At 40.6% G+C, this 72,089-nt stretch overlaps 3 protein-coding genes across 3 annotated transcripts; all 3 read right to left on the bottom strand.

Annotated features, from left to right (window-relative positions):
• Positions 1–38,539: 38,539 nt before the first annotated feature.
• Positions 38,540–43,431, bottom strand: LOC145956329 (uncharacterized). The gene is made up of 3 exons (XM_083071913.1): positions 41,688–43,431; positions 39,208–39,291; positions 38,540–39,057 (listed from the first exon to the last, which is right to left on the bottom strand). The coding sequence occupies exons 1-3, from the start codon at positions 42,754–42,756 to the stop codon at positions 38,540–38,542; spliced, it is 1,671 nt and encodes a 556-aa protein (XP_082928039.1). The 5' UTR covers positions 42,757–43,431.
• A 19,151-nt stretch (positions 43,432–62,582) lies between these two features.
• On the bottom strand, positions 62,583–63,638 carry LOC145955787 (uncharacterized). Its single transcript, XM_083070962.1, has 4 exons — positions 63,315–63,638; positions 63,164–63,236; positions 62,988–63,083; positions 62,583–62,901 (listed from the first exon to the last, which is right to left on the bottom strand). Exons 1-4 carry the CDS (start codon positions 63,401–63,403, stop codon positions 62,827–62,829), a joined length of 333 nt encoding a protein of 110 aa, XP_082927088.1. The 5' UTR covers positions 63,404–63,638; the 3' UTR covers positions 62,583–62,826.
• Positions 63,639–63,668: 30 nt separating this feature from the next.
• Positions 63,669–65,764, bottom strand: LOC145955786 (uncharacterized). The gene is made up of 5 exons (XM_083070961.1): positions 65,385–65,764; positions 65,108–65,311; positions 64,787–65,023; positions 64,063–64,704; positions 63,669–63,990 (listed from the first exon to the last, which is right to left on the bottom strand). The coding sequence occupies exons 1-5, from the start codon at positions 65,640–65,642 to the stop codon at positions 63,724–63,726; spliced, it is 1,608 nt and encodes a 535-aa protein (XP_082927087.1). The 5' UTR covers positions 65,643–65,764; the 3' UTR covers positions 63,669–63,723.
• Between the last annotated feature and the right edge of the window lie 6,325 nt (positions 65,765–72,089).

Genomic DNA, 72,089 nt, shown 5'->3' with positions numbered 1-72,089 from the left:
GACCAGTAATATCCTGCTCTGAGAATTTTCTTAGCCATTGCAGGCCCGGGAATATGGGTACCGAAAACCCCCTCATGTATTTCTTTGATTACATTTTGAGCTTCGACTTGGTCTATACATCTCAACAAGACCGAGTCATAATTCTTTTTGTAGAGGGTTTCTCCAATCAACAGAAATCCCATGGCCCTCCTTCGGATATGCTTTTTATCATTATCACTAGCCATATCAGGATATTCCCCTTTTGACAGATATTGTTTGATGTCATGGAACCATGGATGATCATCAACAGCTTCATCTATCAGTAGGCAGAACGCTTGCTTATCGTGCCGCCGGATATTGATGATGGGCATTTCATGCTCCTTATCCAAGGCGAACATCGATGATAGTGTAGCAAGGGCGTCAGCGAACTGATTCTCCTCCCTTGGAATGTATTCAAAGATGACACTTTGGAAGAATTGTGTCAAATCTTTGATATGCTCAACATATGGTATCAGTTTAGGATTTCGGACTTCCCAGTCTCCTCGTAGCTGATGGATGACTAAAGCCGAATCTCCAAATACTTTGAGTTTGAAGATACCATTATTGATAGCCGCTTGGATTCCTAACGCGCAAGCCTCGTATTCGGCCATATTATTTGTACAGTCGAAATTGAGTCTTGCTGTTAGAGGGATATGCTTTCCTTGTGGGGAGATTAACACTGTCCCGATCCCCTGTCCAAGCATGTTGGAGGCTCCATCAAAATACATGGTCCACACATCGTCCTTAGGATCTTCATGTTGTATACTCATTACATGTTCATCGGGGAAATCATCCTGAAGGGATTGATAATCCTTGGTCGGCCCATGTGCTAGATAATCAGCTAGGGTACTGCCTTTGATGGCTTTTTGTGTGACATGTATGATGTCGAATTCTGATAATTGTACTTGCCATCGGGCGATCTTCCCAGTGATTATTGGCTTGTCGAACACGTACTTAATTGGGTCCATTTTGGAGACCAACCAAGTAGTATGCCTTATCATGTACTGCCTGAGCCTTTGTGTTGCCCACGCTAACGCACAACAAGTCTTTTCTAATGGCGTGTAGCGGGTTTCATAATCAAGGAACTTTTTGCTCAGGTAGTAGATGGCTCGTTCTTTCTTTCCAGTTTCGTCCTGTTGCCCTAGCACGGCTCCCATGGACTCATCAAGCACTGTCAGATAGAGGATTAATGGCCTTCCCTCGACAGGTGGCACCAATACTGGTGGATTGGCCAAGCACTGTTTGACCTTGTCAAAAGCTCGTTGACAATTCTCATCCCAAGTTTCGGAATGATTCTTGCGCAACAGCTTGAATATCGGTTTGCACGTGTCAGTCAACTGTGCGATGAACCTTGCGACGTAGTTCACCCTGCCGAGGAATCCTCTAATTTCTTTCTCAGTTTTAGGAGGAGGCATTTCCATTATTGCCTTTACTTTATCGGGGTCCACCTCTATGCCTTTTTCACTGACGATGAACCCAAGAAGCTTACCCGACCGAACTCCGAAAGTACACTTAGCCGGGTTTAGCTTAAGCTGATACTTACGAAGCCGATTGAATAATTTTCTCAAATATTGGATGTGGTCCATTTCGTCTTTTGACTTTGCGATCATGTCATCCACGTATACTTCTATTTCTTTGTGGATCATATCGTGGAATAGAGTCACCATCGCTCGTTGGTAGGTGGCACCCGCATTTTTAAGTCCAAAGGGCATCACCCTGTAGCAGAAAGTTCCCCAGGGTGTAATGAAAGAAGTTTTCTCGCGGTCTTCTATATTCATCTTGATTTGATTATACCCCGAGTATCCATCCATGAAGGAATAGAGTGTGTTTGTGGCGGTGTGATCCACGAGTGTATCAATATGTGGCAAGGGAAAATCGTCCTTTGGGCTGGCACGATTCAAATCCCTATAATCAACACACACTCTAACCTTCCCATTCTTTTTGACGACTGGCACAATGTTAGCCAGCCATTCGGGATACTGGGATACAACCAAGAATCCCGCGTCCAATTGTTTTTCTACCTCCTCCTTAATCTTTAACGACCACTCGGGCTTGATTCGTCGAAGCTTTTGCTTAATAGGTCGAAACCCCTCTTTTAAGGGCAACTTGTGTTCGACAATGTTGGAGTCCAACCCGGGCATATCATGGTACGACCATGCAAATACGTCCTTGTATTCCCTCAATAATTGAATTAATTGCGTTTTTATTCCATCACTGATACGGATCCCAATGTTGACCTCTTTCAACTCTTGACCCTGCCCCAAATTCACGGTCTCCAATTCTTCTTGATTCGGTTGGAGTAGACGAGCTTCTTGATCTAGCAGTCTTTGCAGATCCGGAGAGATGGTCTCCTCATCACTGTCCAACTCAACCCATTCACCCTCGGCTTTCGGATCCCGGTCAGAGCGAGCAATCACAGACATAATTATTTATTGGTTCTGTTTAGGTTTAGAGTTTATTAATATAAATGAGAGAGAGAGAATAGAACAAAATGCGAGAATAATGTGTGAAAAATGCCTTTTTATTGATATATGAGTGTAAAACTATACAAAACCCTTTATTTACATGAAAAGGCCCTCATGATCTCGGGTACTGATCATGAGTCCCTAAAAGAAAAAATGTGGAGGGGCCCTATCATGGCTTGCCCTTCTCTCTACTCCTGCTGCGGTAGAGGATTCTTGCTCACGTCGGGCGCCGTCGAATCGAAAGTGACCCACCCAGCGTCGATAAGGTCTTGGACCTTATACTTGAGAGCTCGGCAGTTCTCCGTTGAATGCCCTTGTGCCCCCGAGTGGTATAGACATTTGTCTTGTGGATTGTACCAATCGGGGTAGGGTGGATTCACCTTCTTTGGTGGAATGTAAGCTATAAGACGTGCCTCCACTAGCTTCGGCAGGAGATCGCTATAAGTGGTCGGAAGTCTATCAAACTTCTTCACAGCGTTGTTTTGCGATTTTCCTGACTTCGAAGCGGAAGAAGACGGAGCAATGGTTACAGCGTTGACTCCTCCTTCTTTCTTCTTCCCGAAGGCCTTCTTAGCTTCATATGATTGGGAAGGCTTAGCCAGCTTCCCACTTTTGAGTCCTTGGTCCACCCTTTCTCCTATGGTGATGATGTCCGAGAAGAGTGTCGTTGTGTTCCCTATCATTTTATCGAAATAGGGACCAGTCAACGAGTTGATGAATAAGGACACCGTCTCCTTATCCGACAGCGGGGGCTCTATCTGTGCCGCCAACTCCCTCCAACGTTGGGCGTACGCCTTGAAGGATTCATCGTTCTTTTTACTCAAGGCTTGAAGATCAGACCTATCAGGTGTTAGGTCGATGTTGTATTTGTAGCGCTTGAGAAAGGCGTCGGCCAACTGCCTCCATGTACGTACTAGATTTCCGTCTAGCTGCATATACCAGTTGAGCGCGGTTTCAGCTAAGCTCTCTTGGAAACAGTGGATCAAGAGCTTTTCATTTGTGGCATATGCAGCCATCTTGCGACAGTACATGGTGAGATGACTTTTAGGGCAAGTCGATCCCACGTACTTTGGGAAATCTGGCACTTTAAATTTAGGAGGGAATTGAATGTCCCTCACTAAACACATGTCGGCGGCATCCTTAATGTCAAAGTCATGCCCCTCCATAGCCCTTAGCCGATCCTCGAGGGCATGGAATTGTTCCTTTGAGACCTCGGGCTCTTTTATTATAATTCCTGCCCCAAGGGGTACGGCGTTTGGAGGATCTTTTTCATGCTCTTCCTCCTCTCCCTCATGATGGGACCCATGATCACTATGATGAGAATCATGGATGTTGTGATGACGCATGAGCTCCATCATTTGCGCCATCTGCTCCTTAAGCTGTGAAAGCTCGGTTGTGAGCTTTTTGTTTTGCTCCTCCAATGCTTCCATTTTCTTGATTTTCCGTGCGCGCGTAAGGACAGAGAGATGACCAGCCACTTTCTAAAATGAATGTTTAGTTAGTTTATTTTATGGAGTGAATACACTCTTTAACATGAGCTTGATAAACCTCCATCTTTAAGGCGCTGCCTTTTTAAGACGGAAGTTCACCACCCTTCTTTATCTATGATTTCTCCCCAACGGAGAATCTCTATAGTCATGGGTCTCTTTCACTCATGTCAAGAGGTATTGGTGATCCTAAAATGTATGTTTTCATGAGGACGCATGATGTCTTATTGGTAATGATGTACATGCTCCTCACTTTTATTATATTTCCACACATGGTCTTTCCTCTCATGTCATGGTTTTTTATGCATGGGGATTATTTTTAGACCTTATCACGAGGTTATTAATGCACAAACAATTGCACATAAGCATTTTACACAAACAATTCACTCATCCGCGAACAGTCACGAGCGAATCACGAGGTAGGGGTCTCCTGCAGAAAAGTGCATATTCAAGGAGGATCTAACTGTTCTCACTTGGTCAAAGGCCCCCAAGGTGCCCCCATTATAGGGACCCAATTCCTCTCGTCGTAGGTCGATGGAAAGTTCCAACGCACCGTCGGACTTAAGTTCATGGTTATCACCTTGAGTGATGCTTTCCGACAACGGTCTACGGGCACCTATAGACCCATTCGACAACCGGCCGTACTAACATCCACTCCCTATGGTTAATCACTCATGCCCCCGGGTATAGAGGGAACTGTTGTGTGCAAAGGTTTGTGTGCAGTTTTTATTTCAAACAATTGCGGAATTTAAACATACAACAGTTATTAAAGCCAAATAGATAAACATGTTATCATACAAGTGAGGGGTAATGAAGTAATTTTAACTATTATTTGTTAAAAATAATCTGTCACTAAATGGGACTGACTCTCGAGGCTTCCCCAGCGGAGTCGCCATCTGTCGCCACCGGCCCGAAACGGGCTTTCGGCATTCGCGAAGGATGGTTGGACTCGTTTATTTGTTTAAGAATGTGGATTGCTAGAATGACTTATTCTCAAACTGAGACCTCGTCAAACGAGCAATTTTATTAAAAGTCTCACTAATCCATATTAATCCCAAGCGGGACCCTCCATGGATTAGTGGTTTTCGTAAAAGGAGGGTTCGTGGAGTCGCCACCAATATTTTACTCAAAACATTGGAAAAAAGGATAAGGCAATTGATTTTATAAATCAACTTTGGCCATTACAACCAGAGTTGGGTAAGGGAGTCGGTTACGCGTGGGGAAGGTGTTAGCACCCCACAGCGCCCCTTTCGGGTTCCCTATGACAGATTATATTCTAAAATAACAGTATAAAATTACTAAATTACCCCTATTTATTATAAGCGATTATAAATTAACTATCTACATGATGACAGTTTAAGTATGCACACAGAAAGCAGTAAAAGGAAGGATTTAAGAAGAAACCTCTTGAAGCGTGCTTTTTATATATTGAGTAAAACTGGGAAGCTTTTTGGCGTTCCCTCGCTCTACAAGCTCGCTCGCTCCTTCCTAAAAACTTTTGACTATGGAAATCCGGAGGATTTCCCTTCGACTAGGTTCGAATCTCCAAGCTAAGTGCTCGGAATTCCAGAACTTCGTCGGATCGACTCCCAGAGAGATTTCTAGGGCAGAACACTGCTCAAAAACCCCAGAATACTCAAGGAGGGAGTCAAAACTGAGTGAAAAAGTGTGGAATGACGTCCAATTGACGTCATATTTATAGGGAATAGGCGCAGTACGGCCTACAGGGCCAATACGGCCGTATTGAAATTTTTGAACTTCAATACGGTCGTATTGGGGTTCAATACGGTCGTATTGAAAGTCAGAAATTTCAATACGCCCGTATTGAGTTCGCAGCGGTCGTATTGAAGTGTCAATACGGTCGTACTGACTTCAGTATGGCCGTATTGAAGCTTCAATACGGCCGTATTGAGTTCAGTACGGCCGTATTGGGCTTTTTCCCTCCACTTCTTTATTTTGAGCTATTCTAAGACCTCTGGACCTACAGAGAACCTTCCTAGGGCCTTCGAGGAGTCCTTCTGGCTGATTATCCTTCAGTCTTCGAGAGTCTTCAAGCTTTATTTCCGACCCGGACAATTTTAGGGGTCTACAGGAGGGAGCGCCAAAAAGCCTCCTAGACTTTGTTAAGATATATAAAAGCACGCTTCAAAGGTTTCTTCTTCAAAATCCCTTCTTTTACTGCTTTCTGATTGTTGCATATTTAAAATTGTCATCATGTAGATATCTCGTTAACAATCGTTTATAATAATAGGGGTAATTTAGTAATTTTACATTGTTATTTATGAAATAATCTGTCATAGGGAACCCGAAAGGGGCGTTGTGGGGTGCTAACACCTTCCTCGCACGTAACCGACTCCCTTACCCGACTCTGGTTGTAGTGGCCAAAGTTGATTTGAGAAATCAATTGCCTTATCCCTTTTTCCAATGTTTTGAGTAAAACATTGGTGGCGACTCCAAGAACCCTACTTTGCGAAAACCACTAATCCATGGAGGGTCCCGCTTGGGATTAACATGGATTGGTGAATCATTTAATAAAATTGTTAGTTCGATGAGGTCTCAGTTTGAGAATAAGTCGTTCTAACAATCCATCATTTTTCAAAACTTTTAAAAAGAGTCCGACCATCGTCGCGAATGCCAAGGTCCGTTTCGGCGGGGTGGCGACAGATGGCGACTCCACTGGGGAAGCCTCGAGAGTCAGTCCCATTTAGTGATGGATTGTTTTTTTAAATAATAGTTTAAAATTACTTCATTACCCCTCACTTGTATGATAGCATGTTTTATCTATTTGGCTTTAATAACTGTTGTATGTTTAAATTTCCGCAATTGTTTGAAGTATAAACTGCACACAAACCTTTGCACACAACAATTCCCTCTATACCCGGGGGCTGTCGCCACCGGCCCAAAGCGGGCTTTCGGCATTCGCGAAGGATGGTTGGACTCGTTTATTTGTTTAAAAATGTGGATTGCTAGAATGACTTATTCTCAAACTGAGACCTCGTCAAACGAGCAATTTTATTAAAAGGCTCACCAATCCATATTAATCCCAAGCGGGACCCTCCATGGATTAGTGGTTTTCGTAAAAGGAGGGTTCGTGGAGTCGCCACCAATGTTTTACTCAAAACATTGGAAAAAGGGATAAGGCAATTGATTTTATAAATCAACTTTGGCCATTACAACCAGAGTTGGGTAAGGGAGTCGGTTACGCGTGGGGAAGGTGTTAGCACCCCACAGCGCCCCTTTCGGGTTCCCTATGACAGATTATTTTCTAAAATAACAGCGTAAAATTACTAAATTACCCCTATTTATTCTAAGCAATTATAAATTGACTATCTACATGATGACAGTTTAAATATGCACACAGAAAGCAGTAAAAGGAAGGATTTAAGAAGAAACCTCTTGAAGCGTGCTTTTATATATTGAGTAAAACTGGGAAGCTTTTTGGCGTTCCCTCGCTCTACAAGCTCGCTCGCTTCTCCCTAAAAAACTTTTAACTATGGAAATCCGGAGGATTTCCCTTCGACTAGGTTCGATCCTCAAGCAAAATGGCTCGGGGCTCAAGAACTTCGTCGGATCAACTCTCCGAGTGATTTCTAGGGCAGAACACTGCTCAAAAACCCCAGAATACTCAAGGAGAGGGTTAAAACTATGTTGAAAAGTGTGGAATGACGTCCAATTGACGTCATATTTATAGGGAATAGGCGCAATACGGCCTACAGGAGCAATACGGCCGTATTGAAATTTTTGAACTTCAATACGGTCGTATTGAGTTCAATACGGCCGTATTGAAATTCAGAAATTTCAATACGCCCGTATTGGTTTCAGTACGGCCGTATTGAAGTTTCAGAAACTTCAATACGCCGTATTGAGTTCACTGCGGCCGTATTGAAGCTTCAATACGGCCGTATTAAGTTCAGTACGGCCGTATTGGGCTTCATTCCCTCCACTTCCTTATTTTGAGCTATTCTAAGACCTCTAGACCTACAGAGAACCCTCCTAGGGCCTTCCAGGAGTCCTTCTGGCTGATTTTCCTTCAGTCTTCGAGAGTCTTCAAGCTTTATTTCCGACCCGGACAATTTTAGGGGTCTACAGCTGCCCCCCCTTTACTTAGTCGGACGGCCTTTTGGTATACCGGCCGACAAGTAAAGGAGTTGACCCAATTGTCCGGGTGATGCGCCGACCTTCTGACTTGTAGCGTCTTCCGGTGGAAAATTGTCGAGTAGCCTCTCCAGGTTTTGCTATGCTTGCTGCCCAAGCTGGAAGCTGTGAGTACCGCCTCTCCAGGCTTAGCTTCACTCTTTGTTCGAGCCGGAAGCTAAGTACCCTTGTGACGACGGTAGCAGTGTGAGTTTCGCCTCTCCAGGCTTAGTCTCGCTCTTCGTTCGAGCCGGAAACTAAGCACCTTTGTGACGACGGTGAGCAGTGTGAGTTTTGCCTCTCCAGGCCTTGCTTTGCTTGTTGCCCAAGCTGGAAGCTGTAAGTACCGCCTCTCCAGGCTTAGCTTCACTCTTTGTTCGAGCCGGAAGCTAAGTACCTTTGTGACAACGGTAAACGGTGAGTACCCCTTTTTCCAGAGATAGCTTCGCTCATTGCCCGAGCCGGAAGCTGCATACCTCCGTGTTTGTGACGACGGGGGTAGCGTGAATATCTCCTTTCCCGGGATTTTGTGATGATTTTGTCTCCACAGTCCACGATGCTGCTTCGACGGTTGTTTCTGATTTTGTGCCACTAGGGGCTGGATAACGCAGGGATCCGTCTAGGGGATGTGCAGTTACTCATAGGTTCTTGTGTCCCAACTTTCCATTGCGTAGTTGGTGCCCACTGGGGAATTTCTGATTCCTTTGGGGTGCAGACACAAAGATGCTCTTTCTGATGTGAGCGGTGCCTTATGATTGGCTGACGTCCTTTCGACGTTGGTGGAGTATCCCGGTTATCCTTGTTCGGGTGTCTCTTTTGGTTTTCTGATTTTGCTGCCTCTGTGTAGGCTGTTATCCACTGGGGGATTTTGTCGTTGATTTTGATTAGCCTCTTCTGTTAGGCATATCAGCTTGACGTTTAATGATTGGCTGAGAGCCAGATTCCACTTGGGGAATGGTTATTGATTTTTTTTATGATTTTTCTCCTTTTGCAGGGATGCCTCTCGAGTAGGCGACTGGGGATTTGGGGATCTTATGTATCCCAGAGTATTATTTAGGAAGCCTCTACAGGCTTAGCCTCACTCGACACTTGAGTTGGAGAGCTGTCTTCACTGAGGAAGTTTAAGTCCTTTGACTTGGATATTCTGCTTGGGTGATCGTGCTTCCATTGGGAATGTCGTCGATCTTGCTTTGATAGCTCTTGCTGGGGATTTTGAGTCCAAAAGCGTGAGTTGAGGTTTCTCTCTGGGGAGTATTATTTCTGCGAGCCTCTCCAGGCTCAGTTATTCTGCATACTGTGGAGGATGTGGAGTATTATTTTGGTAAGCCTCTCCAGGCTTAGTTATTCTGTACAAACTGTTTGTTGGATTTTCTATATCCTTGCCTTTTTTCATTTTCGGCTTTTTCCGTATTTTGCCTTTTCTTCTGATTTGGCTTTTTCTGTATTTTGCCCCTTTTTTTTTTTTTTTTTATGTTTTTGGCTTTTGCTGTACAGAAATTAAAAGTGCTAAAGAAATTAAATTCAGTTATTATGAGAGAGTATTATTTCGGCGAGCCTCTCCAGGCTCAGTTATTTTGAGAGTATTCTTTCGGCAAGCCTCTCCAGGCTCAATTATTCTGAGAGAGTATTATTTCGGCGAGCCTCTCCAGGCTCAGTTATTTTGAGAGTATTCTTTCGGCAAGCCTCTCCAGGCTCAATTATTCTGAGATGCTGTTGATTTTCTGAATCTTTGTATTTTGCTTGCTGCTGTCATACACAAGCAATTTTCTATTTTTCTATTTTATGCAGTTGCCTCATGATAAGGTCTTTGAATGTGCAACTAATGTGTGTGTGATGCACAAATGCAATACAATTTTTTTATTTTTGTTCATTTATTTAGAAAAGTGAGTGGCTCTCCCTATCCTCTTCTTCTTGGAGGACTTTCTGTCATTGACGCGAGGGAGTATTTTTGTGAGCCTTTATGCAGGAGATTATGGATTTTACAGGAACCCCTCCAATTTTCTTTTATTGACCGATTATTAATGGAATTTCGTACAATTTTTATGAAAAACCAATTCAGAGGCATAATCACATGGTCAAGAAAGAAGAGAAACAAATGGATATTTTTATTGATATTCACAAGTGTTTTTACAGAAAGATATACAGAAGGAAATTTCTGAAGAATGGCTGGCCAGGGTAGGCTATACATTTTTGGCTTAAACAATTATATCTGTAATTGCCGCTCTTCCCGTTTCCCTAGTTGTTTCGGGTGAGATGCCTGAGCTAGGAGTGTAGATACCGCAAGACGCTTGCTTCTAGAAGATTATCACTTGAACCGCCTTTCGGTTTTCGGTTCAAGTGATCGTTGCTTGCTTTGTTTTTATATCTTATTCTTTTGCCCCTAACTTTTGCTTAGGACGTATCCTAACGGGGTAAATTTGCCTTTGTTTTGCCTAGTACCCTTGTACTGGCAGGCTTTTTATTTTGCCCTAACTTTTGCCTAGGATGCCCTTTTTGGGTTTTCATCCTAGCGGGCCTATGCAAGCAACGTCTTCAAGCATAGTACTTCTTTACCACGTCAGCGTTGACTGGGTATCGAAGTTCTTCTCCATCCATGTCTATGAGGATTAATGCTCCTTTTGAGAAAGCTCGCTTTGCCACATACGGTCCTTCGTGATTTGGGGCCCACTTTCCGATTTTGTCCTTTTGAGTTGGTAGTAATTTCTTCATTACCAACTCTCCCTCATGGTAGACTCGAGGGTGGACTTTCTTGTCAAGAGCCTTTTTGATCTTCCTCTGATAGGCTTGACCATGGCATATGGCATTCAGCCGTTTCTCTTGGATAAGGTTCAACCGGTCGTATCGGCTTTGAACCCTTTCTGCCTCGGAAAGTTTTGCTTCCATGATTACCCTTATATAAGGTTTTTCGACTTCGACGGGTAGAACTGCCTCCTGAAATCCTATAACCATGAAGAGCAAAGGGTAATATCTTGTGCAGTCTTTAAATGAGACAACCATCTTTTGCACTATTTTCTTGATGTTCTTTTTGGTTGCCTCGACTGCCCCATTCATCTTTGGCCGATATGGGGAAGAGTTGTGGTGTTGGATCTTGAATTCTTGGCTCAGATCTTCCACCATTTTGTTGTTCAGATTAGATCCATTATCAGTGATGATTTATTTCTTCATGCTTCCACTAGATTATTCCAAAATCTTTTGGGACAAGAGAGAAAAGAAGGAAGGGATATATTTTCAAAAGTTTGTGTTTTAGAGGGGATTATTTTATTTTTGAAAAATGGATTTTGTAAGAATGTTTGGCCAAGGTGGGCTTATGTGTTTAGGCTTGTTTGATTAAACACTTATGAAGTTAAGAAAATCTTTGTTTATTGACGTTGTGATTTTGACAACTTGGATAGCTTCTCTTGAACCTTTCTTTTTGAATTCGGTTCATGGTACCATCATGGATTTCTTTTGTTTTTTGATTGTCCTTATTTTTGCCTAAAACACCCTTTTGTGGCGTTTTAGCGGACTTTTGTTTTTATTCATTTTTTGCAACCCTAACTTTTGCCTAGGTCACCCTTTCGTGGGATTCCTAGCGGGTTTTTTGCTCTTATTTTTGCGCAGTCCCTTTTTGGGTTTCCTGCCGAGCTTTTTTTGTTTTTAGGATTTCTTCTTATCCATGATGGCACTTGTCGAGGCCAAGGGGAGGTGCTCCAAGTTGTCACACACATTTCCACATAAAAATGATGTGGGTTTATTATTATTAAGATGATTTTAACCTCATTCATGTTTATTCAAACAGGGTTAAAAAATGTGGTTTAGAATTTTATTATAAGCAAGAAAAGAAGCAATGAGAAAGAATGATTTTATTATAATCATAGTGGAAACATGTGTCCTTATTTCATCACTGATAAGGGTCCCAGTGTTGACCTCTTTTATCTCTCGGCCATGCCCCAAATTCACAGTCTCCAATTTCTCTTGACGAGTTGGAGTAAGCGAGCTTCTCGTTTTAGCAGTCTTTGCAGATCCGGAGAGATGGTCTCCTCATCACTCTCCAACTCAACCCATTCACTTTTGGATCCCGGTCAGAGCGAACAATTACAGACATAATTATTTTATTGGTTCTGTTTAGGTTTAGAATTTATTAATGTTAATGGGGAAAGAGAGAAAAGAATAAAAAGAGAATAATGTGTGAAATATGCCTCTTTATTGATATATGTATGTAAAACTGTACAAAAACCCTTATTTACATGAAAAGGTTCTCATGATCTTGGGTACTGATCATGAGTCCCTAAAAGAGAAATATGAAGGGGCCCTATCGTGGCTTGTTCTTCTCTCTACTCCTGCTTTGGTAGAGGATTCTTGCTCACGTCGGGCGCTGTTGAATCAAAAGTGATCCACCCTGCATCGATAAGGTCTTGGACCTTATTTTTGAGAGCTCTACATTTCTCCGTTGAATGCCCCGATGCCCCCGAATGGTATAGACATTTGTCTTGCGGTTTGTACCAATAGGGGTGAGGTGGATCAATCTTCTTTAGTGGAACGTAAGCTAGAAGTTTGGCTTCTACTAGCTTCGGCAGGAGATCGCTGTAGGTGGTCGGAAGTTTATCAAACTTCTTCACAGGGGTGAATTGCGACTTTCCTGACTTCGAAGTGGAAGAAGATGAAGAAATATTTACGGCATTGACTCCTCCCTCCTTCTTCTTCCCGTAGGTCTTCTTGGCTTCAAATGATTGGGAAAGCCCAGCTAGCTTCCCACTTTTCAGCCCTTGTTCCACTCTTTCGCCAATGGTGATGATGTCCGAGAAGAGTGTTGTCGTGTTCCCTATCATCTTGTCATAATAGGGACCGGTCAACGAGTTTATAAATAGGGACACCGTCTCCTTATCCGACAGCGGGGGCTCTATTTGTGCCGCCAACTCCCTCCATCGTTGGGCGTACGCCTTGAAGGATTCATCATTTGTCTTACTCAAGGCTTGAAGATCGGACCTATCGGGTGTTAGGTCGATGTTATATTTATAGCGCTTGAGAAAGGCGTCGGCCAACTGCCTCCATGTGCACACTTGACTTCCATCCAGCTGCATATACCAATTGAGTGCGGTGTCAGCCAAGCTCTCTTGGAAGCAATGGATCAAGAGCTTTTCATTGGTAGCATATGCAGCCATTTTTCGGCAATACATGGTGAGATGACTTTTGGGGCAAGTCGATCCCACATATTTTGGGAAATCGGGCACTTTGAATTTGGGAGGGAATTGGATGTCCCTCACCAAGCACAAGTCAGCGGCATCTTTGATGTCGAAATCATACCCCTCCATAGCCCTTAGCCGATCCTCGAGGGCGTGGAATTGTTCTTTTGAAACTTCGGGCTCTTTAATCATGATTCCAGCCCCAATAGGTATGGCATGTGGAGGATCTTCTTCATGCTCTTCCTCCTCTCCCTCATGATGGGACCCATGGTCACTGTGATGAGATCCATGAATGTTATGGTGACGCATGAGTTCCAACATTTGCGCCATTTGCTCTTTGAGCTGTGAAAGCTCGGTCGTGAGCTTCTTGTTTTGTTCCTCTAGCGCTTCCATTTTCTTGATTTTCTTTGCGCGTGTGAGGACTGAGAGATGACCAGCCACTTTCTAAAATGAATGTTTATTCTAATTAGCTTATTTATGATATGAATACACTCTTGATGTGAGCTTGATAATCTTTCATCTTTGAGGCGCTGCCTTTTTAAGATGAAAGTTTATCACCCTCCCTAGGCTATTATCTCTCCACAACGGAGAATCTCAATAGTCACGGGTCTCTTTCACTCACATCGAGAGGGTATTAGTGAACCTATAAATGATGATGAGGATGCATGAGGTATTATTGATAATGATGCCTATGCTCCTTACTTTTATTATATTTTCACACATGATTTTTCCTCTCATGTCATGGTATTTTCATGCATGGGGATTATTCTTAGACCTTATCACGAGGTTATTTATTAATGCACAAACAATTGCACATAAGCATTTACACAAACAATTCACTCATCCACGAACAGTCACGAGCGAATCACGAGGTAGGGGTCTCCTGCAGAAAAGTGCATATTCAAGGAGGATCTAACTGTTCTCACTTGGTCAAAGGCCCCCAAGGTGCCCCCATTATAGGGACCTAATTCCTCTCATCGTAGGTCGATGGAAAGCTCCAACGCACCGTCGGACTCAAGTTCATGGTTATCACCTTGAGTGATGTTTTCCGACAACGGTCTCGTAGGCTCCTATAGACCCATTCAACCGGCCGTACTAACATCCACTCCCTATGGATTACCACTCATGCCCCCGGGTGTAGAGGGAACTGTTGTGTGCAAGGGTTTGTGTGCAATTTTATTTCAAACAATTGCGGAAAATTAAACATACAACAGTTATTAAAGCCAAATAGATAAACATGTTATCATACAAGTGAGGGGTAATAAAGTAATTTTAACTATTATTTGTTAAAAATAATCTGTCACTAAATGGGACTGACTCTCGAGGCTTCCCCAGTGGAGTCGCCATCTGTCGCCACCGGCCCGAAGCGGGCTTTCGGCATTCGCGAAGGATGGTTGGACTCGTTTATTTGTTTAAAAATGTGGATTGCTAGAATGACTTATTCTCAAACTGAGACCTCGTCAAACGAGCAATTTTATTAAAAGGCTCACCAATCCATATTAATCCCAAGCGGGACCCTCCATGGATTAGTGGTTTTCGTAAAAGGAGGGTTCGTGGAGTCGCCACCAATGTTTTACTCAAAACATTGGAAAAAGGGATAAGGCAATTGATTTTATAAATCAACTTTGGCCATTACAACCAGAGTTGGGTAAGGGAGTCGGTTACGCGTGGGGAAGGTGTTAGCACCCCACAGCGCCCCTTTCGGGTTCCCTATGACAGATTATTTTCTAAAATAACAGCGTAAAATTACTAAATTACCCCTATTTATTCTAAGCAATTATAAATTGACTATCTACATGATGACAGTTTAAATATGCACACAGAAAGCAGTAAAAGGAAGGATTTAAGAAGAAACCTCTTGAAGCGTGCTTTTATATATTGAGTAAAACTGGGAAGCTTTTTGGCGTTCCCTCGCTCTACAAGCTCGCTCGCTTCTCCCTAAAAAACTTTTAACTATGGAAATCCGGAGGATTTCCCTTCGACTAGGTTCGATCCTCAAGCAAAATGGCTCGGGGCTCAAGAACTTCGTCGGATCAACTCTCCGAGTGATTTCTAGGGCAGAACACTGCTCAAAAACCCCAGAATACTCAAAGAGAGGGTTAAAACTATGTTGAAAAGTGTGGAATGACGTCCAATTGACGTCATATTTATAGGGAATAGGCGCAATACGGCCTACAGGAGCAATACGGCCGTATTGAAATTTTTGAACTTCAATACGGTCGTATTGAGTTCAATACGGCCGTATTGAAATTCAGAAATTTCAATACGCCCGTATTGGTTTCAGTACGGCCGTATTGAAGTTTCAGAAACTTCAATACGCCGTATTGAGTTCACTGCGGCCGTATTGAAGCTTCAATACGGCCGTATTAAGTTCAGTACGGCCGTATTGGGCTTCATTCCCTCCACTTCCTTATTTTGAGCTATTCTAAGACCTCTAGACCTACAGAGAACCCTCCTAGGGCCTTCCAGGAGTCCTTCTGGCTGATTTTCCTTCAGTCTTCGAGAGTCTTCAAGCTTTATTTCCGACCCGGACAATTTTAGGGGTCTACAGGGGCATGAGTGGAAAGCCATAGGGAGTGGATGTTAGTACGGCCGGTTGTCGAATGGGTCTATAGGTGCCCGTAGACCATTGTCGAAAAGCATCACTCAAGGTGATAACCATGAACTCGAGTCCGACAGTGCGTTGGAGCTTTCCATCGACTTACGACAAGAGAAATTGGGTCCCTATAATGAGGGCACCTTGGGGGCCTTAAACCAGTGAGAACAGTTAGAACCTCCTTGAATATGCACTTGTCTGCAGGATATGTAACGACCCACCCTAGGCCGTCACATCAATAACCAACCAAAATAAAATATTATAAAATAAAGAAAATAGAGCAAAAGCCAGCTACGCTAGAGTGTAATTATACAATAACATATAAATTGTTTCCAAAATATATAATATAATCTGCTATAGCAGAGTCATCATCCTTAGTAAAGTTATACAGTAATCCAAAAGATAATATAATTACAATGTCATGAAAACATTAAAATAAGACACCCTAGGTGCTGGTCAAGCTCTAAACCTAGCCACTCCTCAAAGTAGCTATCCAAAAGACTCCTTGCTAACCCAAAGCCTCACACCTGATCTGCTCCCCCACAAAGTGAGATCATCACAGTCCAAACCACATGGAAACATGCAAGGGTTAGCACATATAAAACCAACCATAGTACATGATAAAATATCATTAAACAGATATTTATCCAATATATATATATATCCGCACCAAGGAAATAAACCTTATAAATAGTTATTTCCATGCCAAATATAAATCAAATCTAAAATCCAATGCATACAATCCACACCATTTGTATACATATTCCACATCCAGAAACAAAGTCACACCACTGTATAATTATTCCATGATCTCACACCAACATATCCTCACAATGTTGGCCTCAACACCATCCACCAAGTGTTGACACGCACGCTGAAACATATCAGCAACCCAGGAATCACACCTGACCTCTCATGGAAATATACAGCTGGAATTACGTCGTCACGTAACCCTGGTGATCATGGCCACTTCATCCATCGGTATGACTCGGCCTTGCCCCCATACCGGTAGCAAATAGAATACTTAGAGGAGTACTTCAGAATCCACCTAACATCTGAAGTGGTTTATCATATAATCTTTGAAAAAGTTTCTTATTGGAACCCTCACCATGGGACTCACAAATTTTATAGTTTTTCAAAGATTATATCCTGATCTCACCAATAGATCTTCCATACCATAACCTTACTCCTCTGAGTTCTATTAGCTTTCCACACCACATGCACATAGCATATTCCAAGATTATATGAAATCTTTTCCAAAATCATGTCAAAATACTCAATATAGCAAAGTAAATAAATAAACACTCAAAATAACTATCAATTTAACCAATTTACCCTTTTTGTGAAATGACAATCTTCATATAACGTATCATATTATGAGTTATACTTCTCCTATCATACTCAAACTTAACTCATATGAAAGATAAGAAGATTTTCTAAAACTTTTATGAAGATATCAAATCCTAATTCCATCATTTACTTTGTGAAAAATGATAAAAACCGCAACAGCTATAAGTAAAGCTGACAGCTTGACCCTTTTTCACTAAAATAAACATATCTTGAGTTCTAGACCTCCTTTTTGAGTGATTCCAACGCCATTGGAAAGCTAGCATCAAAGGCTACAACTTTCATGAAGACTACAAAGTCCAATTCTAAAAGTACAAAGGCGCTCAGCGCTTCCAAAGCGCTCAGCGCTTTGCTTCCAGAAATTCTCCTCTAGCTCTCGGCACCCAAAGCGCTCAGCGCTTTTAAATCCGCTCAGCGGTTTGGTTCCAGAAACCCTCCCCTGTTACGAAAATCCTCAATTTTCACCCCCAAGATCCATTCCAAAAGAAATTTATACAATTCCAAACCATTATAGAGTATAAACACCATCCAAACACAACATATTAAGCGATAAAGACGAGTATTAACTATCAATCCATGAAAATCATAAGAAATCATGAAGAAATCTAACCAAACCGTCCCCATTTCAATCCAACCTCAATCATGCATAAAACATGAAATCAATGTGATATTTCAAACCCTTACATACCAGATTAAGTCTTATAAGTACTACCCTTACCTCAGAAACTTCAGAAATGCAAGATCTGGACAAAACCCCCAAATCTCAACTCAAACTTCAATCTCAATTTTCAAGGCTTTAGAGGCCAAATCTTCTGAAACTCCAGTTGTGAAGATTGATCCTGGCTTGATAAGCTTCCCAAATATGTCCTCAGATTTTCTCCGGACCAGAGCCTTTCTCTCTCTACTTTCTCTCTCTAGAATCTGTCTCTGTCTGACAAATGAAATCCTCCGGTCCTAAGTCCCTATATATAGCCATTTTTCAAAATTTCCAAATTTCACCCTTAGCACCTATTCACCTCAAATATCCTATTCCTTGAAGTATTTCAACTCCCTAAGCTCTGAAACAACCTCAAATTCACTCAGAAAGACCAGATTTATCTTATGTTCCTATCCTTCGATCTCCTACCCATCTTAATCCTTTCCATGCAATACTCACAACTCACCACCATATGAAATGCAACATGTGTCAACACACAAACAAATATCACTTTCAGATATAGATGCTTGGAATAATGAGTTGCATGCCATAATACTTCACTTAACCAAGATGAGGAGGAAGGTGATCAGTCTTCTTCCCTCTTAATACTGGTTCAGTATAATGGTGTACAATGCATCATTCACCAAATTCATGCATACACATGCCTATACAAACTATCAAAACATCAACCTCTCATCTCATACTATAAAATCACTATCATGCTTAAATAACTAATCAAAATCACATTAACATATAACATGCATACATATATACTAAATAACTTAGTATTTTCCATGGTGTTACAACTCTCCCCAACAACAAAAATTTTCGTCCCCGAAAATTCACTTACTCATAAAGAGATATGGGTATTGATCCTTCATTCTATCTTCCAACTCCCAAGTGGCTTCATTAGTAACCTCATCCCAAATAACCTTTACCAAATTGATAGATTTACCCCGCAATTGCTTAACTTTCCTATCTGCCACTGAAACTGGTTGTTTCTCAAAAGTTAAATTCTCCTTAACTTGCACTGCCTCTGATTCCAAGACATGACTCGGATCGTGAATATACTTTCTCAACTGTGAAACATGGAACACATCATGCAGATTAGACAGAAATGGAGGTAATGCAATCTGATATGCCACTGATCCAATCCTCTTGAGAATTTGATACGGTCCAATAAACTTAGGATTCAACTTCTTAGCTTTGATAGCTCTTCCCACACCTGTGGTAGGAGTTACTTTCAAAAACACATGTTCTCCCTCTGAAAACTCCAAAGGTTTCCTCCTCTTGTCTGCATAAGACTTTTGCCTACTCTGAGCAGCTTTCATTCTTTCCTGAATTTGTTTCACCTTTTCAGTAGTCTGTAAGATGATCTCTGGCCCTACCATCATTGATTCTCCCTCTTTGAACCAACATAAAGGTGTTCGACACTTCCTCCCATACAGAGCCTCAAATGGTGCCATTCCTATACTTGCATGAAAACTGTTATTATACGTGAACTCGACCAAAGGCAACATTTCTTCCCAACTCCCTAGATGATCTAAAATACAAGCCCTCAACAAGTCCTCCAAAGATTGGATAGTCCTCTCAGACTGCCCATCAGTTTGTGGGTGATAAGCAGAACTGAGTCTCAACTTAGTTCCTAACGCCTGATGCAAACTCTGCCAAAATCGGGATGTAAAACGAGGATCCCTATCAGAGATGATACTAGAGGGCACACCATGTAATCTAACAATCTCCTTAATATACAATTGAGTTAACTTTTCCAAGGACCACTTTATATTCATAGGAAGGAAATGAGCACACTTAGTTAATCTATCCACGATCACCCAAATAGAATCACAATTCTTAGCAGACCTTGGTAATCCAACAACAAAATCCATGGTTATACTATCCCATTTCCATTCTGGCACTTCCATCATCTGTAACAAACCTCCTGGTTTTTGATGTTCTACCTTAGCTTTCTGACATACAATGCAAGATGCAACATACTCAGCTATCTCCCTCTTCATACCATTCCACCAGAACATTTTCTTCAAATCTTGATACATTTTTGTCATACCTGGATGTACACTTAACTTACTTTTATGACCTTCCTCAAGTATCAACTTCTTCAACTCCTCATCTTGTGGAATACAAATTCTACCCTTATACCTCAAGATTCCATCCATATCTTGTTTAAATCCTTCAGCTTTCCCAGAACTCATCAACTCCTTAACCTTGTTCAAACTCGCATCCTGAACTTGTTTTTGTTTCACCATCTCTAAGAAATCACTAGTAATGGTAGTCATACCACAACTAATAAAATTTGTGGCAACAACAACGTTAAGATTCATATCCCTAAATTTCTCTACTAACTCCATCTCTTTAACCATCATGTAAGACATATGAAGAGATTTTCTACTCAAAGCATCTGCCACCACATTTGCTTTACCTGGATGGTACATTAACTGAAAATCATAATCTTTCAAAAATTCAATCCACCTCCTTTGCCTCATATTTAACTCTTTCTGATCAAACAAATATTTCAAACTCTTATGATCACTGAACACATCAAACTTTGCTCCATAGAGATAATGTCTCCAAATCTTCAAAGCAAAAACCACCGCAGCCAACTCTAGATCATGCGTAGGATAATTTCGTTCATGAGTCTTTAACTGCCTAGATGCATAGGCCACAACCTGTCTATCTTGCATAAGAACACATCCTAAACCTTGATGAGATGCATCACAATAAACCTCAAAAGATTTATTAGGATCTGGCAGAATCAACACTGGAGACGAAGTCAACTTTTCCTTTAACTCTTGAAAACTCCTTTCACACTCCTCCGTCCATATAAAAGGATGATCCTTCCTGGTCAGCTGTGTCAAAGGCATAACTATTTTAGAAAATCCTTCTATAAATCTTCTATAATAGCCAGCCAATCCCACAAAACCTCTAATTTCAGTAACTGATTTTGGACGCTTCCACCTCAAAATCGCTTCCACCTTAGTAGGATCAACTGCAATTCCTTGTGCAGAAATCACATGACCCAAGAACTTAACTTCAGATAACCAAAACTCACATTTTGACAACTTTGCAAATAATTGTTTCTCCTTCAATACCTGCAAAACTATCCTCAGATGTTCTCTATGTTCTTCCATAGATTTAGAATAAACCAGAATATCATCAATGAACACCACCACAAACTTATCCAGAAAGGGTCTGAAAATCCTGTTCATATAATCCATGAAAATAGCTGGAGCATTCGTCACTCCAAAAGGCATAACAACATACTCATAATGACCATACCGAGTCCTGAAAGCAGTCTTTGGTATGTCCTCCTCCTTTACCCGAATCTGGTGATACCCCGACCTCAAATCAATCTTGGAGAAAACAGAAGCTCCCCTCAACTGATCCATCAAATCATCTATCCTTGGCAATGGATACTTATTCTTAATTGTCAATTTATTTAACTGCCTGTAATCCACACATAACCTCACACCACCATCCTTCTTCTTTACCAATAACACTGGTGCTCCCCACGGAGATACACTAGGTCTGATCATCTGCTTCTCCAAAAGCTCCTCAACCTGCTTTTTCAATTCAAACAACTCCGCTGGTGCCATTCTATAAGGAGAAATAGATACTGGTCCTGCCCCTGGTACAAGATCAATACTAAACTCCAACTCTCGCTTTGGTGGTAACCCCGGAACATCATCCGGAAAAACCTCTGGAAAATCTCTAACAACATCAATACTATTCAACAACTTCTCATTCTCTACACTGATAAAAGAGAGGATCATAAACCCAAGAGCTCCATCCTTCAACAACCCATCCACCTGTCCACTAGAAATAAATCTCTCTTGTTCAACAGTAGGAAAGATTAATCTCTTTTCTGAACAATCTATCAAAATCTTATTGGTAGAAAGCCAATCCATCCCTAAAATCACATCCAATTCAGATAGAGGTAAACAAAACAAATTCACTTTATAATAACGCCCTTCCACCTCCACTGGACATCTCAAACAAACCTCAGAAGTCAAAATAGACCCTGAAGCTGGGGTAGAAACAACTAGATCCACACACAAGGAACTCACAACCAAATTTAACCTTCTCACACATTCATAAGAAATAAAAGAATGTGAAGCACCAGAATCAAATAGAATAAAAATATCATTACCATTAGCTTTGCCCTTTCCTTTTACCAGTTCAGATGACGTTTCAGCTTCAGCACCTGTTAAAGCAAAGACACGACCTGCTACAGTAGGCCGATCCACTTTCTGGTTCTCTCTAGCTGGAATATTTTTGACATTGCAATCTTTAGCCATGTGACCCACCTTGCCACATTTAAAACACGTATAGTTCTTTGTAGGACAGTCTTTCATCATATGTGGGCCTCCACAGACATAACATCTAATACTCTGAACATCTCTTGTAGTAGTAGTCCCCATCGGTTTCTTATTAGCATTTCCAATTTGAAACTGAGATGGTCTCTTTTGAGGATGTTTCCCCCTACCAAATCCAGATGATCCCTCTGGACCCTTTGCCATTTTATTTCCTCCTTCAAATCTCTCAACTGTTTTTGCCTTTTCAACTAAAATTGGAAACTCCATAATTCCCATAGGGACAATAGTCTTTTTCAGCTCAAATCTTAAACCCTCACTAAACTTCCTGCATCTCCAGGCTTCAGTGATAGCTTGAGAATAATACCTAGCCAAATGTTCAAACTTGACCACATACTCTTGTACTGACATATTTCCTTGTTGCAATCTCAAAAATTCAGCTTCCTTAGCATACCTAGCACTATCTGGAAAATATTTCTCCAGAAACACCTTTTTAAAGTTATCCCAATTTACCGCTTCACCTCTAGCCTCCATCATAGCTTGAGCACCCTTCCACCAGAAGCTAGCCTCACCCACTAGCATATAAACAGCATAATTTAGCTTCCTCTCCTCTGGACACTGCATCACCATGAAGATTTTCTCCATCTCCTCAATCCACTGGTCAGCAACTTCAGGTCCATCAACACCTGTAAATTGAGGAGGATTCCCTTTTCTAAATTCTGACAAGCCCCTATACTCATCAGGTACCTCAACCCTAGCTGCTTCAGCTGCAGCCCGGTTGGTCTCCATCTGAGCCAACAAGGTATTCTGTTGTCCAATAGCAGCAGCAATTTGCTCCATAGCTTGAGCAATCTGTTGCGCATCCACGCCTGAAGAAGGATTAGAATTGTTTCCCCTACCAACCATCCTAAAAAGGTCAAAGAACTTTATGAGTTTACACGAAACTCATAAGAAATTCCTAATCAAGATTAAGAAACTCATGAGTTACTCATGAAGTTCCTTTCATTTCCACACAACGGAAATGCAACAAGACCATTTCCCACAAACCCTAAAGAGACTTGACCAGCTCTGATACCAAAATTGTAACGACCCACCCTAGGCCGTCACATCAATAACCAACCAAAATAAAATATTATAAAATAAAGAAAATAGAGCAAAAGCCAGCTACGCTAGAGTGTAATTATACAATAACATATAAATTGTTTCCAAAATATATAATATAATCTGCTATAGCAGAGTCATCATCCTTAGTAAAGTTATACAGTAATCCAAAAGATAATATAATTACAATGTCATGAAAACATTAAAATAAGACACCCTAGGTGCTGGTCAAGCTCTAAACCTAGCCACTCCTCAAAGTAGCTATCCAAAAGACTCCTTGCTAACCCAAAGCCTCACACCTGATCTGCTCCCCCACAAAGTGAGATCATCACAGTCCAAACCACATGGAAACATGCAAGGGTTAGCACATATAAAACCAACCATAGTACATGATAAAATATCATTAAACAGATATTTATCCAATATATATATATATCCGCACCAAGGAAATAAACCTTATAAATAGTTATTTCCATGCCAAATATAAATCAAATCTAAAATCCAATGCATACAATCCACACCATTTGTATACATATTCCACATCCAGAAACAAAGTCACACCACTGTATAATTATTCCATGATCTCACACCAACATATCCTCACAATGTTGGCCTCAACACCATCCACCAAGTGTTGACACGCACGCTGAAACATATCAGCAACCCAGGAATCACACCTGACCTCTCATGGAAATATACAGCTGGAATTACGTCGTCACGTAACCCTGGTGATCATGGCCACTTCATCCATCGGTATGACTCGGCCTTGCCCCCATACCGGTAGCAAATAGAATACTTAGAGGAGTACTTCAGAATCCACCTAACATCTGAAGTGGTTTATCATATAATCTTTGAAAAAGTTTCTTATTGGAACCCTCACCATGGGACTCACAAATTTTATAGTTTTTCAAAGATTATATCCTGATCTCACCAATAGATCTTCCATACCATAACCTTACTCCTCTGAGTTCTATTAGCTTTCCACACCACATGCACATAGCATATTCCAAGATTATATGAAATCTTTTCCAAAATCATGTCAAAATACTCAATATAGCAAAGTAAATAAATAAACACTCAAAATAACTATCAATTTAACCAATTTACCCTTTTTGTGAAATGACAATCTTCATATAACGTATCATATTATGAGTTATACTTCTCCTATCATACTCAAACTTAACTCATATGAAAGATAAGAAGATTTTCTAAAACTTTTATGAAGATATCAAATCCTAATTCCATCATTTACTTTGTGAAAAATGATAAAAACCGCAACAGCTATAAGTAAAGCTGACAGCTTGACCCTTTTTCACTAAAATAAACATATCTTGAGTTCTAGACCTCCTTTTTGAGTGATTCCAACGCCATTGGAAAGCTAGCATCAAAGGCTACAACTTTCATGAAGACTACAAAGTCCAATTCTAAAAGTACAAAGGCGCTCAGCGCTTCCAAAGCGCTCAGCGCTTTGCTTCCAGAAATTCTCCTCTAGCTCTCGGCACCCAAAGCGCTCAGCGCTTTTAAATCCGCTCAGCGGTTTGGTTCCAGAAACCCTCCCCTGTTACGAAAATCCTCAATTTTCACCCCCAAGATCCATTCCAAAAGAAATTTATACAATTCCAAACCATTATAGAGTATAAACACCATCCAAACACAACATATTAAGCGATAAAGACGAGTATTAACTATCAATCCATGAAAATCATAAGAAATCATGAAGAAATCTAACCAAACCGTCCCCATTTCAATCCAACCTCAATCATGCATAAAACATGAAATCAATGTGATATTTCAAACCCTTACATACCAGATTAAGTCTTATAAGTACTACCCTTACCTCAGAAACTTCAGAAATGCAAGATCTGGACAAAACCCCCAAATCTCAACTCAAACTTCAATCTCAATTTTCAAGGCTTTAGAGGCCAAATCTTCTGAAACTCCAGTTGTGAAGATTGATCCTGGCTTGATAAGCTTCCCAAATATGTCCTCAGATTTTCTCCGGACCAGAGCCTTTCTCTCTCTACTTTCTCTCTCTAGAATCTGTCTCTGTCTGACAAATGAAATCCTCCGGTCCTAAGTCCCTATATATAGCCATTTTTCAAAATTTCCAAATTTCACCCTTAGCACCTATTCACCTCAAATATCCTATTCCTTGAAGTATTTCAACTCCCTAAGCTCTGAAACAACCTCAAATTCACTCAGAAAGACCAGATTTATCTTATGTTCCTATCCTTCGATCTCCTACCCATCTTAATCCTTTCCATGCAATACTCACAACTCACCACCATATGAAATGCAACATGTGTCAACACACAAACAAATATCACTTTCAGATATAGATGCTTGGAATAATGAGTTGCATGCCATAATACTTCACTTAACCAAGATGAGGAGGAAGGTGATCAGTCTTCTTCCCTCTTAATACTGGTTCAGTATAATGGTGTACAATGCATCATTCACCAAATTCATGCATACACATGCCTATACAAACTATCAAAACATCAACCTCTCATCTCATACTATAAAATCACTATCATGCTTAAATAACTAATCAAAATCACATTAACATATAACATGCATACATATATACTAAATAACTTAGTATTTTCCATGGTGTTACAGGATACCCCTACCTCGTGATTCGCTCGTGACTGTTCGTGGATGAGTGAATTGTTTGTGCATTGTTTTTGTGACATTGTTTGAGCATACATTGCATTCTTTAAACATACAACATTCCCTTTTAAAATAAAAATAAATAGGAATAAGAATCTTCCATTACATGGTGTTAACATCTACCTTCATCACATTCATATAGGTAGTTTCCCTTTTCACCCAAAAATACAAAAAAAATAATAAATAAAAAAACCCAAAAAAGAAAAAGGGGTTATTTATCCAAACCAAGCAATATCATGCATCATCTTAGGAGCATCCCGAAAACATGATAATGCTTAGTTGAATAAACACAATGCATGCATATTCAACATCATCATCTCATATCATGCATTCTTATCAAAGATCAGGGAGGGATCTAGGTTTGCATTTCATACATCCCTCCTAGTAAATCATTAATAAACATTAATAAAAAGAAAGAATTAATCGATGCGTATGTTCAAGATGGATCGCACGCCATTTGTTATTAAGTGTAAGCCAACAACCGCGCCAAGCGAACGCACATCAACTCCGTTGTTGGTAATCAAGACGAATAAAGGGGAAGGTCCGACACCGTTAAGGATCACTGCTCCAAGACCTTTCCCCTACGAATCGAATAAGGCTGTGCCATGGATATACGACATCCATTCTTCTGCCGACAACGATATTTCTAACATCGCTGGACTTGGGGGCATGACTAGGAGTGGCAGGATCTACACTCCCGAAGATCTTCATGATAAAGCTCCCAAGAATAAAGGAAAGAAAAAAGAAAAGGAGACAACCGAGGAAAATAAAGAATCCGAGGATAAAGATCAAAGGACGAAGAGGAACCAAGATCCTTCTCGACGTTCTTTAAGCCAGATCTTTAGGAAGGCCGGTTCACAAGCGTCAAGGCCGGTCGTCGTCATCAAGTGCTCTTCTCCTTCCGATAGGGATGTATAGAGCTGATGACTATTAGAGATTACTCCTCGGGGACAGCCCGAGCCCCGAGCCTCGATAGGGCACATGTTTCCTCTAGAATTATAATAAAATCATTCTTTATCATTTCTTATTGCTTCTTTTCTTGCTTGCAATAAATTTCTAGACCACATTATTTTAACCCTGTTTGAATAAGCATGAATGAGGTTAAAATCGTCTTAATAACAATAAACCCGCATCATTTTTATGTGGAAGTGTGTGACAACTTGGAGCACCTTTCCTTGGCCTCGACAGGTGCCATCATGGATAAAAAAAGAAGAAATCCTTTAAAGACAAAATCATAAAAACAAAAAAGCTCGGCAGGAAACCCAAAAAGGGGGCTGCGCAAAAATAAGAGCAAAAGACCCGCTAGGAATCCCACAAAAGGGTGACCTAGGCAAAAGTTAGGGTTGCAAAAATAAACAAAAACAAAGGTCCGCTGAGACGCCACAAAAGGGTGTTTTAGGCAAAAAAATAAGATTTTCTTAACTTCATAAGTGTTTAATCAAACAAGCCTAAACACATAAGCCTACCTTGGCCAACCATTCTTACAAAAACCATTTTTGAAAAATAAATCCCCTCTAAAACACAAACTTCAGAACAAAAATATCTTTCCTTTCTTTTCTCTCTTGTCCCAAACGATTTTAGGATAATCTAGTGGAAACATGGAGATATAGTGGTCAATAGGAGGGTTGACACGTCTTCTAAAGGAAGGGGAGGATCACTGGGTTGATGACGCCCATCTCAATATAACACGCATCATTCCTCGGTTACAGAAATCGGCAACGCACAGCCCGTCTAGAGGAATGGCAAAAATCCAAACAGAGAAACGCATCGGTTAATTCTTTTGAAAAATGAATCAAATAGAATTAGGTGCATCATACCGCATACATGCATACAGATGATAGGTGTAATGGAAGATCACTTATTCTCTGTTTATTCAAAAAAAAAAAAAAAAAAAAAAGGCTCAATACGCCCGTACCCAGTTCAGTACGCCCGTACTGAAACAAGGGTTACGGGCAACCCTTCAGTTCAATACGGGCGTACTGAACGGAATACGCCCGTATTGACCTCAACAGACACACCAATACGGGCGTATTGAATCCAATACGGCCCGTATTGGTCCCCCGTTTTGCACACTAACGGCCAAGTCAGTACGGCCGTATTGAATTCAATACGGGCCGTACTGACGTAAATTTTTCTATAAATAGGCCCCTTCCCCTCTCATTTCTGCACAGCATTCTTCACTCCTTTGCATACCTTCTTTGTGAGTGTGTCTGAGATCTTCCCAAATTCCGAGAAATGGCCGAATCGTCAAGAAAGAGGCACAGGGTCCCCGCGCAAATCGAGATGACCGCGCGACATCAAGAAAGGCTGGAGCTCCTTGAGTCGTTCATATTCCAACCGTCAAGGGTGCTCGATCTCAACATTCTTCGAGCGATGGAATGGGAGGATGAATTCGTTGGCTACATCAACGCCATAGGATGGGGGTTCTTCCTTGACCCCCACTCTAAGATCTATCCGACAGCAACGAAGGAGTTCCTAGCTACCGTCGGCATGACAGAGTCGACGAACAGTTATGGTGCGACGGTCTACTCAGTGGACTTTTGGATGATGGGAGGATACCGCTCCCTAACGCTGGACGAATTCAACGTCCAGGCTGGCTTCTTCCAGCGAGCCGATCAGCTGGAGTATCGGGACGCCATCTGCGAGTGCCCCGATAATCTGACCACGAACGAAATGTGGAGAGAGCTTACGGGTCAGATGGACTACCATGCCGGAGTGAAGGGTACTCGGCTCCCGACAGCGCTCCGCATCTGCCACAAGCTGGTCACTGGCTCTATCCATGCCAGACCAAAGAGCCCAGAGTCAGTGACACGACAGGATCTACTGGCTCTCTATTGCATGGTCACTGGACAGAAGGCCAACCCCGGATTCTTTTTCCTCGAGCACATAAAGAATCTGGGGGCAAGAGAGGGTAGCGACGCTCGGCGAGGGTACATCATGGTCTCCACGCTACTTTCGCGACTCGCCGAGACTTGGGGGTGCCCCGATGGCGTAGATGCGGGGGAGTTGGCGCCCAAGCCCATCAATGCTGCCACCCTACTCAACATGAGGATTATTGCCAGGACAGGGAGGCAATATGTACGGGCGACCACACACGACACCTTCAGCGAGCTCTTCGAGAACATCGAGCTCCCGGGTGATGCGGACCCGCAGCCAGAGGCCAACACCTCGCAGCAGGACAGGGCCTACTTTGATGCTCGTTTCGACGCGTTGCAGCAGAGCATCGACGCTCGATTCGACACTGCTCAGCATAGCATAGACGCCCTGAGATAGGATTCTGACAGCCTGTCAGTCTGGCTGCATCGTCGCTTCCCAGACCCTCCACAGGATCCGCCGGCAGAGGAGTGAGGACCGGCTATTTTTCTTGCTTTTTATGTATTTGATCGATCGGGCTGTGCCCCACTTCTCTTCATTTCCATTGTACAAATTTCATTCTATTTAATAAATGAAATTTTCCACTTTTGAATCCAAATTCTTTAGCACTTTAATTTCTGTATAGAAAAAGTCAAAATCAACAAAAAAGGCAAAAATACAGAAAAAGCCAAAATCAACAAAAAAGGCAAAAATACAGAAAAAGCCAAAAAACGACAAAAAAGGCAAAAATTCAGAAAATCAACCGCATCATACAGAATAACTGAGCCTGGAGAGGCTTGCCGAAATAATACTCCCTCATCATACAGAATAACTGAGCCTGGAGAGGCTTGCCGAAATAATACTCCCCCATCGTACAGAATAACTGAGCCTGGAGAGGCTTGCCGAAATAATACTCCCTCATCATACAGAATAACTGAGCCTGGAGAGGCTTGCCGAAATAATACTCCCCCATCGTACAGAATAACTGAGCCTGGAGAGGCTTGCCGAAATAATACTCCCTCATCATACAGAATAACCAAGCCTGGAGAGGCTTGCCGAAATAATACTCAACAAATTGTACAGAATAACTGAGCCTGGAGAGGCTTGTCAAAATAATACTCCCCAGAGACTTCTCAGCTCACTCTCGTGGATCAAATCCCCAGTAAGAGCTATCAAAGCAAGATCAGCAAAATTCCCCAATGGAAGCATGATCATCCAAACAGAATATCCGAGTCAAAGGACTCTGACTTCCTCAGTGGAAGATAGCTTTCCAACTCAAGCGAAGAGTGAAGCTAAGCCTGCAGAGGCTTTCTAAATAATACTCTGGGATACATAAAATCCTCAATTCACATTCGCCTACTCAGAGGCACTCCTCCAAAAAAAGGAAAATCCAAAAGATCAATACCCATTCCCCAAGCGGAATTTGGTATTCAACCATACACCGAACGCCAAGATGATCTGCCTAACAAAAGAGGCTAATCAAAATCAACGACAGAATCCCTCAGCGGATAATAGCCTACACAGAGGCAACAAAAATCAGAAAATCAAAAGAGTCACCCGAATAAAGATAACCGGGATACTCCACAAACGTCGAAAGGACGTCAGCCAAACATAAGGCATCGCTCACATCAGAACGAGCATCTTTGTGTCTGCATCCCCAAGGAATCAGAAATTCCCCAATGGACACCAACTACGCAATGAAAAGTTGGGACACAAGAACCTATGAGTAACTGCACATCCCTTAGACGGATCCCTGCGTTATCTAGCCCTCAGTGGCACCAAAATCAAAAAACAACCGTCGAAGCAGCATCGTGGACTGTGGAGAAAAAATCATCACAAATCCCTGGAGAGGAGATACTCACGCTACCCCGTCGTCACAAACACGGAGGTATGCAGCTTCCGGCTCGAAGGACGAGCGAAGCTAAGCCTGGAGAGGCGGTACTCACGCTACCCCGTCGTCACAAACACGGAGGTATGCAGCTTCCGGCTCGAAGGACGAGCGAAGCTAAGCCTGGAGAGGCGGTACTCACGCTACCCCCGTCGTCACAAACACGGAGGTATGCAGCTTCCGGCTCGAAGGACGAGCGAAGCTAAGCCTGGAGAGGCGGTACTCACGCTACCCCGTCGTCACAAACACGGAGGTATGCAGCTTCCGGCTCGAAGGACGAGCGAAGCTAAGCCTGGAGAGGCGGTACTCAGCTACCGAGGTTGTCAGAAGCACCGAGGTATGCACGAGCCTGGAGAGGCGACGACTAATACTCAACCTGGAGAGGCTACTCAACAATTTTCCATCGGAAGACACTACAAGTCAGAAGGATGGCCTACTCCCCGGACAATTGGGTCAACTCCTTTACTTCGCAACCGGTACACCAAAAAGCCGTTTGACTAAGTAAAGGGGGGGCAGCTGTAGACCCCTAAAATTGTCCGGGTCGGAAATAAGACTCGAAGACTCTCAAAGACCGAAGGAAAGTCAGCCGGAAGGACTCCTGGAAGACCCTGGAAGACCCTAGGATGATTATTCGTAGGTTTAGAAGTCTTAGAGTAGCTTAAAATAAAGATGTGGGAGGATTGAAGCTCAATACGGCCTCCTAGAAGTTCAGTACGGCCGTACTGAACAATTTGAACTACAATACGGCCGTACTGAAACCAATACGGCCATACTGAAGTTTTTGAACTTCAGTACGGCCGTACTCAAACCAATACGGCCGTACTGAAGTTTTTGAAACTTCAATACGGCCGTACTGTAGTTCAAATCTTCAGTACGGGCCGTATTGATGTCAGAGGCCGTACTGCGCCTCACTCCTATATATAGGACGTCATTTGGACGTCATTCCACACTTTTCCACACTTCTTGGACTCTCTTCTTGAGTATTCTGGGGTTTTTGAGCAGTGTTCTGCCCTAGGAATCTCTCCGAGAGCCGATCCGACGAAGTTCTTGAGTCACGAGCCATTTGCTTGAGTCTCGAACCTAGTCGAAGGGAAATCTTTTGGATTTCCATAGTCAAAAATTATTTTTTAGGAAGGAGCGAACGAGCGTGTAGAGGGAGGGAGCGCCAAAAAGCCTCCTAGACTTTGTTAAGATATATAAAAGCACTCTTCAAAGGTTTCTTCTTCAAAATCCCTTCTTTTACTGCTTTCTGATTGTTGCATATTTAAAATTGTCATCATGTAGATATCTCGTTAACAATCGTTTATAATAATAGGGGTAATTTAGTAATTTTACATTGTTATTTATGAAATAATCTGTCATAGGGAACCCGAAAGGGGCGTTGTGGGGTGCTAACACCTTCCTCGCACGTAACCGACTCCCTTACCCGACTCTGGTTGTAGTGGCCAAAGTTGATTTGCGAAATCAATTGCCTTATCCCTTTTTCCAATGTTTTGAGTAAAACATTGGTGGCGACTCCAAGAACCCTACTTTGCGAAAACCACTAATCCATGGAGGGTCCCGCTTGGGATTAACATGGATTGGTGAATCATTTAATAAAATTGTTAGTTCGATGAGGTCTCAGTTTGAGAATAAGTCGTTCTAACAATCCATCATTTTTCAAAACTTTTAAAAAGAGTCCGACCATCGTCGCGAATGCCAAGGTCCGTTTCGGCGGGTGGCGACAGACTCTAGCATAGTTCTCAGAGCCACTAAATTTCGTCCAAGACTCCTTAGAGCTTTAAATTTCTCTCTCTCTCCTCCTATTGTATTTCTTGAGTTCTGTGAGACATATTGTAGTGTGAAAGGTAGCCAAAAAATGCCTAAAAGTCTCCATAGTTGTAGATCTAATAAAGCTTGCTACGAGGTATTGCTCATCAATCTCTTGCTCCATCTTTCATTTCTTTTATTTTAAATATTGTTATAATAAAAGCAAATATGTAGACATTTTAGGGTCAATTGGTTAATTTAAATTTTGGTATGTAAATAACCATTCATAAAGGGGATTAAGTATTTATATTATTATTTTTACTATGCTAACTTCATCATAAGGGTACCAATAAAGGGCGTTATAGAGGTGCTTAATACCTAACCGACCCCCGAACCCAATTCTGGTTATCAAGGCCATTATTGGACTTTTAAAAACCTTTTCCTTTTCCAATGTTTTGAGTAAAACATTGGTGGAGACTCCATGAAACATTTTTCAAAACCATTAATTAAAGATTAGTCTGGTGTCCGGGCATTCCTTAATTGATGAGATTTTCGAAAGAATGTCTAAACCATAGGTCGCAAGATCGGAAATTTTCAGGTTGCGACGGATGGCGACTCCCCTGGGAAATTTTAAAGAGGGTCAGACCCAAATATATGATGAAATTAGCATAATAACAATTATATTTTAAATATCTTATCCCCTTCACTTGTTTGTTTTACCTGTATGACTTTAATATCTGTATGTTTGTTTAAATTCTGCATTCATTTGAAATAACAATTGTACATAAACCATAGCACACAACAGTCCCCCTACACCCGGGGGCGTGAGGGTATTAAACATAGGGAGTGGTTGACGTACGACCGACCCAAGTTTGGCCTTGGAGCTTGCGAGCCTTGTGAGAAATCACACTCAAGGTTATAACCGATTACTCTTACTTGAAATACTGCGACAGACCTTAGAGTTTGCCAGGTGATGGCGACAAAGATACTGGGTCCCTATAATGGGGGCACCTTGGGGGCCTTAAGACCAGTGAAATTAGAACTATCCTATACAATGCACTTTTCTTAACAGGGACCATAGACCAAGGATTCGGATGTGATTGTTCGTGGGTTACTTTGTATGAGCATGTTGCATTTTGTTTATTCAAACCATTCATTTATTTTTTTTTATAATTCCCCTAAGGTAAAGAAAAACACAAAAATAAAAATGCATTATCGTCAGAGAAAACCTAGTGTGAAAATAAGATCTGCGAGAAGCATACATCCCTTCTTAAAAAGGGGGCATCATGTATTTTCTAAAATAAAAAAAATAGAAGATAGAAAGAGAGAGAATGAAAAGGAGGGACATGCATACCATATACATTCCTAGGATCACTAGGAGATTTCTCACAAAGACTAATGAACTCCAATTAGTGTGACCTTTGTCACATCGTAAAAAATTACAAAAAGGGACACTATGATTTCACGTTTAAAGGAGTGGTTACCAAGTCTTTGTTGAGAGACCTCCTTCATGCATTATCATTTAAATAAGCTTAATTGGAAATTATCTTATCCCTCAAATGTGGCTTTTCAACTTTCCGTACTCACACGAGCTCAAAAGTTAATAGCTATGGAAGACCTAGAGGAAAGGAATCGTGTCCTTAATGAGGAGCTTGGACAGCTCAAGGAACAAATGGCTAAAGTGCTCGAGGCCATGAACAAATTGTAGCACAGCGGTAATAGTGCTAGCAACGTCGGTGACATTTCCAAGGATCATCTGAATTGGAGGAAAGACTGAGAGCTATGGAAGACCATAGTTTTGACGTTCAAGAGGCTGTAGATATGTGGTTGATGCAGGACATCCAATTCCCCACTAAGTTCAAAATTCCTGACTTCCAAAAGTACACTGGAGGCAGTTGTCCAAAAGGACATCTAACAATGTACTGTAGGAAGATGGCAGCTTATGTGGGCAATGAAAAGCTCTTGATACACTATTTTCAGGAAATCCTTCTAGATGCTGCTCTCAACTGGTACATGCAACTGGATGGAGGAAAGATCCAGACGTGGAAACAGTTAGCCGACGCTTTTCTCCGTCGGTAAAAGTACAACATCGACCTAATTCCTAATAGGTCTGATTTACAAAGCATGAGCAAGAAGGGCGACGAGTCCTTCAAAACCTATGAACAGAGATGGAGAGAAATGGTTGCGCAAGTAGAACCTTCATTATTTGATAAGAAGATGGTGACAATGTTCATCAATTCCTTAAGTGGACCTTATTACGACAAGATGATAGGGAACACTTCGACTCTCTTTGCCGACATAGTCACTATCGGGGAAAGAGTCGAGCAAGGTCTAAAAAGTGGGAAGATAGGAAAATCCCCCGAAAGCCAAGGGTATAAGAAGATTTTTGGGGGAAATGAAATTAATGTTCTAACCTCTTCCACTACTCCTAGAATGATCAAAGCATCACGAAAGGTGGAAAGGGAACTAGAAAAAATTCCTATAAGCTACATAGAGCTATTCCTCCAATTGATGAAGGCATCCATGCTGGTAAGAACCCCACCATAGTGAAAGCTGCAACCGCCTTACCCACTATGGTATAGGCCCGAGGAAACATGTGATTATCACGCTGGGGCAGTAGGCCACTCCATAGAAAATTGCAAGGCTTTGAAATCTCCTATACAAGAGCTTATCGACGCCGGGAGCTCAAGTTTGAGACCAACACAACACACATCAAGGAATGACTAGATGAGTAACGATCTTGGAACGACAGTTGTTAAGGGCTCTCGTTTTCCAAAAAAAAAATTGCTCAAACTCATGACCTTCGCCCACGGTCACGAGTTCAAAATAAGGGCTTATACAAGTTTTTTTGCATTCATCAATAATATACGTCATTTCAATAATCTTTTGTCTCTTGTGTCACACATTAAATTCCAAAATCAATCACCATGAGAAAAAACATGACTGAAGATAATAAAATTAATCAAAACTCCGAACATCTACGATGCATTATCTGAGTCTAAGGCAGATAAGGAAATCACTTCCTTGAAACACACAAAGATGAGAAAGTGATCAAATGCAGAACCATAAGATTCTTGTCGCATAAGAGGAGTCTTACACAAAAAATAATAATAACTTCAACTCATTTTTGGTCGACAAAGGAAGCACAAATCTTGGTGCATGAAAGGACTCTCGACGCCCATAGGCCGGGGCAACATCTTTCTCCTTGGTGTATGGGACGGGGGTAAAAGGCACTAGTCTTCCCAAATATGGATGGCAAGATGTTTTGTTAAAGCAAAGAAGTATTATGCTTGAAAAACATCACTTGCAAAATACCACTAGGATGGAAACCCACAAAGGGCGTCCTAAGCAAAAAAAAAGAAGGAAAGATCAAAAGTTCCTGCTAGGGCACGTCCTAGGAAAAAATTAGGGATCTAAAAAGAAAAAAAATAGCAAGTGGCGACTCTCCAAGCTAGAATCCAAAAGGCGACTTGAATACTTCTATAAGAGGCCAAAATACAAAGACTTTGCCCAAGACTCAGACATGTAGTCCAAGATAATTAGGAGAATGATTATAATAATTATCCAAGGAAATGTTTGTTTTAAAAAAAAAACTTAAACACTAACCTACCTCAACCACCCATTCTAAATCATCCTTTCTCGTCCTTTCTGTCTTCTTCAATCATAAAGACGTATATTGTTGATGGTTGTCAAAATTGAACATGTCAACAAAAAATGAAAATGACCTACTAGGATGAAAACCTGTAAAGGGCATCCTAGACAAAAATTAGGGCAAATAACAAGAGCAAAAATACCCGCTAGGATACATCTTATGCAAAAGTTAGGGTCTCTAAACATAAAAAAGAGGGAGCCCCAAGATGGTTCAATACATCAAATGGCCAATACTACTAAAGTTGTGCATCAATCGAAGCAATCTCTTCGTGAGAAGGAGAAAAGGAGAGCCACCTTCTAAAAAAAAAACTAAAATCAAAACATGCATTGCATGCATCCAGAAGCATTTCACACACTTAGAAAGTTTTCTTTATCCAAGGGGGATTATTTAAAAATAAATAAATAAAAATCCTGCATGAATAAGCATCCAACATTTTTTGCATCTTGACAAAAGGCAAAAGAAACCCAAACTAGGGTCATCAACAATCATCAATTAGGAAAGCATAAACAATCAGTCATCAACGAACTGAAAGGACTCCACAACAGACGCCTGGAGAGGCATCACAATACTCACATGGCAGGTGCAGCACCAGAATCCCTGTTACCCATCTACTCCTTTTCCCACTAGGACAAGGGCACCACCTACCAACAATCCTCATCTTCATCAGACATCCTCCCCAAAGAAAAGGGGCAATCAAATCATTAGCATCAACAGGCAACCTGGAGAGGCCAACCATAATAATACTCAGCATTCAGCAGGAAGCCTGGAGAGACCAACCATAATAATACTCAGCATTCAGCAGGTAGCCTGGAGAGGCCAACCATAATAAGACTCAGCATTAGCAGGCAACCTGTTAAGGCTAGCCATAATAATACTCAGCATCAACAGGAAGCCTGGAGAGGCCAACCATAATAATACTCAGCATCAACAGACAGCCTGGAGAGGCCAGCCATAATAATACTCAGCATCAGCAGACAGCATGGAGAGGCCAACCATAATAATACTCAGCATCAGTAGGCAGCTTGGAGAGGCCAGCCATAATAATACTCACTCTTCAACAAGCTACAAATAAAGGAACACACTACCATGAGACAAGAAGAAGCAGTAGGAAGCATCTACATCAAGACCGGAAGCCTAGATGTTTCAGTTTACCATGCTTGAACACCCAACGGGGCATACAACCTAACACTCAGTTGCTCTAAGGGGCGAGGATACCAGTAAACAACATCTACTCGAAGGAAACGATGTGGAGGCATCTAATGTCAAAACAAGAGTGAAGACCCAGATCTCCACCTCACTATCGCAAGAGAAGCAATTAGAGCCATGGCATGGAGCATTTACTCGAAGACTGAAGATCAGGTTTATAGTTTGTCACCCTTGTTATCCAATAGAGTACGAAACCCAACACTTAGCTGCTCTAAAGGGTGAGGATACAAGGAAATACACCTATCCAAGGGAAGCAACGCAAAAGCGTCAACACAAAGAGACGGAGAGAAGACCCGGACAAAATGTCTACGTCTTTACTTGCCTTTGGAAAACCAATACATAGCTATTCCAAAGGACAAGTAAAGAGGGGCAGCTGTAGACATCCAATTTCATCCGGACCCACAAAAGCAATGAAATGGACGTCTATTATCAAGGAAAGGAGCTCTTGAAGCATGGAAACAACAGGACATGACATCAGAAGGCCTAAAGCCCAAATAAGCTGGTTTTATGATGTGAATCAATCGATTATAAGGAAGGCGCCACAAATACGATTATTTGATAAGCCAAGAAAGATCGCCACAAGAATTGGAGAATTCTTGATAAGATCAGTTGATGCAAGGAAGAACCCTAGCAGAGCTAAAACTCACAAAAAAATATAATCTGAATAGTCTGTCCCTTTTTTTAATTCCCAAAATGTTTAATACAACTTTAGTTTGAGTTTGCCTCATTTGGAAGTAAATAAAGAAAATTAAAATACTAATATCCCAACAAAAGCTAATATGCCCAAGTGGATTGATAAAGGCATTATAAGCTTAAGGTCTTGGGTTCAAATCCTGAAATGTAGTAGTTTATTATTTTTATTTTTAATACTGCCCTTTACAAAACAAAATTAACACAACTTTAAAACTTAAGACATAAAAGGATAATAATAATAAAATAAAAACTAAATCTTCCAGTTGGCCTTCTAGCTCTCCAAGCAAGCTATGCATGTAATAAGTCTAACCTCTTCCATGTGTTGAGTCAATTGTTGGGTCTCTAGCAAATGGGCCACTTTGTGCTGCAATGCCTCTTGGGTTTTTCTAAGCATCCCTCTAGTCATAGGCCCACCTAAGAATTGAATTGGATCTTGACCTTTATCCTCTTCGTCGTGGACTTGGGCCTTCTGATCATGGGCCTCTTGAGTTTAGGCTTTTATGTCCACATCATTCTCTCCTTCTTGGGCAACATTTGTCCTCAAAGCTATGAATTCATCTCCTGCATCAAAATGAGTCAAATCAGCAACATTAAAAGAAGAACTTACACCATACTCACCTGGTAGATCGATCTTGTAAGCATTATCATTGATCTTTTCTAGGACTTGGAAAGGTCCATCTCCTCTAGGTTGAAGTTTGGACTTCCTTTGTTCAGGGAACCTCTCTTTTCTCATATGTACCCAAACCCAATCACCAGGTTCAAAAATAACTTTCTTTCTGCCCTTGTTGGCTTGTTTGACATAACTCTCAATTTTCTTTTCAATTTGAGCTTTCACTTGCTCATGCAACTTCTTCACATATTCAGCCTTAGCCTGTGCATCTTTATGTTTAAATTCAGAAATGTTAGGCATAGGTAACAAGTCAAGTGGTGTTAGAGGATTAAATCCATACACAATTTCAAATGGTGAACATTTAGTTGTGCTATGGACAGCCCTATTATATGCAAACTCTACATGAGGCAAATGTTCTTCCCAAAATTTAATATTTTTCTTTAAAACAGTCCTAAGCAAAGTGCCTAAAGTTCTATTCACTACCTCAGTTTGTCCATCGGTTTGTGGGTGACAAGTAGTAGAGAAAAGTAATTTGGTACCCAACTTACCCCTCAACGTTCTCCAAAAATGACTTAGGAACTTGGTGTCCCTATCACTTACAATGCTCCTAGGTAGCCCATGGAGTCGTACAACTTCCCTGAAAAATAAGTTAGCTACATGGCAAGCATCATTAACCTTTTTACATCGTATAAAATGTGCCATTTTTGAAAACCTGTCAACAACAACAAAAATAGAATCTTTTCCATTCTTTGTTCTAGGCAACCCCAAAACAAAGTCCATAGATATATCAATCCAAGGAAAATCAGGAACAGGCAAAGGGGTATACAATCCATGAGGCTTAACTTTAGATTTAGCCTTTTTACAAATAATACAATGATCACAAAATTTATGTACATCACGCTTCATATGGGGCCAATAGAAATGTTCTTGCAAAATTTCCAAAGTCTTTTGAACCCCAAAATGACCCATCAACCCCCCCTCATGTGATTCACTCACAAGAAGCTCTCTAATGGAACACTTAGGCACACACAATCTATTTGCTTTAAACAAGAATCCATTATGCCTATAGTAAGCATTTTCAGAAAATTTTTCACATGCAGCAAAGTCCACATCATGCATATACATGTCTTTCAAAGATTCAAGACCAAAAAGTTTAGTTTCAAGCACAGAGAGCAATGCATGTCTCCTAGACAAAGCATCAGCCACTACATTCCCTTTTCCTTTTTTATGCTTGATGACATATGAAAATTGCTCTAGAAACTCTACCCACTTAGCATGCCTCTTATTAAGCTTACCTTGTCCTTTTAAGTACTTTAGGGTAGCCCCATTCAGCTTCTCACTAAAATAAGCAATTGGATGACCTTCTTGCATCAAAACAGCCCCAATACCCACATTAGATGCATCACATTCAATTTCAAAAGATTTTGCAAAATTTGGTAATGCAAGAATGGGGGCATTAATTAGTTTGTGCTTAAGTTCAGAAAATGCCTTTTCTTGTTTTTCACCCCATTTGAACCCAACATGCTTTTTAACTATTTCATTAAGAGGTGCAGCCAAAGTACTAAAATCCTTAACAAACCTCCTATAGAAACTAGCTAACCCATGAAAACTTCTCACTTCACTCACATTCTTAGGGGTAGGCCACTCTTGGATGACTCTAATCTTTTCCTCATCAACTTGTACCCCTTTAGAACTCACAAAAAATCCCAAAAACACAACATGATCAGTGCAAAAGGTACATTTTTCAATATTAGCAAACAATTTTTCCTCTCTAAGCACATTCATGACAGCAATTAAATGTTCAACATGCAAATCAAAGTTAGTGCTATATACCAGAATATCATCAAAGTACACCACAACACATTTGCCTAAAAATTCCTTTAAGACATGGTTCATCAATCTCATAAAAGTGCTTGGGGCATTAGTTAACCCAAAGGGCATCACTAGCCACTCATACAAACCATACTTAGTTTTAAAGGTAGTTTTCCATTCATCCCCTTCCCTAATCCTAATTTGATGGTACCCACTTTTCAAGTCAATTTTTGAAAAAGTATAGGCACCATGCAATTCATCCAATAAGTCATCTAACCTAGGAATAGGATGCCTATACTTAACTGTGATGTTGTTGATGACTCTACAATCAGTGCACATCCTCCATGTTCCATCCTTCTTAGGGACTAAAATGACTGGAACTGCACATGGGCTCATGCTCTCTTGTACCCATCCTTTGCTCATCAATTCTTCGACTTTCCTTTGGATCTCTTTAGTCTCTTGGGGATTACTTCTATATGCTGGTCGGTTGGGCAATGACACTCCTGGAATGAGATCAATATGGTGTTCAATTCCCCTCAAAGGTGGCAGTCCCTTTGGTAACTCCTTCGGAAACACATCTTTATATTCCTGCAAAATAAATTCAACACTAGGAGGAATAACAATTTTATTTGAATTGTCAGCAACAGAAATATTATTTTTGCAGTACATCAAGTAAAGTGATTTGTGAGCAAGAAAAATCCTTTTCACCTCACTCTCTTTTGCTAAACAACTCATTTTTCTCTCAAGTGTTTCACTCTTTCCCTCAAGTGTTTCACTCTTCTTCTTTCTACTTTTGATAGGTGTTTCACTCTTCTCTATTTTCTCTTGCATTATTTTTTCTCTCATTTTTATTTGGTCCTCACACACATCTCTAGGAGATAATGGTTTGAGAATAATTTTCTGGTCATTGGCATGAAAGAAATCTTGTTGGTGAATCCATCATGTAGTGCTTTTGTGTCATACTGCCATGGCCTCCCTAGGAGGAGATGAGTTGCCTCCATTGGAACCACATCACACAACACCTTATCATTATACCTTCCAATTGAGAAGTACACCTCAACCTGCTGAGTTACTTTCATCTCTCCATCTTCACTAAGCCATTGAAGTTTGTATGGCCTAGGATGTGGTTTGGTTCCCAAATTTAATTTAGATACTAATATGGAACTAGCCACATTAGTACAACTTCCGCCATCAACTATTAAAGAGCATAATTTACCTTTGATGGAACATCTAGTGTGGAAAATATTTTCTCTTTGGGTTTGCTCAAGTGGTTGTATCTGACTTCCCAACAACCTCCTTACCATTAGTATATCACCCTGGAATGCTTCCTCTTCTTTCTCCACTTCTTCTTCATCAGGTTCAGATTCACTAGTGATTTGCCCATCCTCCTTCATGATCATAGTTGGGCATTCAGAAGCAATATGTCCTCTTCCCAAGCATTTGAAGCATTTGATGTTTCTAGTTCCAGTGGGAAAAACAGATGCATTTGGCTTTGTTGGTGATTTCCCTTGTGGAGGAGTCACTCCTGAACTAGATAAATTTCTTCCTTCCTTCTTAAATTTATCCCTCCATTTTGGATTATAAGAACTGGAAGAATTCTTCCTTGCTATACCTTTCCTCTTGAGCTGTTGTTCAACCTGTACAGCCTTGTGCAACAAATCTTCCATCTCCATATATTCCTGCAATTCCACAACATCCCTAATATCAATGTTTAGGCCATTCAGAAAACGAACCATTGTTGCTTCATTTTCTTCCTTTATATATGCTCTCATCAATGCTATCTCCATCTCCTTATAGTATTCTTCAACAGTCATGCTACCTTGAGTTAATTTTTGAAGTTTTAAACGCAAAGTTCTACTATAAGTAGTTGGAACGTATCTCTTCCTCATGACTCTCCTCATTTCAGCCCATGTATCTATTTCCCGTTCCTCATCTCTTTGCATTTCCTTTTGATATTTGTTCCACCAAATGAGGGCATAGTCTGAGAATTCAGCTGCTGCCAATTTGACCTTTTGTGCTTCAGTATAGTCATTGCATGAAAACACATGTTCAATATTCGTCTCCCACTCTAGATAGGCATCTGGATCACTCTTACCTTTGAATGGGGGAACATTCAACTTCACTCCTTCAAGTCTGTTTTGTCTAGGACCTCCATTACCGCCTCTACCTCCCCTATTTCTATTAGGACCTCCGACATCTTGATTTAGTTGATTTTCAATTCCTTCAATCCTCTCATAGAGCTCTTGATTATTTTTTGTCATCAATATTTGCATTTGTGCAGTCATAGCTTTGTAGACCCCTAAAATTGTCCGGGTCGGAAATAAAGCTTGAAGACTCTCGAAGATCAAAGGAAAGTCAGCCAAAGGGACTCTAAGAAGACCGTGGGATGACAATCTGTAGGTTTAGAGGTCTTAGAGTAGCAAAAAATAAGAAAGTGGAGGGAATGAAGCCCAATACGGCCTCCCAAAAGTTCAGTACGGCCGTATTGAACATTTTAAACTACAATACGGCCGCACTGAACTCAATACGGCCGTATTGAAGTTTCTGAACTTCAATACGGCTGCACTGAACTCAATACGGCTGCACTGAACTTCAATACGGCTGCACTGAACTCAATACGGCCGTATTGAGGTTTTTGGAACTTCAATACGGCCGTACTGAATTCAATACGGCCGTATTGTAGTTCAAAACTTCAATACGGACCGTATTGACCCCCAGAGGCCGTATTGCGCCTCATCCCTATAAATATGACGTCAATTGGACGTCATTCTACACTTTTACACTGAGTTTTAACCCTCTTCTTGAGTATTCTGGGTTTTTTTGAGCAGTGCTCTGCCTAGAAATCACTCGGAGAGTTGATCCGACAAAGTTCTCGAGTTCTGAGCTTTTTGCTTGAGTCTCGAACTGAGTCGAAGGGAAATCCTCCGGATTTCCATAGTTAAAATTTTCTAGGAGGGAGCGAGCGGGCTTGTAGAGCGAGGGAACGCCAAAAAGCTTCCCAGTTTTACTAGAATATAAAAGCACGCTTCAAAGGTTTCTTCTTAAGACCTTCCTTTTACTGCTTTCTGTGTGTATATTTAACTGTCATCATGTAGATAGTTAAGTTATAATTGCTTAGAATAAATAGGGGTAATTTAGTAATTTCGCACTATTATTTAATAAATAATCTGTCATAGGGAACCCGAAAGGGGCGCTGTGGGGTGCTAACACCTTCCCCACGCGTAACCGACTCCCTTACCCGACTCTGGTTGTAATGGCCGAAGTCGATTTTTGAATCGATTGCCTTAAACCTCTTTTTCCAATGTTTTGAGTAAAACATTGGTGGCGACTCCATGAACCCTTCCTTTTTATGAAAACCGCTAATCCATGGAGGGTCCCGCTTGGGATTAACATGGATTGGTGAGCCTTTTAATAAAATTGCTCGTTTGACGAGGTCTCAGTTTGAGAATAAGTCATTCTAGCAATCCATATTTTTAAACAAATAAAAGAGTCCAACCATCCTTCGCGAATGCCGAAAGCCCGTTTCGGGCCGGTGGCGACAGATGGCGACTCCACTGGGGAAGCCTCGAGAGTCAGTCCCATTTAGTGACAGATTATTTTTAACAAATAATAGTTAAAATTACTTTATTACCCCTTGTTTGTATGATAACATGCTTTATTTATATGGCTTTAATAACTTTTGTATGTTTAAATTCTCGCAAATGTTTGAAATAAAAACTGCACACAAACCTTTGCACACAACAGTTCCCTCTATACCCGGGGGCATGAGTGGTAAGCCATAGGGAGTGGATGTTAGTACGGCCGGTTGTCGAATGGGTCTATAGGTGCCCGTAGACCGTTGTCGGAAAGCATCACTCAAGGTGATAACCATGAACTCGAGTCCGACAGTGCGTTGGAGCTTTCCATCGACTTACGACGAGAGGAGTTGGGTCCCTATAATGGGGGCACCTTGGGGGCCTCAGACCGGTGAGAACAGTTAGAACCACCTTGAATATGCACCTTTCTGCAGGAAACCCCTACCTCGTGATTCGCTCGTGACTGTTCGTGGATGAGTGAATTGTTTGCTTATGTGCAATTGTTTGTGCATTAATAAATAACCTCGTGATAAGGTCTAAAGAATAATCCCCATGCATGAAAAAACCATGACATGAGAGGAAAGACCATGTGTGAAAATATAATAAAAGTGAGGAGCATGTGCATCATTACCAATAAGATATCATGCATCCTCATAAACCATGCATTCTAGGTTCACCAATACCTCTTGACATGAGTAAAAGAGACCCATAATTATCGAGATTCTCCGTTGGGGAGGGATCATAAGTCAAGGAGGGTGGTAACACTCTGTTTTAAAAAGGCAGCGCCTTAAAAATGGAGGGTTATCAAGCTCATGTCAAGAGCGTATTCATCCCATAAATAAACTAATTAAAACATTCATTTTAGAAAGTGGCTGGTCATCTCTCTGTCCTCACACGCGCGCAGAAAATCAAGAAGATGGAAGCGCTGGAGGACCAAAATAAGAAGCTTACAGCCGAGCTCTCACAGCTTAAAGAACAAATGGCGCAAATGATGGAACTCATGCGTCATCATAATGTACATGGGTCTCACCACAGTGACCATGAGTCCCATCATCATGAGGAGGAGGAGCACGAGGAAGAACCTCCACGAGCTGTACCCCTTGGGGCGGGGATCATGATTAAAGAGCCCGAGGTTTCAAAGGAACAATTCCATGCTCTTGAGGATCGGCTAAGAGTTATGGAGGGGCATGATTTTGACATCAAAGATGCCGCCGACATGTGCTTGGTGAGGGACATCCAATTCCCTCCCAAATTTAAAGTGCCAGATTTCCCAAAATATGTGGGATCGACTTGCCCTAAGAGTCATCTCACCATGTACTGTCGCAAAATGGCTGCATATGCCACAAATGAAAAGCTCTTGATCCATTGCTTCCAAGAGAGCTTAGCCGATACTGCGCTCAATTGGTATATGCAGCTAGATGGAAATCTAGTACATACATGGAGGCAGTTGGCCGACGCCTTTCTCAAGCGCTATAAATACAACATCGACCTAACACCCGATAGGTTAGATCTTCAAGCCTTGAGTAAGAAAAGTGATGAATCTTTCAAGGCGTACGCCCAACGATGGAGAGAGTTGGCGGCACAGATAGAGCCCCCGCTGTCGGATAAGGAGACGGTGTCCTTATTCATCAACTCGTTGACTGGTCCCTATTACGATAAAATGATAGGGAACACAACGACACTCTTCTCGGACATCATCACCATTGGGGAGAGAGTGGAACAAGGACTTAAAAGTGGGAAGCTGGCTAAGCCTTCCCAATCATATGAAGCTAAGAAGACCTTCGGGAAGAAGAGAGAGGGAGGAGTCAATGCTATAACCATACCCTCGGCTACTTCCACTTCGAAGTCGGGAAGATCGCAATTCACCCCTGTGAAGAAGTTTGATAAACTTCCGACCACTTATAGCGATCTCCTGCAGAAGCTAGTAGAAGCCAAACTTCTAGCTCATGTTCCACCAAGGAAGATCGACCCACCTTACCCTGATTGGTACAAGCCACAAGACAAATGTTTATACCATTCGGGGGCACCAGGGCATTCAACAGAGAACTGCCTAGCTCTTAAATACAAGGTCCAAAACCTTATTGATGCTGGGTGGGTCACCTTCGATTCGACAGCGCCCGACGTGAGCAAGAATCCTCTGCCAAAGCAGGAATAGAGAGAAGGGCAAGCCACGATAGGACCCCTCCACATTTTTCTTTTCTCTTTTAGGGACTCATGATCAGTACCCGAGATCATGAGAACCTTTTCATGTAAATAAGGGTTTTCGCACAGTTTTAATACATATCAATAAAGAGGCATTTTTCACACATTACTCTCTTTTTTGTTCTTTTCTCTCTTTCCTCATTAACATTAATAATTCTAAACCTAAACAGAACCAATAAAATAATTATGTCTGTAATTGTTCGCTCTGACCGGGATCCGAAAGTGAATGGGTTGAGTTGGAGAGTGATGAGGAGACCATCTCTCCGGATCTGCAAAGACTGCTAGAACGAGAAGCTCGCCTACTCCAACTCGTCAAGAGAAATTGGAAACTGTGAATTTGGGGCATGGCCGAGAGATATAAGAGGTCAAAATTGGGACCCATATCAGTGATGAAATAAGGATACATGTTTCCGCTATGATTATAATAAAATCATTCTTCATTGCTTCTTTTCTTGCTTATAATAAAATTCTAAACCACATTATTTTTAACCCTGTTTGAATAAACATGAATGAGGTTAAAATCATCTTAATAATAATAAACCCACATCATTTTTATGTGGAGGTGTGTGTGACAACTTGGAGCACCTTCCCTTGGCCTTGACAAGTGCCATCATGGGTAAAAAGAAATCTTTCAAAATAAAAGAAGCTCGGCAGGAAACTCAAAAAGGGGACTGCGCAAAAATAAGAGCAAAAGACCCGCTAGGAATCCCACGAAAGGGTGACCTAGGCAAAAGTTAGGGTTACAAAAATAAACAAAAACAAAGGTCCGCTAAAACGCCACAAAAGGGTGTTTTAGGCAAAAATAAGGACAATCAAAAAACAAAAATAAATCCATGATGGTACCATGAACCGAATTCAAAAAGAAAGGTTCAAGGGAAGTTATCTAAGTTGTCAAATCACAACGTCAATAAACAAAGATTTTCTTAACTTCATAAGTGTTTAATCAAACAAAGCCTAAACACATAAGCCTACCTTGGCCATCCATTCTTACAAAAACCATTTTTGAAAAATAAATCCCCTCTAAAACACAAACTTCAGAACAAAAATATCTTTCTTTTCTTTTCTCTCTTGTCCCAAAAGATTTTAGGATAATCTAGTGGAAGCACGGAGAAATAAATCATCACTGATAATGGATCTAATCTGAACAACAAAATGGTGGAAGAACTGTGCCAAGAATTCAAGATCCAACACCATAACTCCTTCCCCATATCGGCCAAAGATGAATGGGGCAGTCGAGGCAACCAATAAGAACATCAAGAAAATAGTGCAAAAGATGGTTGTCTCATTTAAAGACTGGCACGAGATGTTACCCTTCGCTCTTAATGGTTATAGGACTTCAGTACGCACATCTACAAGAGCTACTCCATTCTCCCTCGTCTATGGGATGGAGGCAGTTCTACCCGTCGAAGTCGAGATACCTTCTCTAAGGGTAATCATGGAAACAAAACTTTCCGAAGCAGAATGGGTTCAAAGCCGGTATGACCAGTTGAACCTCATTGAAGAAAAACGGCTGAACGCCATATGCCATGGTCAAGCCTATCAGAGGAAGATCAAAAAGGCTTTTGACAAGAAAGTCCACCCTCGAGTCTACCATGAGGGAGAGTTGGTAATGAAGAAATTGCTACCAACTCAAAAGGACAAAATCGGAAAGTGTGCCCCAAATCACGGAGGACCATACGTGGTAAAACGAGCCTTCTCAGGAGGAGCACTGATCCTCACAGACATGGATGGAAAAGAACTTCGATACCCAGTCAACGCTGACGTGGTAAAGAAGTACTATGCTTGAAGACGTTGCTTGCATAGGCCCGCTAGGATGAAAACCCAAAAAAGGGCGTCCTAGGCAAAAGTTAGGGCAAAATAAAAAGCCCGCCAGTACAAGGGTACTAGGCAAAACAAAGGCGAATTTATCCCCGCTAGGATATGTCCTAGGCAAAAATTAGGGGCAAAAGAATAAGATACAAAAACAAAGCAAGCAACGATCACTTGAATCGAAAACCGAAAGGCGGCTCAAGTGATTATCTTCTAGAAGCAAGCGTCTTGCAGCATCTACACTCCTGGCTCAGGCATCTCACCCGAAACAACTAGGAGAACGTACGGAGCAACAATTACAGATATAATTGTTAAGCCCAATGTAAATAGCCTACCCAGGCCAACCATTCTTCAGAAATTCCTTCTGTATATCTTTCTGTAAAAAACACTTGCGAATATCAATAAAATATCTATTCATTTCTCTTCTCTCTTGACCATGTGATTATGCCTCTAAAATTGGTATTTCATAAAAATTGTACGAAATTCCTTTAATAATCGGTCAATAAAGAAAATTGGAGGGGTTCCTATAAAATCCGTAATCTCCTGCATAAAAGGCTCACAAAAATATTCCCTCTCGTCGATGACAGAAATTCCTCCAAGAAAAGGAGGATAGGGGGAGCCATTCATTTTCTAAAAAAAAAAAAAAACATCAACAAAATTAACTTGCATTTTTGTGCATCACACACACATTAGTTGCACATTCAAAGACCTTATCATGAGGCAATTGCATAAAATAGAAAAAATAGAAAATTGCTTGTGTATGACAGCAGTCAACAAAGGCCAAAAAACGACAAAAAGGCAAAAATACAGAAAAAGCCAAAAAATCGACAAAAAAGGCAAAATACAGAAAAAGCCAAAATCAACAAAAAGGCAAAATACAGAAAATCCAACAAATCATACAGAATAACTGAGCCTGGAGAGGCTTGCCGAAATAATACTCGTACAAAATAACTGAGCCTGGAGAGGCTTGCCGAAATAATACTCAATAACCGAGCCTGGAGAGGCTTGCCGAAATAATACTCTCAGAATAACTGAGCCTGGAGAGGCTTGCTGAAATAATACTCTCAGAATAATTGAGCCTGGAGAGGCTCGCCGAAATAATACTCCCTCAACAGAATAACTGAGCCTGGAGAGGCTTGCTGAAATAATACTCTCTCAGAATAACTGAGCCTGGAGAGGCTTGCTGAAATAATACTCTCTCAGAATAACTGAGCCTGGAGAGGCTCGCAGAAATAATACTCCCCAGAGAAACCTCAGCTTAAGCTCATGGAACAAATCCCCAGCGAGAGCTATCAAAGCAAGATCGTCAAAATCCCCAATGGAAGCGCGATCATCCAAACAAAATATCCAAGTCAAAGGATTTAAACTTCCTCAGTGGAAGATAGCTTTCCAACTCAAACGAAGAGTGAAGCTAAGCCTGAAGAGGCTTTCTAAATAATACTCTGGGATACATAAGAACTTCAAATCCCCAGTCGCCTACACAAGAGGCACTCCTTCAAAAAGGAAAACCCAAAAAAAAAAAAAAAAAAAAAAAAAAAAAGGATCGATTACAATTCCCCAAGCGGAATTTGGCTTTTCAGCCAATCATTGAACATCAAGATAATATGCCTAACAGAAGAGGCTAGACAAAATTAACGACAGAATCCCTCAGCGGATAACAGCCTACGCAGAGGCAATAAAACCAAGAAAACCCAAAAGAGATACCCGAATAAGGATAACCGGGATACTCCACCAACGTCAAAGGACGTCAGCCAAACATAAGGCATCGCTCAATTCAAGAAGAGCATCTGTGTCTACACCCCAAGGAGTCAGAAATTCCCCATGGGTACCAACTATGCAAATGCAAGTTGGGGCACAAGAACCTATGAATGAATGCACATCCCCTAGACGGATCCCTGCGTTATCCAGCCCTTAGTGGCACAAAATCAGAAAATCAAAAGAGTCACCCGAATAAGGATAACCGAGATACTCCACCAACGTCGAAAGGACGTCAGCCAATCATAAGGCACCGCTCATCTCAGAAAGAGCATCTTCGTGTCTACACCCCAGGGAAACAGAAATTCCTCAATGGGCACCAACTATGCAAAGGAAAGTTGGGACACAAGAACCTATGAATGACTGCACATCCCCTAGACGGATCCCTGCGTTATCCAGCCCTCAGTGGCACAAAATCAGAAAAAACGTCGAAGCAGCATAGTGGACTGTGGAGACAAAATCATCTCAAAGCCTAAGAGGCAATACTCAGCTACCCAGTTGTCGAGAGCACCGAGGTATGCACAAGCCTGGAGAGGCGGTACTCAGCTACCCAGTTGTCGAGAGCACCGAGGTATGCACAAGCCTGGAGAGGCGCTACTCAGCTACCCAGTTGTCGAGAGCACCGAGGTATGCACAAGCCTGGAGAGGCGGTACTCAGCTACCCAGTTGTCGAGAGCACCGAGGTATGCACAAGCCTAGAGAGGCGGTACTCAGCTACCCAGTTGTCGAGAGCACCGAGGTATGCACAAGTCTGGAGAGACGGTACTCAAGGTCTGGAGAGACGGTACTCAAAGTCTGGAGAGACGGTACTCAGAGTCTGGAGAGACGGTACTCAAAGTCTGGAGAGACGGTACTCAAAGTCTGGAGAGACGGTACTCAAAGTCTGGAGAGACGGTACTCAAAGTCTGGAGAGACGGTACTCAAAGTCTGGAGAGACGGTACTCAAAGTCTGGAGAGACGGTACTCAAAGTCTGGAGAGACGGTACTCAAAGTCTGGAGAGACGGTACTCAAAGTCTGGAGAGACGGTACTCAAGGTCTGGAGAGACAGTACTCAACCATCAGCGTCGTCAGAGGCACATTGGTGTTCAACTTCCGGCTCGGGCGTCGAGTGAAGTTGACCCTGGAGAGGGTAAACTTAGCTACCGAGGTTGTCAGAAGCGCCGAGGTATGCAACAACCTGGAGAGGCTACTCAACAATTTTCCACCGGAAGACGCTACAAGTCAGAAGGTTGGCACATCACCCGGACAATTGGGTCAACTCCTTTACTTGTCAGCCGGTACACCAAAAGGCCGTCCGACTAAGTAAAGGGGGGGCAGCTGTAGACCCCTAAAATTGTCCGGGTCGGAAATAAAGCTTGAAGACTCTCGAAGATCAAAGGAAAGTCAGCCAAAGGGACTCTAAGAAGACCGTGGGATGACAATCTGTAGGTTTAGAGGTCTTAGAGTAGCAAAAAATAAGAAAGTGGAAGGAATGAAGCCCAATACGGCCTCCCAAAAGTTCAGTACGGCCGTATTGAACATTTTAAACTACAATACGGCCGCACTGAACTCAATACGGCCGTATTGAAGTTTCTGAACTTCAATACGGCTGCACTGAACTCAATACGGCTGCACTGAACTTCAATACGGCTGCACTGAACTCAATACGGCCGTATTGAGGTTTTTTGAACTTCAATACGGCCGTACTGAATTCAATACGGCCGTATTGTAGTTCAAAACTTCAATACGGACCGTATTGACCCCCAGAGGCCGTATTGCGCCTCATCCCTATAAATATGACGTCAATTGGACGTCATTCTACACTTTTACACTGAGTTTTAACCCTCTTCTTGAGTATTCTGGGTTTTTTTGAGCAGTGCTCTGCCTAGAAATCACTCGGAGAGTTGATCCGACAAAGTTCTCGAGTTCTGAGCTTTTTGCTTGAGTCTCGAACTGAGTCGAAGGGAAATCCTCCGGATTTCCATAGTTAAAATTTTCTAGGAGGGAGCGAGCGGGCTTGTAGAGCGAGGGAACGCCAAAAAGCTTCCCAGTTTTACTGGAATATAAAAGCACGCTTCAAAGGTTTCTTCTTAAGACCTTCCTTTTACTGCTTTCTGTGTGTATATTTAACTGTCATCATGTAGATAGTTAAGTTATAATTGCTTAGAATAAATAGGGGTAATTTAGTAATTTCGCACTATTATTTAATAAATAATCTGTCATAGGGAACCCGAAAGGGGCGCTGTGGGGTGCTAACACCTTCCCCACGCGTAACCGACTCCCTTACCCGACTCTGGTTGTAATGGCCGAAGTCGATTTTTGAATCGATTGCCTTAAACCTCTTTTTCCAATGTTTTGAGTAAAACATTGGTGGCGACTCCATGAACCCTTCCTTTTTATGAAAACCGCTAATCCATGGAGGGTCCCGCTTGGGATTAACATGGATTGGTGAGCCTTTTAATAAAATTGCTCGTTTGACGAGGTCTCAGTTTGAGAATAAGTCATTCTAGCAATCCATATTTTTAAACAAATAAAAGAGTCCAACCATCCTTCGCGAATGCCGAAAGCCCGTTTCGGGCCGGTGGCGACAAGCTTCAAGTAACAATCTTTGAGCTCCTTCTAAATGAGGACCACCACCACCTACTCCTGCCATAGTTCAACTAAAAAAAATAGAAAAAAAAAGAATGTGAAGTAATAGGACCTTACCACTCTTTTCACGTGTTTGCACTCAAAGATGTACCACTCGTGTTTATTCTCAACTTGGCTTTTATGTAAATATTCACTCTTGCCTTTTTCTGCTCATTCTCTGACTTAAGGTTCTTACAAGAATCAAATAATCTATAATTAAGAATCACCTTCAAGGATAGAAATCATAAGGAATAAAACAAAATTGTAATACCGACAAAGGACAATTAGCAAAGAACAAGGAAGACACTTGACACTTAGGAATTTTATCAAACAGGTAATGTGCATGAAATTTAAGGAAGAACAACTGTTATATATTTATATATATATATATTTTTTTTTTGCTACAGATTTTTTTTCCTTTTGTTGCAGATTTTTTTTTTTCTGCAGATTTTTTTTTCTTTTGCTGCAGATTTTTTTTTTGGCAGAATTTATGTTTTAAATTGAAAGATAATCACCGAAAGAAATATATGGATACACAATAACAAGAAGGAATGAAACAGGAAAAAAAAATTAAAATAGAAATTTGAACAGTACCGATGAACAGTATGCATGAACAGTGCACGTGAACAGTGCACGTGAACAATGCGCGTGAATAGTGCCCCCCCAGAACCTGGCTTTGAATACCAAATGATGTGAATCAATCGATTATAAGGAAGGCACCACAAATATGATTATTTGATAAGCCAAGAAAGATCGCCACAAGAATTGGAGAATTCTTGATAAGATCAGTCGATGCAAGGAAGAACCCTAGCAGAGCTAAAACTCAAAAAAATATAATCTGAATAGTCTGTCCCTTTTTTTAATTCCCAAAATGTTTAATACAACTTTAGTTTGAGTTTGCCTCATTTAGAAGTAAATAAAGAAAATTAAAATACTAATATCCCAACAGAAGCTAATATGCCCAAGTGGATTGATAAAGGCATTATAAGCTTAAGGTCTTGGGTTCAAATCTTGAAATGTAGTAGTTTATTATTTTTATTTTTAATACTGCCCTTTACAAAACAAAATTAACACAACTTTAAAACTTAAGACATAAAAGGATAATAATAATAAAATAAAAACTAAATCTTCCAGTTGGCCTTCTAGCTCTCCAAGCAAGCTATGCATGTAATAAGTCTAACCTCTTCCATGTGTTGAGTCAATTGTTGGGTCTCTAGCAAATGGGCCACTTTGTGCTGCAATGCCTCTTGGGTTTTTCTAAGCATCCCTCTAGTCATAGGCCCACCTAAGAATTGAATTGGATCTTGACCTTTATCCTCTTCGTCGTGGACTTGGGCCTTCTGATCATGGGCCTCTTGAGTTTAGGCTTTTATGTCCACATCATTCTCTCCTTCTTGGGCAACATTTTTCCTCAAAGCTATGAATTCATCTCCTGCATCAAAATGAGTCAAATCAGCAACATTAAAAGAAGAACTTACACCATACTCACCTGGTAGATCGATCTTGTAAGCATTATCTTTGATCTTTTCTAGGACTTGGAAAGGTCCATCTCCTCTAGGTTGAAGTTTGGACTTCCTTTGTTCAGGGAACCTCTCTTTTCTCATATGTACCCAAACCCAATCACCAGGTTCAAAAATAACTTTCTTTCTGCCCTTGTTGGCTTGCTTGACATAACTCTCAATTTTCTTTTCAATTTGAGCTTTCACTTGCTCATGCAACTTCTTCACATATTCAGCCTTAGCCTGTGCATCTTTATGTTTAAATTCAGAAATGTTAGGCATAGGTAACAAGTCAAGTGGTGTTAGAGGATTAAATCCATACACAATTTCAAATGGTGAACATTTAGTTGTGCTATGGACAGCCCTATTATATGCAAACTCTACATGAGGCAAATGTTCTTCCCAAAATTTAATATTTTTCTTTAAAACAGTCCTAAGCAAAGTGCCTAAAGTTCTATTCACTACCTCAGTTTGTCCATCGGTTTGTGGGTGACAAGTAGTAGAGAAAAGTAATTTGGTACCCAACTTACCCCTCAACGTTCTCCAAAAATGACTTAGGAACTTGGTGTCCCTATCACTTACAATGCTCCTAGGTAGCCCATGGAGTCGTATAACTTCCCTGAAAAATAAGTCAGCTACATGGAAAGCATCATTAACCTTTTTACATCGTATAAAATGTGCCATTTTTGAAAACCTGTCAACAACAACAAAAATAGAATCTTTTCCATTCTTTGTTCTAGGCAACCCCAAAACAAAGTCCATAGATATATCAATCCAAGGAAAATCAGGAACAGGCAAAGGGGTATACAATCCATGAGGCTTAACTTTAGATTTAGCCTTTTTACAAATAATACAATGATCACAAAATTTATGTACATCACGCTTCATATGGGGCCAATAGAAATGTTCTTGCAAAATTTCCAAAGTCTTTTGAAACCCAAAATGACCCATCAACCCCCCCTCATGTGATTCACTCACAAGAAGCTCTCTAATGGAACACTTAGGCACACACAATCTATTTGCTTTAAACAAGAATCCATTATGCCTATAGTAACCATTTTCAGAAAATTTTTCACATGCAGCAAAGTCCACATCATGCATATACATGTCTTTCAAAGATTCAAGACCAAAAAGTTTAGTTTCAAGCACAGAGAGCAATGCATGTCTCCTAGACAAAGCATCAGCCACTACATTCCCTTTTCCTTTTTTATGCTTGATGACATATGAAAATTGCTCTAGAAACTCTACCCACTTAGCATGCCTCTTATTAAGCTTACCTTGTCCTTTTAAGTACTTTAAGGACTCATGATCACTATGGATGACAAACTCTTTGGGCAAAAGGTAATGCTCCCAAGTCTTTAAAGCTCTCACCAAGGCATACAATTCCTTATCATAAGTGGGATAGTTTAGGGCAGCCCCATTCAGCTTCTCACTAAAATAAGCAATTGGATGACCTTCTTGCATCAAAACAGCCCCAATACCCACATTAGATGCATCACATTCAATTTCAAAAGATTTTGCAAAATTTGGTAATGCAAGAATGGGGGCATTAGTTAGTTTGTGCTTAAGTTCAGAAAATGCCTTTTCTTGTTTTTCACCCCATTTGAACCCAACATGCTTTTTAACTATTTCATTAAGAGGTGCAGCCAAAGTACTAAAATCCTTAACAAACCTCCTATAGAAACTAGCTAACCCATGAAAACTTCTCACTTCACTCACATTCTTAGGGGTAGGCCACTCTTGGATGACTCTAATCTTTTCCTCATCAACTTGTACCCCTTTAGAACTCACAAAAAATCCCAAAAACACAACATGATCAGTGCAAAAGGTACATTTTTCAATATTAGCAAACAATTTTTCCTCTCTAAGCACATTCATGACAGCAATTAAATGTTCAACATGCAAATCAAAGTTAGTGCTATATACCAGAATATCATCAAAGTACACCACAACACATTTGCCTAAAAATTCCTTTAAGACATGGTTCATCAATCTCATAAAAGTGCTTGGGGCATTAGTTAACCCAAAGGGCATCACTAGCCACTCATACAAACCATACTTAGTTTTAAAGGTAGTTTTCCATTCATCCCCTTCCCTAATCCTAATTTGATGGTACCCACTTTTCAAGTCAATTTTTGAAAAAGTATAGGCACCATGCAATTCATCCAATAAGTCATCTAACCTAGGAATAGGATGCCTATACTTAACTGTGATGTTGTTGATGACTCTACAATCAGTGCACATCCTCCATGTTCCATCCTTCTTAGGGACTAAAATGACTGGAACTGCACATGGGCTCATGCTCTCTTGTACCCATCCTTTGCTCATCAATTCTTCGACTTTCCTTTGGATCTCTTTAGTCTCTTGGGGATTACTTCTATATGCTGGTCGGTTGGGCAATGACACTCCTGGAATGAGATCAATATGGTGTTCAATTCCCCTCAAAGGTGGCAGTCCCTTTGGTAACTCCTTCGGAAACACATCTTTATATTCCTGCAAAATAAATTCAACACTAGGAGGAATAACAATTTTATTTGAATTGTCAGCAACAGAAATATTATTTTTGCAGTACATCAAGTAAAGTGGTTTGTGAGCAAGAAAAATCCTTTTCACCTCACTCTCTTTTGCTAAACAACTCATTTTTCTCTCAAGTGTTTCACTCTTTCCCTCAAGTGTTTCACTCTTCTTCTTTCTACTTTTGATAGGTGTTTCACTCTTCTCTCTTTTCTCTTGCATTATTTTTTCTCTCATTTTTATTTGGTCCTCACACACATCTCTAGGAGATAATGGTTTGAGAATAATTTTCTGGTCATTATGCATGAAAGAAATCTTGTTGGTGAATCCATCATGTAGTGCTTTTGTGTCATACTGCCATGGCCTCCCTAGGAGGAGATGAGTTGCCTCCATTGGAACCACATCATTTTAGTAACCCGAAATAGGCTGTTCCAAAACTGGAACGGGCTGTTCCCAAGTTGGAACAGGCCATTCTTGAATTGGAATAGGTCGTTCCTGAACTGGAACAAGCCGTTCCTGAACTAGAACGACTCGTTCCTTACAAAAAGGATTAAAACCCTAGTTTGGAACGAGCCATTCCAGCATAGGCAGTTATGTGTTAAACTCAACTCTGGAATGGACTGTTCTCATTTTAGAAAGGGCCGTTCCAAGATATGAAATTAACACATAATGTACAGATCCAGAACGGGCCGTTCTGAATCTGGAACGTTCTGGTAACTTTTTGATGTCTATAAATAGCAGACTCAAGCTGATGGAGGACCATTCTTGAAGCATCGTATAGGGTCTATCACAAGGTCCATGGCTAGGATAGTAGAGGAAGATGAAGAACACACCACACCAAAAGCCATGATCGTCATGTGTGTGGAATTTGAGCCCTCTCCTTAATTTGTTGCTTTCTTTTCCCATTTTGCCCTTGTATTTTGGGGTACATTAGACATTAGGATTTTATTTTGTATTTCTTATTTAGCCCTTGTATTATGGGGAAAAATTAGTTTAGGATTTATTTTAGGACTTAAACCTTAGTTTATGAGGTCAAAGTCCATTTTCTTATTTTCTAGACCTAAGGGCACTTTAGTCTTTTAGGAGGGATGAGGGCCATTTCATTTGGGCTTCATTTAGGGTTCATCTAAGGTGCATTTGCACTTAGAATTTTTGGCTAAATGCCCCAAGGAACCCTAGATGACACTCTCCCTCCCTATAAGTACCCTAGGTCATCCAACTTGTAGCTACAAATTAATGAATTTGAATGAGCCGTTGTGCCTCTTCATTCCTTTCTTAGTCCCTTAGGAACTCCATGGCCCCCTATCCTCTCCTCTCTCCCTTGAGTTAGCTTGGGTCTACCTTGGTTGGCCTTCATTCCCCTAAGTGAAGTGAGCTAGCCTAAAGGAGCTTCACCACCAAACATACCTCCTTTCTTCTCCTCCATTTGAGTGTCATCCTACACCTCCCTAAACACCATCTCCATCACTTCCATACCCTTGAATAGATCATCCTTCACGTCAAATAATCCTTGGAGAAGAGAAGGAATCAACCACTATCCCTCTTGGAGAAGTTGGTTCCATCATGTGCTATCAGAGCCATGGTTGTCTTCAAGGGTAACTTGTCTCTTCTCTTTTATGTCTTCTAAATGTTTCTTGTCATGTATATCTCTTCTCATATGTATTGATGTTATCCTCTCAAATATTGCTTAAAATGTTGTCTTCTTGTTGAGTGGTTTATTGTTAGTTCACGAGCCTTCCTTTGTTGTGCTCTAGGATTCGTTTTAAAATAGGTTCTTGTGTGCTTTTTTCCATTTTCACCTTTGCTGGAAAATTATGTCAAGAACATGTTGAACACTTTATGAACCCCATTTTAATCTTTATTTGTTCAAGTTTTGTCTCTTGTTTGTGTTTCTCTCACTTTTTCCACCCAAATACCAAGTATATGCATAAAACCTTCACTTGATGTATGTAACATGGAAATGAATGATGCTTGTTTCCGCTCCTAAGTGGCTGGCTGAAAATTTTTCATGTTCTTCATGCATGTTATTTAGTTCATAACATGTTCTAAAAGTTTGTTGAATTCCATGTGGATTTGTCTCCTATACATGCATGGTTAGCCACCTCTACATGCTCATCATTACATGATTGTCCCTTGTCCTTTGTATGACAACCAAGTAGTGTTTTATGCTGAAAAAATTTGCCAAGAATGTGTATTTATTTGCTGAAAAAAACTGCACCAAATTAGTACATAGTACAAGACACATTCCACCTTACAAAATTTATTTTTTGCATGCCACTTGTCCTTTTTGTCTCCTACTTTTTTGTACTACTTTTAATTCACCCAAAGTGTAAAAACCAAGCAACATATAAGGTTAAAATTCAAAAAAAAAAAACTGACCAAGGGGCTGCACCATTAAAGTTTGCATGAAAATACAAGAGAAAAGAAAAAAAAAATTCAAAGAAATTTGTTGCTAAAATTGTGGGCAAATTACCATTTTACCCTTGCACAATTGGAGTGGACTTGGACCATTTTTGGACCCATATTTGGACCCATTTTATGACCAAAACTGTGGCTGGACATTAAGGAAAGGACCTTACATTAATTGTTTTCTTTTAAGGACAAGGAACACTAAACACTTAATTCTATTCTAGGACCCTTCTAAGATTTCCCTTTGAGTGTTTGCCTTCTTAAATGTGCCTTAATTTTTTGCTTGTCTTTCTTGGAACTCCTTGTGTTTTGTCTCATCACTATTCCTCTTGAGTTTAGCCTTCCTAATTGAGCATTTTTAGTTTTTATTTCTTTGGCCTCCTTGCTTGCTCTTGGTGGTTTGTTTCACTTGGTGTAGATGAAGCCTACTTCCACATTTCCAAGAAATTTTGGGGAATATTGAGTTGAAGGAGTTGTCCATGAATTTCAAAGAGCTTTGGAAGGGATTTCTTACAAACATAGAGTGCAAAACACATTGGAAGGAAGCTAACCAAGTTTGTTCATTCTAAAGGGGGCACCAAATTGGAGTTTGAAGAATTTTTTTCTTATTTCTTTACTCTTGTTTTTGCGCCTATTTGTGTTGTTTTTGAGTGGACCACTTGTATCTTGGTCCTTATTCATTAAATTGGGTTGTAATTGGCCTCTTAAATTAATTATTTTTAGGATTAGTTTCGTTTAGTACTTGTGGAAGTGTCTTGAAAACCCCCAAGGTCAATTCAAGCTTCCACTAGGACTTCTGACTAGTATATGCTTTATTGATTTCCTTTAATTCTCTTAGTTGTTAGCATAATTCTTTAGGTTGTTGTATGTTCATTTAGAGGCTTCCAAAGTTTCCTACTAAGGGTTCGAACACACACTCACTCTTGTTGTGCTAAAATTGTTTTTGTGACAAAAGTGAAAAAGGGCCTAGTAATTTCTACTTGAAAAGGCTTGGTTTTGAAGAGATTCTTTGTAGTCCACCTCCCTTGATAGTTCACTTTGTGCACTTAGGCCTCCTATCGCTATTCTTGCACTAAAAAATCTTTTGAGAAAACATTTTATCACTCACTCTTTGTTAAAATATTTTCAAGAACCTCTTTGTGAAAACCTTTCTTGATCAAAGATGAGTGATCATTCTAGTTTACGTGGACAAAACACCCATAGTATTTGATGGCTTCCTCCTTCCATGATTGATGTAGAGTGTGAAGGGAGGAGACCTTGCCCTTGATCTAAGCTCACCAAAGGGTAGACAAAGGGAGGGTTATGGTGAAGGAATGAAGATAGGCGTGAATAGGAGGTGTTTGGGCGGAAGTGTTTAGAGGGGTTGGTGTATGGTTGCTCAAGTTGGCTCACTCCAAGTGTAGGTTGAGGCCACTCTAGGCTTCCTATTCTCCAAGGGTGGAGATAGGAGGAGGTTATCTGAAACTAACTAGTGACTAAGGATGGATTTTGAGGAACAAAAGGCTCACTCAATATCATATAATCCAAAGTATTTACAAGTAGTGGGGTGTTGGGTATTTATAGGAGGGGAGGCATCTAGGGTTTCATTTGGGATGTGCTTGGCCGAAATTCATATGGCTAATGCACTCCAAATGAAATGCAAATAAACCCTAGATGCAACTTGGTGCCCAAGGATGGAATCTATGGGTTTAGATTGGCTATCTCTAGGTGCATGATAAGACCATGCAACCTTTGCCCTCCACTTGGGCCTAAGCCTTTCTAACACCAAAAATAGATCCAATGACACCAAAAAAATATGCGTCACCCTCTAATGAAATACCCTAGCCCAAATTAAAAACCTAATCATCTAAAGCACCCCATAATACAAGGGTAAAATGGGAAATACAAAGAAAATAAATCCTATGACTAAAATACCCCAAAATACAAGGGTAAAATTGGAAAATAAAATAATCCTATACTAATAAGGCTTAGGAGAGAAACTAATACTCTATGATCATGAGGAGAGTGTCCCTTGGTGTGTGAACTCCCTCCTCCTCTTCAACTCTCCTAGCCATGGACCTAGTGATGGGGCCCACATGTGTCTTCAAGGATGGTCCTCCATCATCCCCTCCTTCTTGAGAAGCATCTGTCCTCAGATTAGATACTTCATCCAAATCCTCAGCTCATAAAAATGGTGTGAGATCACAAACATTAAAAGATGAGCTAGTGCCATAATCAGAAGGAAGGTCTAATTTATATGCATTGTCGTTTATTTTGTGAAGGACTTGGAATGGTCCATCTCCCCTAGGGTTTAGTTTTGACATCCTTTGAGTAGGAAATCTATCCTTCCTCAAATGAAGCCAAACCCAATCCCCAACTTCAAAAGTAAGTTTCTTTCTTCCTTTGTTGTTGTATTTGGCATATTTTTGAGTTTGTTGTTCAATTTGACTCTTGATCTTTTCATGGTATTTCTTAATGAAATCCGCCCTAGATACTCCTTCTTTGTGAAACAAGGAAGGGGTATTAGGGAGGGGTAAAAGATCAAGAGGAGTGATTGGGTTAAAGCCATAGACAACTTCAAAGGGGGAAAGATTATTAGTCTTATGGACTACTCTATTGTATGCAAATTCTAAATGGGGGAGACAATCATCCCAAGTTTTCTTATTCCCTTTGAGGAGTACCCTCAACAAAGTGGATAGGGATCTATTTACTACTTCGGTTTGGCCATCGGTTTGAGGATGACAAGTAGTAGAATAGAGGAGCTTAGTTCCTAGTTTTTCCTATAAAACTTTCCAAAAGTGACTAAGGAACTTAGCATCCCTATCGGACACAATTGTTTTGGGTAGACCATGCAAACGGACCACTTCCCTAAAGAAAATTTTAGCTATATAGCTAGCATCATCCACTTTGTGGCATGGTATAAAATGAGCCATTTTGCTAAAACGGTCCACTACCACAAAGATGGAGTCAAATCCCCTTTGAGTCCTTGGAAGCCCAAGCACAAAGTCCATGCTAATATCTACCCAAGGGGAGCTAGCTATAGGAAGGGGGGTATAAAGTCCATGAGGCATTACTCTTGATTTAGCTTTCAAACAAGTAATGCATTTGGAGCAATGCCTTTGGACATCTATTCTCATGTGTGGCCAATAAAATTTTGCTTTTAAGAAACTTAGGGTTTTATCAACCCCAAAATGGCCCATGAGACCTCCTTCATGACTCTCTTTGACCAAAAGTTTTCTAATGGATCCTTGGGGTATGCAAAGTTTGCCCATTCGAAAAAGGTACCCCTCAAGAAGATAGAATCCATCAAAAGGCTTTTGGAGACATTTGGCATAAGTGGCTTGGAAGTCTAAATCAAGCTCATACAATTCCTTTACATCATCAAACACTAGTACAGAAAGGGTCTTTTACGTCGTGTATTTTGACCCTTTTACGTCGGAAAAGGGTTCGACGTTAATACGGGAGTCGTAAATTTACGTCGCCTCTGAAAGACGACGTAAATTTACGTCGGAGATTATTCCAGACCGACGTAAAAAAGGGCAAAATCATGCCACAATTTTACGTCGGACGTGGCCTTGTCCGACGTAAATTTACGTCGGTCATTTCAATGACCGACGTAAATTTACGTCGGACAAGGCCACGTCCGACATAAATTGTGGGAGTTTTTTTTTAAAAAACGTTTATAAATTGATATACCCAACACCTGCATATAAATATAATCCAGAATACCAACTCTAAACCAGGCAGTCCAGAATAGAAATTCAAATTGTATTTCAAAATTGAATGACAAAAAGAAAATAATATATAAATCTTAAAAAACATAAATTATGACAATGTAAATCCTATTATCCTAAAAAAGCTATAAAACATGTTTGTCAATGCTATCTAACTAACTAAACTAACTAACTATCAAACTATAAACATAATATCTAACTAACTATCAAACTATAAACATAATATCTAACTAACTATCAAACTATAAACATAATATCTAACTAACTAAACTTAGAAAAAAATTTCCCATTGTTCTCTTATCTTGAGCAACTCATCTTCGGGCAATGGAGATGGATCTTGAAAGACCTGAAAGGGTAATTTAAGTGTCATTAATATGCAATGTTAATTATTCTAAAGGTAAATATAGTTAAATAAATTTTGATATGAATTACCTGCGCCCAAGAATCAATAATACCCGCAGAAACTATGGCTTTCATCCAATACATGATGTAATAGCCACATTCAAACGAGTCTTGTTGCTTATTACACTAAAATGAGAAACAAATAACTATTAATTCCAAAGTCAATAAATTTAAATATTATTGATTGTATGAATTTATTTGCTAACCTTAGGGTATATGAAATGCAATGACTTTGATGATCTGGCTCTTCCACTTAATATATTAGCTCCAGACACGATTCTAATTAATTGAAATAAAAACAAATGTTAGCCAATATATATAATTAGTTTTAAAACATAATGAAAAAAATTTAGTTACCCATGTAATTGGCTTTTAATTTCATGGCTTGGTTTTCGATGAAGTGAACAAAACCACACCACGGTATATTCCTTAGGAATGATTACCATTAACTGCCAATGGGACCTATATTGTATGACAAACAAATCAGTTAAAAAATTACCATGATTAAAAAACCAATTAAAAAACTAACCCTTCAATGTATGGAGCCATGTATATATGTCTTCTTGAGTCACTCATCCATGTTTGCATATATTGTTGGATCTGGACCTGAGTGTTTCCTGATTTTTGGATGGATTGAGGCTCAATAAATCCATATACTTCTGCTTGTGCTTGCTCCACACTCAATTTATCCATGTACCTAACATAAATAATTATTATAAGTTAAATGTAATTATTGTAAATTTAGACTCATAAAAGAAAATATGACTTACATGGCCCACAACTGTATGACAGATATATTTAACATGCAGTTTCCCCCAACAATCTCTAATGCATCAGGCAGAGATATGTATAGTGGAACATCAGAGCTATCAACTCCAAAAACTCTAATGTCCCACTGCAATTGAATTGGATGCTTCTTTATTCGTGGTAATTTGATTAGAAGCATAGATATGGGATCATCCTCAGCTTCTGCGATATTGGCATCATGAACATGAGGTTCTCTCATGACCTCCTTACCACGATTGATAAAATCCTAAAGAAATAATAAAAATTAGTTAAACAATAATAGAATTATAAGAATCTAAAAGAGCAATAATATAATTACCTTTGCCCGTGCTGAAAGCGGCATGACCAAACGTTTTGGCCAAGCTAAGAATGTGCCGGTTGCCTGCCCCACTAGTTGAACCTCTGTATTGGGCAAAGGCACTGGAGCAGCAGCATCTTGAACTTGGTCAACCACAACCCGTGTCCAGTCTGGCTGTAGAGGGACACCATGGATGGTTGAGCCACCCTCAAATACTCGGCCAATAGCCACTAACCGTGGGGGGTCATCCTCAACATATAACTCACACTGGTTTGGTACATCAGTGTGAGTCTGATCCGGTGAGGGATCTGGAGCAGCACAACTCCCTTTAGTTCTGACTTGAACACCATCATGAGCAACTGCAGTCTGTTGCTGAGAACGAGCCAAAAGTTCAAACTTCTGTTCAAACTGTTTTCCAATATTCTTCAGTTTCTCTTCAAATTCCATCTTCAATCTCTGCTCCAATTCCTGTATAACCTCTTGACTGCAAGAGTTGACAGTGCTCCTCGATGATCGGCCACCAAAGAAATCTCGGTGGCTCCAAGAACCACCAACACCACGCACACGACCTCCGTGCTCTGGTTTTCCTATGGCCGTTGTGAGGATATCATTCCGACCATCAGAAACAAATGAGCCCTGGGTGCTCTGCTCAACTAAACCCTCCTGCAACAATAAGAAAGATTAAAAATTCTTATGAATTAAATGAGTTGAAATGAAGAGTCTTAGTTTGTATATTTTTACTTACTATTTTACTAGCAACGACTCTTGCAGACTCAGAAGTCATTTGCCCATCTGGTTTTGTCCGGGCTGCTATCCACATCTCATGGCGGGGAGGTGACTCTACACGGTCAGCATCCTCAACCCCTGCTGCCTGTGCCTTAACCTTCTTCATTTGCTTTTTTTTTCTTTCATATCCCCCTCTTGACAATAGATGGGGTGCATCATTCTTGGCCTGTCGTTCTTGGGCAGCTATTCTTTTAGCCTGCAATAATACAAAAAAGAAAATGACATAAATTAAAATGTACCTTAAGTATTTGTGTCAATGTAAAAGTTATCAATAACTAACCTGCCACGAAGGGTCCAATCGAGTGGCACAAAATTGCATCCACTCCTCATCAGTGATCTGGTACTTTAGACAGGGAGTCTCATTTTGGCGCTCTCCAAATACATACTCCCGTGTCAAAAAAGTCTTGAAGTCTCTCCACCTGGTGGCAAGGGCAGATAACATCTTCCTCCTCATGCCCTCAGTGTTGGGAATGTCAAAATTTTGCTATGAAAATAACAACAAATAATAAATAATGTATTTTAGTTATATAATATTGAAAGGATGTGAAAGTATATACCTGAATATCCTGCCACATGAGGTTCTTGTCAACCTCCTGAACGTCATCCCATGATGGAATGATAATAGAAACATGTCGTCGAGCTAAGACTCCCAAATAGCTCTTAAACTTGGCAGCATTTGGGCCTGATGCCTTTCCAGAACGAGGATCCACCTCAACCGGTGTCCTCTCCTTGGCAATGCGCCCAGCTGTCAACCCAGACAATCGGGTGACAGATCTACCTTCCCTCCTTCCACTGCCAGACCCAGAATCCTCCATAATCCTGAAAAAATTAAACTGTCATTATTAAAACAATGAATTAACTGAATAGACAAATAAAGTAAAAAAGATAATAATAATATAGCAACAAAATAACTAATAAAAAAATAAATAATACATAAACAAAAACCTATTAGGTTGGAATGTAAACTATTGATGGTAAACTAAAGGTCAATGCCTAAAACTCTTCTTTAATGCATCTGGAACGGCCCGTACTGAAACTAGAACGGGCCGTTCCAGATCAAAAAATTACAACAACAAATTTCCAGCAGAACGGGCCGTTCTCTTTGCAGAACGGCCCGTACTGCTTGCAGAACAACCCGTTCTGCAAGGAGAACGGCCCGTTTTGCAAGGAGAACGGCCCGTTCTGCAAGGAGAACGGGCCGTTCCAGCGGAACAAATAGCAAAAAAAAAACAAAATAATTACGGGGACAACAAACTAACCTCAAACGACCAACGTGCAGACACTTAGAGACTTGGATACGTTGAATGTAGCACTAAACGCAGTGGGAGACTCAGAAATTCAGAGAAAATGGGAGAGGTTGTTTGTAAATTGTGAGCGCGGGAATGGAAAATACGAAGGTGGGGAATATAGGGCCATTTTTTACGTCGGGCTTCGATGTTCCGACGTAAATTTACGTCGGGTTTCGTTGTTCCGAAGTAAATTTACGTCGAACTATGGGGGTTCCGACGTAAATTTACGTCGCAGTATGAGACTACGACGTTAATTCCCACATTTACGTCGGACTAGGGGGGGTCCGACGTAAATTAGTCTCCTCTTAATTACGAAACTGCCACCGCGTTTTTACAACGTCGGTGTTTACTGTTTCCGACGTAAATTGAGTGACGTAAATACCCTTTTTTGCACGAGTGAAAGCCAAGTATTTGTGTTCCTAAGGTGGAGAGCAAAGTATGCCTCCTTGAAAGAGCATCGGCTACCACATTGCTCTTTCCCTTCTTATATTTGATGATGTAGGGGAATTGTTCAAGATATTCCACCCACTTTGCATGTCTTTTATTCAACTTCCCTTGCCCTCTAAGATACTTGAGTGACTCATGGTCGGTGTGAATAACAAATTCCTTAGTCACCAAGTAGTGCTCCCAAACTTGTAGAGCTCTTATGAGGGCATAGAGTTCTTTGTCATAGGTGGGATAATTCAAGTTGGCCCCATGAAGTTTTTCACTAAAGTAAGCAATGGGGTGACCTCCTTGAAGTAACACAACACCTATGCCCAAACCGGATGCATCACATTCTAGCTCAAAGGTTTGATCAAAATTTGGGAGAGCTAGAATGGGTGCATTGGTGAGTTTCTCTTTTAGGGTTTTAAATGCTTTTTCTTGGGCTTCACCCCAAAGGAATGGTACATCCTTCTTAACAAGTTCATTAAGAGGGGATGCAAGTGTGGAGAAGTCTTTCACAAACCTTCTATAGAAGCTAGCTAAGCCATGAAAACTTCTAACTTCTCCAACACTCTTTGGGGTGGGCCATTCTTGGATAGCTTTTATTTTCTCGGAGTCAACTTGTACTCCCTCTTTGCCAACAATGAAGCCCAAAAATTTTACTTGTTCTTGACAAAAGGTACATTTTTCAAGGTTGGCATAGAGGTGGTTGACTCTAAGAATTATTAAGACTTGCCTTAGATGTCCAAGATGTTCATCTAAGGTCTTACTATACACAAGGATGTCATCAAAGTAGACAACCACAAATTTTCCTATGCAATCCCTAAGAATATGATTCATTAGGCGCATGAAAGTACTAGGGGCATTAGTGAGGCCAAAAGGCATCACTAACCACTCATATAAACCAAATTTGGTCTTAAAAGCGGTTTTCCACTCATCACCTTCTTTGATTCGAATTTGGTGATAACCACTTTTAAGGTCAATCTTGGAAAATATGATGGCCCCATGCAATTCATCTAACATATCATCTAGCCTAGGGATTGGGTGCCTATATTTTATTGTGATGTTATTGATGGCTCTACAATCAGTGCACATCCTCCATTTGCCATCTTTTTTAGGCACCAAGAGAACGGGGACGGCACAAGGGCTAAGGCTCTTTTGAACCCAACCCTTCTTCAACAAGTCATCAACTTGTGCTTCTATCTCTTTGGTTTCTTGTGGGTTAGTCCTATAGGCAGGCCTATTAGGAAGACTAGAACCCGGTATGAGGTCTATTTGATGTTCTATTCCTCTTAAAGGTGGAAGTCCACTTGGGACTTCTTGAGGAAATAGATCATCAAACTCTTTTAAAAGTTTTTGAACCTCATGAGGTAGAAACTCAAGCTCATGACTAGTGGCAGCAAGTGTCTCTTTGAAATAGAGAAGGTACAAAGGTTGTTCAATCAAAAGTGTGTTTTTGATATCATTTTTAAGGGACAAAACACTTTTGTGAACAACTTCTTTAGAGGGGACACTTGCCTCTAAACTTGGCACCTCCTCTTCCCCTTCTTTAAGGGAATGGTCTTTTTTTTCCTTTTTGTGCTTTTTACTTTTTTTTTCTTCTCCCTCTCTTTTGATTTTCATCTTCAGTTGGTCCTCACACACTTGAGAAGGTGATAGAGGACACATCACAATTTTTCTACCTAAGTGATGGAAACTTATTTTGTTGGTAAGGCCATCATGAATAGTCTTTTTATCAAATTGCCAAGGCCTTCCAAGTAGAATATGGCTAGCATCCAATGGCACTATATCACATAAGATTTCATCTTGGTATTTGCCAATGGAGATAGGTATATTTACTTGTTGATTAACTACAATACCTCCCTCTTCGTTGATCCATTGTAATTTGTAAGGTTTTGGGTGAGGTATAGTAGTCAAGGCTAACTTATCCACTAATCTAGTGCTACAACAGTTGCAACTAGATCCACTATCCACAATGAGAGAACATGTGTTTTCTAAAACCTTGCACCTTGTATGAAACAAGTTCTCTCTTTGGGATTGATCTAGGTTACTAGATTGGTTTCCAAGAAGCCGTCTAACCATTAACAAGTCTCCTTCACAAGGGTAAACTTCTTCCTCGGACTCTAAGTTTTCTTCTTCATCACTTGAAGAAGAAGACGTAGCTTCATCAAGGCTACTATAGTGGTCTTGGCCCTTTAAAATCATGTTTTTCTTTGTTGGGCATTGAGAGGCAATGTGCCCTCGACCAAGGCACTTAAAGCACTTGATGTCACTTGTCTTAGTGTCTTTGGAAGATGTTCTTTGAGAGGTTTCTTTTTCTTTTTCTTTAGGAAAAGAGTTGGAAGAGGGGCCCTCCTTCTTGAAACTCTTGGAATAACATGGAGTGGAGTCTTTTCTAAAATTTTTTCTTTTGAGTTGGTGCTCCACTCTAGAACAAAGTTGAACAAGCTCATTCAAATCTCTATATGGTAAGAGCTCAACTTTGTCCCTTATTTCAAGGTTAAGACCACTTTGGAATCTTGAGATGGTGGTCCTCTCTTCTTCCCTTATCCCAGCCCTCATCATGAGTAACTCCATAGATTGCCTATATTCTTCCACACTAGATGACCCTTGTTTCAATCTTTGTAGCTTATCCATAAGCTCACAGTCATAGTATGGAGGAATATGCCTCCTTCTCAAGGCACTACGGAGCTCATTCCAATATTGAATTGGAGGCTCATGGTTTATTCTTTTTTCTTTTTCTAGGGAAGTCCACCAATACATGGCATGCCCTTGGAAGCTAAGGGTTGCCAAAGAAACCTTTCTTTCTTCACTCACCCCATGGCAAGAAAATAGTTGTTCTACTTTCATTTCCCAATCTAAATAACTTTCAACATTATCTTTGCCATGAAATGGGGGAAGAGTGATGTTAGGTTCCCTATTGGAAGACTCCCTATGTCTATGATGCCTTGGGGGTCTTTGATAGTAACCATCATTGTGATGGCTACTAATGAAGGTATCACTTAGAGGTTGGGTGTGATGCCCTTCCTCCTCATGAACACTTGCATACATATGCCCCTTTCCTCTTGAGGGTTGAGGAGAAGTGACTCTTGGTTTTGAACCACTAGCCTCTTCTCCCACAACTAGTCTTTCAAGCAATCTTTTTATTTCTTCATTATTTCTTTCAAACTCTTTTTCTTTTCTTTTCAATTCTTCCTCTCTTTTTATATTTTCCTCTTCTTTTTTTCTTAGGTACTCTTTCAATTCCCTAAGTTCATCCCTAACACTAGACCTAGTATTACGAGAATTACGACCATGGACACTAGAATGATCACTCATCTTTGATCAAGAAAAGGTTTTCACAAATTGTTTTCAAAGGGGTTGGAAAAGTTTTCACAAAGAGTGAGTGATAAAAATGGTTTTCACAAAAGGTTTTCAAAGTGCAAGATAGGTAGGAAAAGGCCTAAGTGTACAAAGTGAACTTTCAAAGGGAGGTGGACTACAAAGAATCACTTAAAAACCAAGCCTTCTCAAGTAAAAATCACAAAGCCCTTTCCACTTTTCTCACAAAACAAGTTGGCACAACAATAAGGTGTGTGTGTGCACGTTACCCCTAGTAGGCAAAAGCCTTCTAAACGGATTTGGAGACAAAGATAAAAGCCTAAACAATTATACTACCAAAAGCTATAAAGCATGCAAAAGAAAAGCACTTAAAACATATTCTAGTCGAGGTCCTAGGTGAAGGTTTTCAAATCACCTTCAACTACACGAACTAAAACCAAATTGAAGAGGTTTAGGAATGGCCAAATTACAAACCAAAGGAAAGAAACCAAGGCCCAAAAACACAAGAGGCCGAAAGCAAAGAAAACAAGTAAAATTATGAAAAAAAAACAAAAATTAGGTCTTCAAACTCCTCCACTTGGGTTCCTTCACAAAGAGCAAACTTGTTAGTCCTCTCCAAGTGTTTGATCACTCCTTTTGGTGTGGTGTAAATCCCTCCAAAGGCTAGGTTTGGATTCGGTTCACCCCTCCACTCAAATCCACCAAAGGGTGTGATAGTTTGCTAGAGAAGTTCTTCACCTACAAGTAAAGTGAAACCAACCCAAAGAGCAAGAGTCCAAGAAATAAAACTGAAAAAGCACAATTAGGAAGGCTAAACTCAAGGAGAATTGATGGAGACAAAACAAAAGAGGCCAAAGAAAGACAAACTAAAAATTAAGACTCAATCAAAAAAAGGAAGTACACAAAAGATTAATCCTAGAAAGGCACTAGAGTGGATTAGTGTTTATGCTCACTTGATTAAGTCTTTTAGTGATTCAGTCCAGCCAATATTAAGGTCTCAACAATGGTCCAAAAATGTCACAAGTCCAACTCCAAATGCTTAGGTAATGGTCCAAGTCCACAAGTCTAGCAACAAGTCCTTTTTGGTCAATTTTTTTTTTGATACTATTTTTTTTTGTTCTATTTTCACGTCCAAATTTTGATGTTCCTTGGGTCCAAGTTCTTTTCTTTAATATTCAGCCCATTGTTGCTTAGGTTTTGCACTTGTGAGTGGTGAAAATTAGGTCAAATTTTAGGAGAAAGAGAGGAGGACAAGTGGCGTGATTTTAGAGGTGATTAGGGTATCTTTTGAGTGGAAAATGACTTGTACTATCTAGTACAAGTTGTTTGCACAAAATTTTTCAGCACACCTGTTAGATTCTTTTAGGGTTTCTTTAGGCATAGAAAAGTGACTAAATCAAGTGAGAATGCAAGGGAAAGTGGGCGGTTATGCATGTGCAAGGAAATGTTTACACATGGAAATCAAAAATCACATAGAACATGCTAGGACTAGGTAGCATGCATGAATGACTCCTAGAATCAAAGCTATATGTCACGCCCACTATATCATGGAATATGGTATATTTTGTTCATGTGTTTCATGCTAAGTGTTTGGCACATACATGGAATTTATGTAGACAAAATATAGGAAACAAAAATGACAAAACTTTAGGTGGATTCAAAAATCAAAAAGCATGTTCATGGCATGTTCATTGTCGCCACCCGCCGAAACGGACCTTGGCATTCACGACGATGGTTGGACTCTTTTTAAGTTTTGAAAAATGATGGATTGTTAGAACGACTTATTCTCAAACTGAGACCTCATCGAACTAACAATTTTATTAAATGATTCACCAATCCATGTTAATCCCAAGCGGGACCCTCCATGGATTAGTGGTTTTCGCAAAAAGAAGGGTTCTTGGAGTCGCCACCAATGTTTTACTCAAAACATTGGAAAAAGGGATAAGGCAATCGATTTTCGCAAATCAATCTTGGCCATTACAACCAGAGTTGGGTAAGGGAGTCGGTTACGTGCGGGGAAGGTGTTAGCACCCCACAACGCCCCTTTCGGGTTCCCTATGACGGATTATTTCATAAATAACAGTGTAAAATTACTAAATTACCCCTATTTATTAGAAACGATTATAAGCTGAATATTTACATGATGAAAATTCTAAATATGCAATGCAACAATCAGAAAGCGGTAAAAGAAGGGATTTGGAAAAGAAACCTTTGAAGCGTGCTTTT

This window comes from Cajanus cajan, chromosome 3 (assembly GCF_000230855.2).
Source record: "Cajanus cajan strain Asha chromosome 3, NIPB_CcT2T_4, whole genome shotgun sequence".
NCBI lineage: Eukaryota > Viridiplantae > Streptophyta > Magnoliopsida > Fabales > Fabaceae > Cajanus > Cajanus cajan.
Note: the sequence above shows the minus strand (reverse complement) of the source record. Positions and strands in the feature narration are given on the sequence as shown.

What these genes read in the sequence shown, in the direction of transcription:
- LOC145955787 (XM_083070962.1), bottom strand. Translation starts at nt 63,403, where the DNA reads ATGGTAATCATTCCTAAGGAATATACCGTGGTGTGGTTTTGTTCACTT. An exon ending in ATTAAAAGCCAATTACATGG is followed by an intron (nt 63,237 to 63,314) that starts GTAACTAAATTT and finishes TCAATTAATTAG; the next exon opens with AATCGTGTCTGGAGCTAATA. An exon ending in TGCATTTCATATACCCTAAG is followed by an intron (nt 63,084 to 63,163) that starts GTTAGCAAATAA and finishes TTCTCATTTTAG; the next exon opens with TGTAATAAGCAACAAGACTC.
- LOC145955786 (XM_083070961.1), bottom strand. Translation starts at nt 65,642, where the DNA reads ATGGAGGATTCTGGGTCTGGCAGTGGAAGGAGGGAAGGTAGATCTGTC. An exon ending in GAGTCGTTGCTAGTAAAATA is followed by an intron (nt 64,705 to 64,786) that starts GTAAGTAAAAAT and finishes TTATTGTTGCAG; the next exon opens with GAGGGTTTAGTTGAGCAGAG. An exon ending in CGCTTTCAGCACGGGCAAAG is followed by an intron (nt 63,991 to 64,062) that starts GTAATTATATTA and finishes TTATTTCTTTAG; the next exon opens with GATTTTATCAATCGTGGTAA.
- LOC145956329 (XM_083071913.1), bottom strand. Translation starts at nt 42,756, where the DNA reads ATGACTGCACAAATGCAAATATTGATGACAAAAAATAATCAAGAGCTC. An exon ending in CACTAGATGTTCCATCAAAG is followed by an intron (nt 39,292 to 41,687) that starts GTAAATTATGCT and finishes TTTTCAGGGAAG; the next exon opens with TTGTACGACTCCATGGGCTA. An exon ending in TTTTTGGAGAACGTTGAGGG is followed by an intron (nt 39,058 to 39,207) that starts GTAAGTTGGGTA and finishes TGCCTCATGTAG; the next exon opens with AGTTTGCATATAATAGGGCT.